Here is a 72,089-nt window from a genome sequence, read left to right on the forward strand (position 1 = left end):
TATAGGTTACACCTTCAGTAGTAGTTCATCCTCAAAGGTAGGTTCATATATATATCGAGGAAGTGCTTTCTTCCAAAGGAAGCTGCTTCAGAGACAGAGGGAGTCACTGAGAAGTAACAAAACCATTCCTTGCTTCCCTGTTTTTACCTGTCATATGAGATTTCATCCCGTTCATGCTCATCAAAGTATCTATGTGCCCAACATCCAAGTCACTAACACATGAGCTCTAACACATCAGCAGCTGACTTTGTCCCAGCCCATCATAATGGCTGCACAATTCTTCATACATGGGTAAAAAGGGTTCTTGGCTACCAGTTGTCTGCTCATCCTTGGGATAGGACTGGAGATTCATTTCAGGCATTGTCTTTTGAAACCTCTTGCAATGCCCAGGTTAGGAAACTTTTCATTATTAATTTAGATAAAAAGCAATTGTAGTGAATAAACCATAAAAGGCTCTAATTTGCTCCTGTTTCTTTAACTGTGGGTAAATATCACCAATGGTCCTTTGAAGTGGTAGCTGATCTGGAAGCCTGCTATGGAAATTCAAGATTTTCAATTTTTTAGGGTCCCTAATGGCATTAATCAAGGCAGCACAACTTACTAAGAAAGAACAGATGATTAATCTTGACAATAGTAATGTACACATAACTCCCTATACTTGGGGTGCACATAACAGTATATCAAAAAGTATTTCTGGACTTTTGCTACTAATGACTGCAATGTGGGTTACCCAACTCAAGAAGGTGAATTTAATGAAGCAAAATCAGTACTACTTAGGGTCAATTTTGTGTGCAATGGTTTGGGAGAGAAAAAGACAGTAGAGATATAGGCTGTATCTTTAAGGTTTACACTTAAACCAAGACTTAAAGTTAATCAAAAATTTAAAACTCTCCAGACTATGCATGAGACTACATTCCTTTACTTAGTTGCTTACTTTTCAAACATTTCTTAACAATTTCTAAGCATCCAGGAATTTCCCAGGAACTAGAGATTATCCTTAAAGAGAATTGAGACAGCATAGAGACAATTCATCAAATAGTGAAACTCATAACAATAAAAATTGTACATTGTGATTAGTGCCATGAAAGTAATCAAACAACAGAAAATAATAAAAAAAAGTAGAGTTGCTGGCTTGGGTAGGGTCAGAAGGGAAGTCCTGCCTGTAGAGGTAACATTTGAAATGAAAATGAGAATGAGTGCCACAACACCCACGAGGGAGAGTGAATTTCCCATTCATGTATTCTAGGGGGAAAAAATGTGCAAATATGGCTTGAATTAGGTGAGAGGGAAGACCGGAGAAGGTCCCGGACTGCAGGGATTTTTGCCTCGTTCACAGCTGTATCCTCTGTGCCTAAAAAAGTGTATGGCACCTAGGATATCCTCCATGAAGATTTATTACCTATATAATGAATGGAGACCAGAGTGGTGCAGGATGGAGCTTGGGAGGTAAATAGGAGCCAGATCAAATAGGGCACTGTGAGTAGGAAGAGTTGTAAGGAGCTTCTCTTTTGTTCTAAATAGAAAAGGCTTAAACAGAGGAGTGACAGGATTCAATTTATATTTTTAAAAGCCAACTGACTCACAGAATGGACCTTGTTAGGGTGCCCTGCCATCCACTGTGAGTGTTGACTGTCAGGGGCTCCTAGTGCCCTGCTCCACAGAATTTCCCTCAGTGGCTGGAGGGAAGTTTTGCAGCCCTTCCTGGAGTACTCCATAGACAATGATAGAGTAATAACAGCACAAAATCCTGCCTCTTTCCCTTAAGGGGTGCAAATCTGCAGTGGAATTTGTGCTTCTGAGATCCCAGAGGATTAGAGCAAGGCAAGACTTTACCTGAGACTACATTCTCATTGTTTTGTTTTGTTTTTGCTTTCTTCATCCTGCTTCACTCCTTGCAGTTTTTATTTTCTTACAAACCTTGTAGTTTTTGTTTGTTTGTCTAAAAAGCACTCCCTCCATCAGCCACATGTGTCCAAATCCCTTCCTCAGGCTCTGCATCCAAGGAGCCTAACCTAAGATGGCTCATATAGGGAAAACAAAGCACAGGGGAAAGAACGATCCCAGGGCCATCCTCTCTGCAGATTCTATTTAGAGCCAGGTAAGAATTCAAGAAGGTGCTAACGGACTTCAGGATAAAGAAACTGTCAGCACAGGGTAGACTTAATAAGGGGTGAGTTTTATGACTAGAAATAAAACAGAAAAAATTTTGACTGACAACAAACAACATGCAACTGGAATTTAAAAATATATATATTTGGTCATTCTTTCACCTGAAGTAACCATTTTGGAAAGAGGAGGAGCAAGGGAGAGGGAAAGGGCAAAAGAGAAGAGGGTGGTAAAGGTGTGTATGTGTCTATGTCTGGAGGGTAGAAGCTATTAGCAAATAATATGGCACTTATTGGGTCATGGTTACAGGAAAATCCTCTTCAAAAATGGGTTTCCCAAGCATACAATGGGAAACAATTCTTTTTTTTTTTTTTTTTTTGAGACGGAGTCTTGCTCTGTCACCCAGGCTGGAGTGCAGTGGCATGATCTCGGCTCACTGCAACCTCCACCTCCCGGGTTCAAGCGATTCTCCTGCCTCAGCCTCCTGAGTAGCAGGGATTACAGGTGCATGCCACCATGCCAGGCTAATTTTTGTATTTTTAGTAGAGGCAAGGTTTCACCCTGATGGTCAGGATAGTCTCGAACTCCTAACCTCGTGATCCACCTACCTCAGCCTCCCAAAGTGCTAGGATTACAGGCGTGAACCACTGTGCCCTGCTGGAAACAATTCTTATGAATATTTGCTTTGGCTCTGAATACAGAAGGAAATAAATTCTAACCAAATAACTAGGAATATGGCCCTTAAGTCAATGTTACTGTGAGAACAAATGGCAAGACTGAGTAGGATACCAGCGACATGAACATGTCATCTTGTTATCAGTGTAATTGAAGTCATTCTGTCATGAATGATAGTTCATCAGATATTCTGCCAGTGTGTCACAGCATTATATGTAATGAGAGGCCTCCTAAAACCCAAAGGGAAATGCATTCATTTTTTATGACTTTACTTTTTGTTTCTTGAATTCTCTTGGTACTAGTGTAAAATGTGTGCAATTTTATTAAATATATAAGAAACCAGTAAACTTAGAACTTAAAATACCAATATGTATTTGCTCAAGACATTTTTATGTGCAAAATTTGATTCATATTATTGCCCTTTTTATCCTCGCTGATACGTTATCCTATGTCCTATCAAATGTTTGTTCCTTGAGTAATCTAAAAAACAAAAATTTCATGGTACGTAAATTTTATTGGTGGGGATGAAGCTGGTAAAAAAGTGAAGATGAAGTATTCCTTAATTTAAATGTGAAAGCTTTGCTATTTTCTGCTTCCAGCTATGATGGTGTGGCTTGAGGCAGACCATCACCCCCATTAAGAACAACTAGTACAACTATATGAAATTCCAAAAATATTCTGTTTGAAGGAATCAGAGTACTTCCAGGAAAGCTAGTACTTGATGGGCCAACATTTTGGAGAAATGCAAAACTTACTATCATGAGGGCAATGTTACTGTACATTTCAATTTTTCTTCAAGAAATTTGTTGGCTTGTAAACTGCCAAGAGAAGATGCTAAGAAACCAGGGAGCTGGCCACTGCCAAAAGGCAAACAGCAGAGCTTGCAACACCCTAATGAAGCTGAAGACAAAAAGTAAAGTTTAGTCTTGCCAGGGCAGCCGAGACTTAAAAGTCTATGATCCCAAAAGAAAGGAAGTTATAGGTAAGTGAATTTAATATTCCGTGTCAGTTTTCTTCATGAAGAATTTGCTGATTCTAAAGATACACAAGCCAAGATGCCAAAAAGCGAGAGAAAAAGTGGATGAAAAGCTCAGCAGAAGTTTCTCAATAATGGGAGGACAAATATTGACATCTAGGACCCACCAAGAAAAAAGAAGCCCTAAATGATAACCTCAGGCTCTCAATCAGAACATCTCAGAGCTATGCCCAAGAATTAGAGGTGAACCAGAGGTAGACTAAGTCTTCAAAAGTCTTAAATGCTCACTCAAAACTGCTCAATTTCTTATTGGAATAAGAAGGTGTGCTCTTCTAGTAGCTGCCTACCAGAAAATAAGATGGATTCTTACTAGAAAAAGACAATAGCATCCACAGTTTCTATAATTTTTGTGTACACAAGCCTGAAATTCAATAAATATTTTCCAGATATACCAAGAAATAGGACCAAGAATAAACACTGATGATAGAGGCATAGGTGATCTCAATATTGGATTTATCAACTATAACTCCATAATAATAAAGTCTATCAACTGTAGACTTTAACTAAAACTAATATGCTTAATAAGATAGATAATGAATTGGATACATATTGTAAAGAATTAGAATCTATTTAAAAAATGAATGAAAATTCTGGACCTGAAAAAATAGACTTTTTTTGAACTTAAGAACTAAATAGATGGGTTTAACAGCAAATTGAACACAATTGGAGAAAGAATCAGTCATTACATTAGTAGAACATATTCACACAGAGGCATGAAGCATAAATGGAATGGAAAATGAAGGGGAGGAGGGAGAAATATAAAAACATACTAGACTTAGTAAAAAGGTATAACCTACTTGTCATTTAAGTTTCAAAAAAAGAAGAGAAAGCAAATGGGGAAGAAGCCATATCTGATCAAATCATTGCCAAGAATTTTCCCAAAGTGGGGTAAGACATTAAGCCACAAATCTAAGAAGGGCAGAGATTTCAAGGCTTTGGAGAATCATGCCCCGGGAGCAGAAATGCCAAGAGCAGACAAAGTCTTAACAAAATTCCAATCCATTCTCAACCCAACTTAGAGTCTGATTCAATTAAGAGAATTAAACCTTCACCGTCTCTGACTAGAAGAGAAAAATAGTAAGCTTTCTGTAATGAGGATGTGTGTATTTTCCAGAAAAGAGCTAAGGCTAAAAAATTAATGATCTAAGTATCCACCTAAAAAATTACAAATTCAAAAGTAAATTGTACCAAAATAAGTAAAAAGTAAAAAAATAAATAAATAAAAAGATAAAAAGTGAAATTTATAAGTGAGAACAATATCACAATGTCAAATGTTAGTTATTTGAGAAGATTAATATAATGAACTATTGGAAAGACTAAGAACAAAAAAGAGAATGTACAATTTATTAATATCAGAAAAGAAAAGCTAGAAAACACTACAGATCCTACAGACATAATCAAGATAAGAAAAGGATATTATATCCAACTTTATGCCAATTAAGAATTTAGATAAAATATAAAAATTAATAGTCAAACACAACCTCAAACTAACAAAGATGAAGAAAATAACTGAATAATTCTATATATATATATAATCTATTTTAAAATTATAATTTAAAAACTTCTCCCGCAGAATTCCAGGCTCAGATGGTTTCCCTAGTGAATTCTTTTAAAGCCCTGAGTTATAAATAACATCAATCTTACATAAATTCTTAAGAGAAAAGGGAGCATTTATCAATTTGTTTTATTAGGCCACAATAATTTTGATACCAAAACATGATAAGCATTGTAAGACAAAAATAATCATAGGTGTATCCCTCTAAACACAGACACAAAATTCTAAATGAAATATTATCAAATTGAATCCATCCATATTTTAGAAAAAGATGATCACAGCATGTTGACTTTTTTCCAGAATGCAGGATTATTTTAAGGACTCAATCAATGATCAATGTAACTCTCCAAATTAACGTAAGAGGAAAATATAAGCATCTCAAATTTGATAAAATTCAATTCCCTTTCATGATTAAAGCTTCCAATTAGGCATAAGAATTTGGATTAGAAGAGAGCTTGGTAAATCTAAAAAAGAGTATCCATAGAGTCTATAGCAAATTTCAAATTTAACAGTGAAATATTGAAAGCTATATACCTCTTAAACTCTGAGATTACAACAAGGTTCCCTGCTATAAATATTTCTATTCAACATTATTCTGGAGATACTAGACAGTGCAATAAGGCAAGAATAAAAGAGATAAAGATCTATAATATAAAAAATAAAGCTGTCATTATGTACATAGATAATAGATTATATGTACATAGAAAATTCACAGTATCTACAAAAAATAAAACTATTAAGTCAATTTAGCAATGCTCTAGACACATGGCCAATATGCAAAGATCATTTGTATTCCCATACATTAGGAAAATAATTTGAAAATTAAATTAAAGAACTAATATTATTTATAACAATAGCAACAAAATACAAAACACTCAGAAATAAATGTAACAAAAGATGTGTGAGACTTCTAAAAACTATAAAAAAATTGAGAGAAATGTAAATGTTCTAAAAATGATACAGTAATATACCAAGCTAACAGATGGAAGCTTCTATACTATAAAGCAGTTAATTCTTCTCAAATTGATTTATAGATTCAATTTCATCCCAACTAAAACCATAAAAGGTTCTTTATAGAAACTAACAAGCTTTCTTTCACAAATGTATATGCTATTTCAAAATACTGAGAATTTTACTAACAATAAAGTTGGAGGATTTAAACTATTACATATCATGATATTATACATTTTTGGTAATTAAGAAAATATTACATTTTTGCACACATGAATGAATAGACTAATGGAACAAAACAAAGAGACCAGAAGCAGACAAATGCATACATGGTGACTTGATTTATGATGAAGATGACACTTCAGCATGGTGGGAAGAAAGATGCTTTTTTTTTTCATCAAATGATTTGGGATTGAATAGATATTCTTACAGAAAAATGAACTTAATCTCTGTCTCACACCAAATATAAATAAATTGAAGATTAAAAAGTGAGCAGTAAAATAATAAAGCTTCTAGAAGATAATATGGTAGAATTTTATCACAGATTTTGAGAAGGCAAAGGTTTATTAAACAGAACACAAAAAGTACTAAATATAAAGAACACAATTGAAAACTGGATGGCAGCAATCAAATCAAAAAATGCAAAAGAAATCCAAGTGGCAGATAAATATAAAAGAGGATGCACAGCTCATTAGTCACATAAGTTTATTAAAACCACATTGAGATACCACTGTGCCTTCATCAAGATGGCTAGATTAAAAAAATTAAACATACCAAATGCTGGCAAGGATGCAGAATTAGAACTCTTATGCACTGAGAGGGGGAATTTGTGGAACTATCTTGGCAAACTGTTAAACACGACTAAAGCTGAATATATTCGTGCCCTGTGCCTCATTATTCCACTGAAAGCATATTTCCAACAGGTGTGTACTAATGTGTACTAAGAAACCTGTACAAGAAGGATAATAACAACACTATTTGCGGTTGAAATGAGACAAACCAACCCAAGAACCCATCAACTGGAGATCATATAAATAAATTGTGGCCTAACTAATCCATGGAATACTATACAGCGGTGAGAATGAACCACCACCAAACATAACATCATGGGTACATTTCACAAACATAATGTTGAGTGAAAGAAATCAGACACAGAGGACAAACAGTAGTATTCCACATACACAAAGTTCAAAGCAGACAAAACGAACTGATAACCACAGAAGTGAGGCTGTGACTGGAGGTAGGCATGAGAGGGACTCTGCTGTTTTTTAATTGGTGTGGTAGTTACCAAAGTGTGTTAACTCTGAAAATTATCCAACTTTAGTGATCTGTCCACTTTGCTGTCTATATTTTTATAATTCATTAAAGAGTTACTTTAAAAATTGAGGGCTTTTAAAAATGGAAACAAGTTTTAGACTTACATCAGTGTTTTTGGAGCAATTTCTCACAGATGGGGAAACTGTCATGTTCTAGCTATCCAGGATTTTTTCTTTCCCTGTGAAATGTGAAAATTTTAAACAAGAACAAAAAAATTCAGTTTTGCCTAAGGCAAATAAATGAAAATCCTTGGGGTAGAGTTGCTGAAAGTAAAGTGTATATTTTCTCCATGTGAATCACAATGAAAAGACAGAATGTATATCTTCTTAAAATTGGCTAAAATTCTAATTTCACTAACTTTATGACGTGACAATGCCGTGACATCACTACTTATGCCAGTGCAATATCAGACAGGTTTAGAGAAAAAAAAAAAAAGACTAGTCTTTTTTAACTTATTTATTCCATCCCATTCCTAAATAAACACATACACACACACACATCTTACATATAGCCTGTTTTCCTTACCTATAAGATACAAATTCTTAATTATTTACATTTTTACGTTTTTTAAATGGACATGCATGTATATTTGGAGCTGTAAAGTTTTTGTAAGTTATATAACCCCAACTCAGCAAATATTGATCAGCCTCTTTAAAAGATATAGCATTATTGAATTCTAATAAACTGACAATAAGCTAATTTAATGCCTCCATCTCAGTCCACATATGTATAGATAGAAGCAAACATATGCATATTACAGACATGCTTCAGTAAAACTGGGCAGTTTATCTTGAATAATTCATTGTTTGTGGAACTGGTAATTGGAATTAAATTTAAGCTCCATCTTTGCAGCACTGAACAGTATTTGAAAATAGAAAACTGAACACATCAATCTGTTGTTTCCTCTCCAGGATGTCATCAGGCATATCCACTGGCAAGCTGCATAAGCAATAGTGTCACAGCATAGGACAACCGAAACACTGACAGGTACTTCCAGGCACAGCACTGATGAGGTCAAATACCCCTAAACCTGCCTTGTTTGCTGATCTTTTAATCGGATTCAACTTGACTGTGGCCATAGCACAAGGCTTTCTGACAGTATGTGACAGCATATGACAGCAAAATATTTTGATTTTTCACCATTTGATGATATTTCAGATCTCTTGCAGCCCTTTGTAAACTAGCACAGTGTTTTATGGAAAATGGTACAGGCAGTTAATTGCCTTGGATGCTTGCATGGTCTCTTTTGGATTTCAACTGAATCCTAAATTAGTGACTGCATCCTACATTTCAAGAGTAATAGGCCTTGTAGACCATCAGTGACCCTTAGTACCTTGCTTAAGAATAGAGGGAAAAAACAACACAACAACAACCGTGAACTCACAAGCCTAGCACCTGAAGTTGACTGAGGCTCCGGGGAAATGTGAATGTCTTTTCACCTTTTAAGCTTCTTCCCAACAATTGCAAAAGGGACTTCTTGGATACAAAGAAAAACAAAAACAAACAAACAAAAAAACAACAAAAAAATCCTATGATCAAACATATCAACCTTTTTTTTAGACTCTTTGTATAAATTCTTTTCTTTCTAACCTCTGCATCGATGCTTGGGGGAATTCAGCTAACAATGACTCAGGGAGAAAAAGACACAAAAAATCCACTGGAAAACTATTTTTAATAAGTTCATTATAAACCCTTAGGCATTTCAAGCCAGGCTTTTCCTATCAGATATTTACAAGATTTGAAACCTAAAAAAAACAAAATTAAAATTGCATTAAACTTTCATTATCATTGAAATTATTTTCTAATTTAAATTCATATCTTTTTGATGTTGATATTTTTAATTGTTCTAAAATAAACCAGATACACCTCTGTGGCTTCCCATTGAGCTTGAAATAATGTCCAAAAGTCCACCTTCAATGTCCTATTGTTCTTCTCTTCCTGCTCACTCTGGTCAAGCTACACTGGCTTCTTTTGCCTTGAGCACACCAAGCTCTTTACTGCTGAAGGACTCTGCACTTGTCCTTCCCTCTATCTTGAAAGCCTACTCCTAGCCCTTATCTGGGCAGAACTTGCCTCTCTGCATGCACTCTGCCCTTCCTAACCACCCTGATTGATGTTCCTCAACCCCATCCCAACCCCTGTCAGGCACTCTCACAATGCCATTTCATTTTCTAATGCGATTCTTCCTTATATATACCTGCTTTTCCTAGTAGGATATCATAAACACCTTGGCACTGAGGACCTTTCTGCCTTCTTTACCTCATATCCCTGGCACCTAGAACACTGTATAGGCATAGTCAATATTCACCAAATAAAGACCCAAGAATTTATTTAATAATATTTTAAGACAAAATGGAGTAAATGCAATCTGTATTGATCCAGACTAAAATGATCATCAGCTATAGTTGCAATTTTGAGGTAAACAGCTTTAGTGGTGGTTTTAGGTGTCCATAACCATGCAGATTGTGGCTGAATTCATAGTGCTTTTTTTTTCCAGTTAGATGTCTGATGCATCAGAAGACAGTTATAAGATCTCACTTCATTCAGATACCAATATAAGGCCACTTTCAAGTGTAGAATAGACAATAGTGATAACTTAGGACTTTGGGCAATAAACTTACCTCACTAAGAATTCAGGAGGATTGGAAGAAGGCAGAATATAATTTTCCAGTACAGAAATGGACTACTTAAGTTGATCACCATGACTCCTGTGAAGAGACTTGAATGGACCTGGGTGTCATGGCCTCCGTTGTGTTTTTCACATTTCGTGTGGTCTCCTAATTAGCCTCTGTCCTGCCTCCCTGGATGCAAGAAGCTTTTTCAAAAGTACTTTCTCTAAAGCTCCACACAAAATAGAATTACTGAAATAGAAGCAGTAGAATGGAAAATGGCCTCTCTGACCTGATATTTGGAATGCTCAGGACACCAGGCTGAAGAAGATGACAATGGTAAATAAGTGCAAATCACAAAGAGTAGGGGTGTGATAGGTGAGGACTGATTCAAGAGCTACTGTTTCAGAGACAGAAAATTTCCCTCCCTTCCTCTTTCTTCCTTCCCTCCCTCCTTTCTTTTCCTTTCCCTTTCCTTCCTTTCTTCCTGCCTTCCTGCCTTCCTGCCTTTCTGCCTTCCTGCCTTTCTACCTTCCTTCTCCTTTGCCTTCTTCCTCTTCTTCCTTTCTTAAATGCTGACTTGCTGGGGAACTATACATAAATAATTTGCATCTCACCCTGCTTGCTCTCCTCTGTACTATGACAAGAGTAGTGCTAGTCAGATAAACAAAAACAAAACAGAGAAACCAAAATACACACACACACATACACACACACACACACAGACACACATGAGATAACTTAGGGTTAATTTAGCATGAAATGCTTCTTACCATGTGTTAGTCCAATCAGACTTTGCTATCCCGAAATACCTGAGACTGGGTAATTTATAAAGAAAAGAGGTTTAATTGGCTCTTGGTCCTGCGGGCTGTACGGGAAGCATAGTGGCTTCTGCTTTGAGGGAGGCCTCAAGAAGCTTCTAATCACGGCTAGAAGCAAAGGGGAAGTGAGGTGTTTCACATGGTGGGAACAGGAGCCAGAGAGAGGAGGCGGGAGGTGCTGCACACTTTTAAACAACCAGATCTCGTGAGAACTCACTCAATATCACAAGAATAGCACCAAGTGAAGGGTGCTAAGCACTCATGAGAAATCCACCTGCCATGATCCAATCACCTCCTGTTAGGCCCCACCTCCAACATTGGGAACTACAATTCAACATGAGATTCAGGCGGGGACACATATCCAAACTGTATCACACCACTCAAGTGTCATGAGTTATGAACATTAAAAAAATTGTACAAAACAGTTAAGTTGTTTCCTAAAGCCTCACCTATAGAAGGTTTAAAGGTCTTTTTTCTTTCTATCAATGGTGAAATACATTTCTGGAACTGGCGCCATTGTTGAGAAGCCATGGAGCCATCTTGCATAAATCAGATCATGGTTCTGCTAATTCTTGGTTGTATGACCTTGGCTAGTAACCAAAACTCTCAGTGCTTTGATTTCTTATTTCGTGAAGTGGGAATCATAGCATTCAACTAATGTAGTGGATGTGATTGAAGCATTTAATGCAACCATAAGTAAAGCTCTTAGAACAGAGCTGGCATGTCGGAAATTCTCAATAAATATTACCCATTGTTATTCTTCTTCAGATAAGTCAAAATCATAAGCGGTGCTTGATCTCATTCTCAATCCGCACCATCATGGGTAATTACAAGGTTAACATGATTGGTGTAGATTTACAACATAATTAATTGACCACAATGTAGTAGAAAGGGCATCATTTTACAGTCAGACTGATGCAATTCAAATCTCTGCTTAAGTATTTAATATTTAATGTAGTTTTATGAACTTGTGAAAGTTGTTTTTTCACATTTCAATTTTATCTATAAAGCAGAGATACAGTTGTTTACTTTGTGCTGTGCACATTTGAAATAATGTGTGTACAGTACCCAGCCCAGTTTCTGGCATCTAGGAAAACACAATATTGAAGTTAGTTATTATTCTCTAGATGGCAATTATCTGAACAGAATTGTACTTCCTCTTTAAGTGTCTACTTAAGCAAAATGAGGTAAATAATTTACACTTTAGAAAGATAGTGCCCTGGTAGTTCTATAAATGATTCTTCATGACAATGTAAATCTTATCATAATCTATTGATTGTGTAAATTTTTCTGAAGGCATTAATTCTTACATATCATGTATTTCCTGAGCACCAGTGTGTGCTGGTACTCCAGTTAATTTGTATTGGCATAGATAAGCATAATATCTCATTCTGCCCTTCGTCAGTATTTAATGAGCATCATGTATGTGTATGTGCGTTGCAGACAATAAATATATAGAAACATGAGAGCTTACAATCTTTTTGTAGAAATAAGGCATAAGCAGCTAACAAGTTAAATAAAAACTGTTGTGAACTATATTAGTTCAAAATAACAGCAAAGGAGCAACCCCAAGTTCAGGGCAGGAGAAGTAAAGAGCAGAGATGGGAAGGAATGAGAATTCAAACGGAGGGCATCCTCTGAGTGAGCTGGAGAGAACTTAGTTGGAGGACAGTGAGCTGAGCTCTAGGCACAGGCCCTGGTTGGGGGACGATTGTGTAGGGAAAACACAGTAGATGGAGGAAATGGTGTCAACCAAGGCAAGAGCTGAGTAAACCCTAAGTGTGGTCCCAGAGCAATAGATATCCTGAGTTAGTGGATGACCAGGAAGGTAAATGGAACGTGGAGCCATTTGGGAAAAGGCTGTGAATCTTGGATTAAGAAGTTTGACTTTCTGCTCAACAGGCAGTAAAGTCACTCAAAATTTTGGACGGAGAGTGAAATGGATTAAATAGGGCATGGATTAGATAAGTCTGGCTTCAGCAAAAAGATTAGACTTGAAGCAGGAGCAGTTAGAATTCAGAAGGCATTTAAGATGTCATTTTAGTAGTCTAGAGATATCATTAGACAAGGAAAGTTGAAAAAAAAAGTCAAGGTTAAAACCATCTTAGAGAACAGTAACCAATAGCCAGTAATTAGGAATTTATTAGATAATAGAGGACTTGGAGGAAAAAAAATGCAAGGAATAAACAGGACTAGTGACAGGGAAACATGGAGAAAAACACTAACCTTACCATGGGAACAGGACCGTGGAAATGCTGGCTGTCTTTGAAGGGAAGACCATCGTTTACTGGAGCACTCGCTTCTTTCTCCACATGTCGTGTTTGCACATCCAGTCATTCCAGCTCTTAAAGAAGTAGAATTTTACCTTCCTTATGATAAACCCTCAACAATTGTTACTTGTACAGTGTAGGCTGTTAATTTTTTTATTTTTGATGGATTGGAAGAAGGAAGAAAGAGGAGAGGAAAAAGTTGTGTCAAGAAAGATGGGCTGATTTAACGTGAAAGTCACAAAAAGCAGGCTTAAGAATTGAGATTTCAGATGTTAATTAGAAGGGAAGTGGTGATGTTAAGGAATCTTACATCAATGGTAGAGGTATGAGTGAGTCTGTAAGGTAATCAGAGAAAAGAACAAGCTACGGCAGATATTGATGAGTCATTCTGGTAGTGAAAACAATAGAAAAATAGACTAGCAATTAGAAAAGCTCATAGACGAACATTGCAGTTTTCTTTTTATTTCTAGTAAAAAGGAAATATGGATGTAATTAATAGCAGAAATCTGGAGAGAGGAGGATACTTAAGAAAGTATAAAGGGACAATTTCATACCACAGATCGTTTTAGAAAAGAAGAGAACCACCAATTTCTCTAAGACAGAAAATAATTCAAAGATGTTTCTCTCTGATAGATTCAGAAAGAAAGAGAGCTGTTTGGTGGTTAAAAAAAGAAGAGATGTATTCATATAAAGTCTAATACATTCAGTAAAGAATTATGTGGTGATTGTGGTTCATAGGTACTTATTAAAGTGTTATGGATTAACATAAGTAGAAGTTATCAATTGATTGAGGTACATTACTTGGAAACAGTGCCAACTCATGTCTTTGAAGCTCAGGCTGAAACACGCAGCCCGGGTTCTGAAGAGCTGTCTCGTGCATTTACCAGTTGGCTATTGCCCAATAAAACATTGTAAAACCAATAGCTGTCATAACCCTCCATCATAATTTCAATCAAAAATCATGGTAGCTTTTGGGAGTGAAAACAATGTAAGCTGGATTAGTAGTAGTAGTGATCAGTCAGACACATTTAACATGGTTTTGGTTAACTGGTAGTGTTAATAAACAAGTCTGTAGTCCTTAGTCACTTGGCAAAATACAGTTTGACAAAGATCATTCATCTTCTATTGATTCTGAATATAAGTTTTATGCAAATATAGTGACCTGGGTAGTAAGAAGTCATCATATGCGGGGAAGCTGGGCAGAGAGGGAAGTCGGTTGTTTCTCTATGACCAAGCACAAGGAGGTGGCTATGGAAGTGATGATCGGGAAGGTACAATAAGGCCAGAGTTAAACTTCAACTCAATCAAGACAAAGAACAGTGGGAAGGTGCCATTTGTCCACATGGGCAAAAAGACCATTATCTTGGAATCAGGATCTCAGATGGGAAGCTGACATAAAGCTTAGGGCTCTATGCAAAAAGCTTGTGGGCTAGAAATCAGACTCCTAAAGCACTGACTCATAATTGCAGGCAGCAAGAGCCCTGCAAGGCACCTCTATAGCAGACCTAAGACTTGAGCAACGATAATGCCAACAAAAATAGTACCTTAGATGAGCACAGTGCTTCATGCTTATAAACGCCTGTCATATACACTATATCATTCCATACTTTTATAGCAAAGCCAGAGGGTTAGATGACTCATATCCACAAAGTGAATTTGGCAGATAAAATCAGGACCTGGGGCTTCCATTTTATTCATTCATTAATCCACTTATTCAATCAATTTAATTTTGCTCAACCTTATACCTAAGGGCTTGGTAAGCCTGGGGCACCTGTATCTGAGTGCTGGCTGAGTTCCCAGGTAAGAAGCAAATAGGTACACTTGGGAAGTGGGAGCAGGGGACATTAGGTGTCAAGGACTAAGGCAATTCCTGGTATGCTTGTGTTTCCACCTCATTTATGTAGGCTTATATCTTTTTAAACTTATGAGCAGTTTTTAAGATTTGGTAAATCCTACAGCTGGATAGTAAACTCGAGTATATAAATTTATGATTTGGATACTTTTAGCTTTATGAATGTATTAGTGTAGGTTAGAAATTCAGGGGGAAAAAAAAACTACCAGATGAATTCTCCTCTACCCCTTTCTATAAAACCATGTAAAATGGAAAGAACTGTCCACTAATTTCCTGTAAGTTACATAAAATTGTCTGTTGTTGTTATAATTCTGTAGGCATCACACTCCCCTAGTAAAATGATGTATGGAGCAATCGTCTGGTAGGGGCTGATGGGATGTAAATGAAACTAATTAAGGAAATGTCAAACATAATTAATAAAACAGGTTTAAGTTGCAAAAGCCCTGTCAGTGGAACGAATGGGGAAGAGCACCGCTTGCCCATTGTTGGGTGCACTCTCTCCCCTCTTCCCTCTGCTCTCCAGGCTTTATTTAGCACTGTTCAATTAGATCCTGGAAAGCTACTTGAAGCTCACTTTTCTACCTCACCTTCTCTTAGCTTGATCCCACAGAGAGGGAGGAATATAAATTTGCCTGTCGGCTTGCAGCTTGGAAAAAATTAATTGCCAACTCCTCATCTTTTCCAAGTACTACAGGACATTAACATAACCAATTTGCTTGAACTCCTCACTGGCTGCCTAATAGAGCATCTGACCAGCCACTAAAACCAGGGTGTTGCTGATGCTACCTTGTTATTATTAGCATTTGCATAATATCCAAATATTACAGTGGCATGATCCAAGGGCTCCATTTATTATTGATAAGAACAAAAAAGCCGGGGGGGGGGGGGTGGGAGTCATTGAAAATAACAAAGCGGGTGAGTGACCTATAATTGTGGCAAGCAAATTAAGGTATGCGGTAGAGTCAGTTACATTTGCCTAGGAGTAATGATGCCCGAGACCTTTTTCTTCCCCGGGGACTGGAAAAATAATGGATTCCCTTGCAGCTGCAGATGGGGTAGGAGAATGCTGTCATCAGGACATGTTTACATAAGTTAGGCCGAGCGTGTGGCTGTGAGCCCTGCCTGTAGTGTTTGAGTCAGCTCCAATCATTTCAGCCACTGAAGCATGAGTCACTCAGAAACCCACTGGTTTCCGGGAGGGGTGGGTCACAGGAGCAGGAGCCAGGGAGAAGATCCTTGTTTGAAAGTCAACAGCTGCATTTGCAAGGAGCGTTTCAAGTCCCTTCAGTTCTCAGACAAGGGTGATAACCTTGAAAATCAGAGGCCAATCAGCTTTTAAGTGAAAAGATAAAGATGAAATGTGGTTTCTGTTAACTTACAGACCTCCTGGCATCCTCACTCTGGGGTATTTCAATTCAGTTCACGTATGCACGCACACACACAGGCACACACACGGACAGAGCTGTGCAGGTATTTAATGTCGTTTAACAAATGTTAATTGAGCATCTACACTTACCGGACCTAGTACCAGGACAAAGAAGAATAAGATGTAGTTCACATTCTCAAGAATCTTAAAAAGTCAATTTTGAATTCAAATGAATTAAAACAAACACGTAGAGATTTTATTGGTAAGCAAATTTCTCTCCACAAAAGCCATTTATGACAGACACATTGAGGCTTGATAGATATTCGCTAAATCAGAAGACAATTTCAAAAAATAACATTAATTAAGCAAACACTGGTAATAGCACGAAAGGTATGTGTTTGCTTTCAGTGAAATGTTAATAGTCATTATTTGTTCTACTTGGTAAAGAAATCACAGGAGCCTATCATGTTATGCCAGAGAAGCAAACAGGTGCTCGAATGCTAAGTGGGTCAGGCCAAGTGGACACAGACTCAGCTTGCAGAGGAGGCCATTGGCCACATTTAAGATGGTAATGGATCATAACATGATGAATTTCAAAAATCTGTGGTGATTTGGAGGAGGAGAAGAATATCAACAAGTGTTTTTATGTGGCACATAAACAGATAAACATGTTGATTATATTGTTCCTTCAACACATTTATGTTTAAAATTTTCTAATATTAAAAGTCTGGGGAGAGAACTATTCTGATCTATGTAAGGTAATTAATTATGTAATTTGGCAATAATCACGTCACAGACTAGTTAGGTAAGGTCCATTTTTATTTCATCTGATGAATCTGAAAGACCTAGATTTCGGGGCTAAGAATTAGGACAAGTGTCATTCCCCAAATTTTTCTCTCTCTTTCTAAAAGATTATCTTCATTAAACATTGAAAAGATTTTTAAAATGGTACACAACATAAGGAATAATTATATGCCCAACTCAGTGCAGGAAATAGAAAACTAGGAAATTGCCATTACCTTGGAGTCCCTTATGTGTCTTTAGTCAATTGCACCCATTCGCAGGCCTTTCAGGGGTAATCACAATTCTGAATTCTGAACTTTGTCTTTCCCCTGCCGTTTAATTTTCACATATATGTTTGTGACCTCGACAATGTAGTGTTTGCTTCAGGTATTTTGAACTTGGTATTAATGAGAATCATACATGCAATTTGTTGTTGTTGAGTTTTTTTTTTTTTGCTTAAAATTATAATCTTAGACTATTCCATATTGTTCCACATATAGAATATACATGTAACTCGTTTATTATAAGTGTTATAATATTCCATTGTATGATATAATATTCCATTGTATGACTGTAACACATATTTATCCACTCCTTTTTTGATATACATTGGTGTTATTTTCAACTTATATATACATTTTTTTCAGCATATGTGTGTGTGTGTGTGTGTGTATGTATGTATATATATATATATATATATACATATATATATATATATATATGCCTTTGGTATATGTACCTGAAAAAGGAATAAAAGAACCATGTGTATGCAAGTGTGACTTTATTTTATAATACCAAATTATTTTCCAAATGTTGTGTATCAGTGTACAAGCTCAAAGTTTTTATTTGGTCCTACTAATGTACATTCTAGCTAACATTTGCTCTTATCAGACATTTAAATTATTGCTAATCTAATCTTAAAATGATCTCCTTATGATTCTAATTTGCATTGCCTCATTTACCCATGAAGTTGGACACTGTTTCATGGGTGTATTGACCATTCAAACATTACCTGTTTTGTGAAATGGCATTCATCTACTAGGCTGTGATTTACTTGTTAATTTCAAGGAATTAAATGTGTGTGTGTGTAAGTTCTGGCTTGTGTTTTCACTCTTTTTTATATTTTTTGATGAATCTGTTTTTAATTTTAATCATATCAAATTGATAATCTCTCATTTTACAGTTTGCATTTTCAGGGTAATGTTTAAGAAACCTTAATTTACTTGGAAACATAAAAATTTGCCATTTTTAATCAGGCACAATGGCTCATGCCTGTAATATCAGCACTTTGGGAGGATGAGGCAGGTGGATCACTTGCATGTGTTCGGGAGTTTGAGACCAGCCTGGGAAACATGGCAAAACCCCATCTCTACAAAAAATAAAAAAAAATCCTTTTATTTTTCTTTTAAAATTTATATCGCTTTGCTCTTTACTTATGGAAAATACAGAATTAATTTTTTCTAATATGTTTTATTTTATTTGTATAATCAACTTTTCTTTGAGAATTTACTGAAAAGTCCATCTTTACCTGACTAATTTGCCATGACATTTCTGTTACCCATTTTACATATATATCTATATCCATATGCAATAGAATGAATTTTGGCCTCTGTCTTACACCATGAACAAAAATTAACTCAAAATGAATTAAAGACCATTAAATGTAAAACTCTTAGAAAAACACAGGTATAAATTTTCTTGACTTTGAATTAGTAAAAAATTTATTAGATGTAGCTAAAATACAAGCAGAGAAAAAATAGATATATTGGGCTTCAAAAAATTTTTGTGTTAAAAGACACTATTTAAAAAGTGAAAAGACAACTCACAGAATGAGAGAAAATATTTCCAAATAATATATCTGATAAAGGACTTGTTTTCAGAATATTTTAAAAACTGTTACAATTCACAATAAAAAGACAATCCAGACAATCCAAATAAAAAATGAGCAAAGGATCTAAATACACATTACTCCAAAGATGTACAAATAGTCAATAAGTGCATGAAAATATGTTCAACATCATGAGTCATTAGACAAATGCAAATCTAAACCACAATAAGATACTACTTTGCACCTATTAAAATGGCTGTAACCAAAAAACGGATCATAGCAAGTGTTTGTAAGAATGTGGAGAAACTGGAAAGCGTGTATATTGCTTGTGCGAATGTAAAATGGCCCAGCCATTGCAGAAAGCAATTTGGTGGTTGCTCAAGAAGTTAAACATAGAGCTACCATGTGATCCATTAATTCCATTGCTAGATGTATACCCAAGATAATTTAAAAAATAACCATACACATGAATGTGAATAGTAGCATTTATTCATAATAGCCACATAGTAGAAACAACCCAAGTGTCAGTCCACTAATTAAAGGATTAACAAAATATGATATACTCTTACAATAAAATATTATTCAGCCATAAAAAAGAATGAAATACTAATATACTCTACAATGTGGAGAACCTTGAAAACACATAATAAGAGAAAGAAGTCAGAGAAAAAAGACCACATATTGTATGTGTCCATTTAATTTAAAATGTCAAGAATAGGCAAATCCATAAACACAGAAAGCAGATGAGAGTTTACAAGAACTGGACAAAGGAGAAATGGATAGCAACTGCTAATTAATGAGAGATCCTGTGTGATGGCTTGAAATCATTCTGGAGTTAGTGGTGATGATTGCATAAATTTGTGAATAAACTAAAAGCCACTAAATTGTACACTTTACAAAACGGTGAATTGTATGGTATGTGAATCATATTTTGATTTTTTAAAAAGAGAAGAAAATAATTTTTGATTACTGGTACAGTAGTTCCCCTCTCCTTGCTGTTATTTCCGAGGATTTCTGGGCTGTTGGTGGACTTCTGATCTTCTGTTTAATATTCAGTTTGTTTTATATTCAGTTTGTTATTAAATATTCAGTTTCTTTTGTATTCAGTTTGTTAAGTTTCAAGTAAAATATTATTGAGCCTTTAAGTAGAATTCCTTTGAGTCTATTGATCAGTGTGAATGGAATAGGTATCCCCATGATAATAATTTCTCTAGCCCATTAACATATATCACTTGATTTATTTACAGCATCTTTAATGCCTGTCAATAAAATGTTTTAACTTTATCAATAAAGATCTCACAAATATGTATTAGATATTTCCTTAGTACTGTGTATTTCTCAGGTTAATGTAGATCAAATCTTTTACACCTGTGTGCTGCCAGAATATAAAAATGCAATTGAGTTTTGTGTGCTGATTTAGTAGGCAAGCTTGTTAAAAATAGTTTTTGATTCTGAAAAATTATCTGCAGGTTATGAATAATTACAAGTTTTTGATGGTAAATAATGAAAACTTTTGGCTGAATTATTCGTGCTTTTAATTTCATTTTTCTTGCCTTATTACACAAGCTAGGAATTCTAGAACAATGGTGATTATAAGCAGTAATCAACTAAGCAGACATCACTGAATTGTATTTTTTATAGGAAATAATTTAAATATTTCACCAATTATTATAATATTTGTTATAGGTTTTACAACATACATTAGTAACTCCTAAATTTATAGTTCTAATTTGTAGTCCTAATTTGTAGTTCACTAAAAGCTTTTTTTTTTAAAAAAAGGTGTTAAATTGTATAAAATGATTTTCTTCTATCTATTAACATAGTTACTTTTTTTCCTTCTCTAATCTCTAAATGCATTAACATGTATACTTTGATTTCCTACACTAAATTCAACTTGGTCATAATAATGATAGTATGTTTGGTGGTTAGAGATGATCTTTAGCTTGATTTGAATTTGAGCTGTAGCCCTCTCTATTATATTTAGCAAGTTATTTATATTTTTAGGTTTCAGATTTTTTATCTTTGAAAATGGAGATAACAGTATCTACCTTATAGGTTTGTTGGGAGGAATACATAATTAATATATTTAAGGCACTTTCAGCAATGCCTAACACATAGGAAGCACTACAGAAGTGTTATCTGCTACTACTATTATTATTATTTTGAGACAGAAAATAATAACACGTAACAAATGCATGAATGTAACAAACTGCATTCATTTAAAGGTGAGTTTTAGGCCGGGCGTGGTGGCTCACACTTGTAATCCCAGCACTTTGGGAGGCCGAGGTGGGTGGATCACTTGAGGTCAGGAGTTCAAGACCAGCCTGGCCAACATGGTGAAATCCCAACTCTACTAAAAATACAAAAATTAGCTGGGTGTGGTGGTGCACACCTGTGATCCCAGCTACTCGGGAGGCTGATGCAGGATAATCCCTTGAACCCGTGATGTGGAAGTTGCAGTGAGCCAAGATCGCACCATGGCACTCCAGCCTTGTTGACAGAGTGAGACTCTGTCTCACAAAAAAAAAAAAAAAAAAAAAAAAAAGACTTTTGTTACATACACTGACATCATCTCCAAAAGATTTCTTCTGATTTTTAAATTGTTAGAATAGTTTCCTTAGAGATCATTTAGGTTTTATGTTTCTCTTAGGGTGATGTTATATTTTTCTAGGAATATTTACGTTGCATCTATGCTCTCCAATTTATCCATATAAACTTGTTCATAATAACTTCTTATATTTAAATGTCTGCAACAAAGAGATGTGATTTTTCTGATAGCAGTCCTTTGCAACTCATTAAGACTTGTTTTACAGTCTAATATGTATTTAATTTCCACAGGTGTTCAGTATTTCCATGAGAGGACAGCATATTCTACAGTCATTGGGTATAGTATTTTCATATATGCCCGTTGGATGAAGTTTTTTTATTTGTGCTGTTTAAATTGTTTTTATACATAGCAGTTTTTTAAACATCAAATCTCCCAATAAAAAGATGAATGAGTTTATTATTTCCTATGGTACATGGAACATATGTTATAGAATCATTTCTTTGGAGCAATGTCAATATTTGTCAATATCTGAATACTCTGATTTTAATAAAGTTTTTAACCTGATATTTTGTTTGGTTTTTCTCTGATACTAATATAGCTATGCAAACTATTTTTTTTTCTTTTTTCGAGTCAGAGTCTTGCTCTGTCACCCAGGCTGGAGTGCAGTGGTGTGATCTCGCCTCACTGTAACCTCCACCTCCTGGGTTCAAGTGATTCTCCTGCCTCAGCCTCCCGAGTAGCTGGGATTACAGGTGCCCACCACCATACCCAGCTAATTTTTGTATTTTTAGTAGAGACGGGGTTTCGCCATGTTGGCAAGGATGGTTTCGAACTCCTGACCTCAGGTTGGCCTCCCAAAGTGCTGGGATTACAAGCATAAGCTGGGATGCCTGGCCTAGCTATACAAAGTTTATTTTCATTATTTTACTTCTATCCTTCTGGATTCTGATATTTAAATGTTTCTCATATTAATGGCATAAAGTTTGGATTTTTAATAAGTCTGACAGTCTTTATATTTTAACTGAAGCACAATCCATTTGCAATTATTTTGATTGTTGCTGTATTTAGATTTATTTCTACTTTTTAATTTGGAACCCTATCCTTATCCTTCCCTTGCTTTGTATCTTTTCTTTCATTTCTTGTCTTCTTTTACATTGATTTAATATTTTTTTTTCATTTTCTCTATCAGATAAAAAGTTATACACAAAATGTCAATTCATTATTGGTTATCTTAGAAGTTTTATCATACATACTTAACCTACCAAGGTGTAAATTCATCAGTATATGTATTCAAACACCTTAAAACACTTTCCCTTAGATCACTTTCCTCTTAATTTTTATATTGTCCTTTAATATATTTTAATCTTGTCTTTCAACTCCACAAATGATATATCAATATATTTATTTTATACACCTAACATTTATTTAAACTATAATATGTGTATTATAGGCATTTTCTATGCTCATCATTTGTTTTACATTTCACAATTTCCATCTGACTTTTTTATCTGAAGAAATTCATTTTTTAGCATATTCTCTTGGATTTCTGCCTTTCATTTGGGCTGTTACGAAGTTAGTTGCCAGCTTTATCATTGCTCTTTTGAAAGTAATCTCTCTTTTCTTTGTGAATGCATTTAAGATTTTTATTTTATCTTTTATATTCAGCAGTTTCACTATGATGTGTCCAACTTGCCTTTTATTTTTCAACTATCTTACTTTGACTTCCTGAATCTGTGAATTGGTATCTTTTAGCAGTTCTAGAAAATTAACATCTTTTTCTTCAGATATTGCCCCTCTCATTGATTCTCTCTTTTTCTTACTGCATTCAACTTATATCAGTTAGATCCTTTTAACTTTTCCTCTGTTTTTAAATGTCTTTCTCATATCTCCCCTTCTCTATTTCTCTGGACTGTATTCTGGGTGCTTTCTTCAGCTTTTTCTTCTTTTTAATAATTCTCTCTTTATCTGTGTCTTATTTGGTATTAAACTGTCCTGTCCAATATTAAGAGTAAATTCTCCCTTTAGCTTTGTCTTATCTAATATTTAATGGATATTCAACCCATTCAATTTTAATTTCACTTTCTATATTTTTCACTTGATAAATAATATTTGGTTTGTTTTCAGATATTCTTATTTATCTTATCATATAACCCCCTTTTTTATATTTTTAACCTTTTATTTCTTTAAACATATTATGCATATTTATTTTATAGTTTGTGGTTAACACTTCCAAGAAATAAATACTTTTGAAGTCTAATTCTACTCTTTAGCTCATGGTGCCAATGTTTTCTTGTGTTGTATGTGTATGCATGTGTATGTGTGTGTGTTTTTTACTGCAAACTCATATTTTTTGAAACTTTATCAGTAGAAATTTTTTGAAGCCTGGTTTGACAGTGAAGCCTTCTAGAGAGAGGTTTTATTGGTTTTGCTTTATTTTGTTTTGTTTTGGTTTGATTTGGTTTGGCTTTGTTTCTGCAAGTTGCCTAAGGAAACCACACAGTCAGAAACAACATTAAAATAAATTATCAGCTTGAGATTATTTTTAGATATTTGGATATCACAAATTCATGCTTTAAGTCCACAGGAGGATCAGCTTATAAGTACAAATTCTGTGGTGGAATATTTTTTCTGCTTCAGTGCTAAGATTTGAAAAGTAATTTTCCTTACTAACTACTAAGTGAGGAATATTTATATAAAATAATATTTCTTATTTATCTTAACAGTGAAGTGTAGGCCCACGGAGTCCTAGCTAGTATGTGAGTGTCTTATTAGACTCTCCCTCCTTGGTTGGACTCTAAGATTTGACTCTTGATTGCCAGACCCAATGAGTCCCTACAGTTTCAAATTCAAATTTGCCTTGTTTTGCACAAGCTTTCAAAGCTGAAGGCCAGAATAGTACTTTACTGTTTTCAACTTCAGTGAGATTGTGGCTTCTGAATATCCCTTATTTTCTTTTCAGTTTATAAAATTATGTTGCTGAAACACCAGGGGTTTGGTCTAGATCCTAAAGCTCACTGCACAGAAAGCCAATCACTGAGGCAGCAAGTATTGCCAAGGAAGAAGGCTTTAATCAGGTGCTGCAACCTAGGAATTGGGAGCTCAGTCTCAAATACATCTCCTTGACTGACTAAAATGAGGGGTTTATATAGCAGGGAAGAAATATGACAATGTGTAAGAAAACAAGAACTAGGAAGGGGCAAGGAGGCATCTAGTGTGTGATCTGGTGAGCTTCAATTGTTTGATACTTTTTTTGAAAGGCTTAAAGGTCTTTTCTTGAGGAAGGAACTCACATAAAACAAATACAAATTTCAAGCTTTAACAGCAGAATCTTTTCTATGTTTATCCAAAAGAACAGTCTATGGGAGTATTGGGCCAGTTTCAATTATTTAAGAAGACTTAATAAACGTGGGTTTCTGTATAATATTTTATATATATTTAACATGTAAAATATAACAAAGCAGTGTCTTTTATGTATTAATATTACATAACAAAACAACACAGATGATGTTATAATTTAAAAATCCAGTAACTGTCTGCAATATTATAAGAAGTCTCTTTCAAATGTTTTTATTTCAATCCTCCATGAAATTTTTTTTCTTTTCTTTTCTTTTTTTTGAGACAGAGTCTCACTCTGTAGCCTGGGCTAGAGTGCACTGGTGTGATCTCAGCTTACTACAACCTCTGCCTCCCAGGTTCAAGTGATTCTCTTGTCTCAGCCTCCTGAGTAGCTGGGATCACAGGCACCCGCCACTACACCCAGCTAATTTTTTGTATTTTTAGTAGAGACAGGGTTTCACCATATTGGCCAGGCTGATCTCAAACTCCTGACCTCATGATTCACCCGCCTTGACCTCCCAAAGTGCTGGGATTACAGGCATGAGCCACTATACCCAGCCTCCTCCATGAATTTCTAACATTGAAGAAGAGAAGCTTCAATAACTACTTTAAGTAGCTCTTCTTAATGCCAGGTAATTCTAAAACTAGTCCAATATTTTTATAAAGTAGAATACATAAATAAGGTAATATTTGTAATGGTCTAGCACAGCACCTGACAAAACACGAACTGATAGCTATCATCATCATCATTGTCATCTACACTTCAGTGCCTTCTCTCCTGACGTCTCAGCTTATTTTGTAAGTTCAAAAAATATTCTGCATGTTATGTTTTCAATATCCAACATTCATCTGAGAAGCACTTAGAGAGATGTATTTTATACTTTTCTGTTAAACGAGAGGGTGCATAATACTTGTGGTAACTCTGTTGAGGAAAACCATGTCTCTAATGGGGATTGAGGGACTTTGGGTTAATGCTAACTATGTTCTATGTTTTGCTGTCAACATGTACTATTCTCCAGCGGAGTTGTATGGAGCAGAATTGCAGTTTAATAAGAGGCTCATTTGCAGTTGCACATCCCACCTATTGAATAGCAGCTTTAGTTTTATAATAGTCTGATTGGAGTCCTGTGGAGGTCTAGTCTTCTGTTAGCAGCTCTCTTTAATGGAAATGAATTGCATCCATTGTGACCCTCTTACTACGCATTACCATGTTAATATAAGCCTGATAAGAGACTTAACTTCATCACTTGCAGAAGCTTGTTTAGTTTCTTGAGCCAATGTATAGATTGCATCATTCGAGAGCTTACTTCATTTTCTAGTGTATACATATAGAGGTGGTGCCAAAAGGAATCTTCAAGTTAACTTTTTATCTCGTGTTTGACCTGAAAGAAGCCATGAAAAAATTTTAACGTGTAACTCATCCCTTTTTGTTTTTCCCCCTCTGCCTCTTCTCACATGTATTACAAAATGTGAAATATTTGTACAAGGAGAAATTCGTTTCCACTAAATATTTACTTTGGCTATAATCGAAATTGCTTAAACAAAGGCAGTCATGCATATTGGGGGATCATTTAGCGAATTAAAAGGATTTTTAACTCTTAGGTAATATCTCAACTTATGAAATTATATCAATTATTGAATAGTTGATATTAAGCCTTGTCAATTTATGACCATATAAATGTTTATTATTTGCTTAAAATTAAGCAGTATAGACACTGTTGACTATTATATGGAGAAACTCCGTTTTTTCTTACTTTCTCTTAAATGAAAGATTCTTTCAATATACCTACTGTATTAGTCCTTCTAAGTTTCTGTAAAAAAAATACCTGAAGCTGGGTAATTCACTAAGAAAAGAGGTTTATTTTGGCTTATGGTTCAACAGACTTCTTCTAACTTCTGCTTCTGGTGAGTCCTCTGGAACCTTATGATCACGGCAGAAGGCCAAGGGGGAGACAGGAGTAGCACATGATGAGAGAGGGAGCAAGAGAGAGAGAAAGAAGTGCCACATTCTTTTAAACAACAAGATCTCACGTGAACTCAGACCAAGAACTCATTTGTTACTGCAAGGACACCAAGCCATTCATGAGGGATCTCTGTCTATGACCCAACGCTTCCTACCAGGCCCCACCTCCAACATTGGGGATTACATTTCAACATGAGATTTGGAGGGGACAAACATCCAAACTATATCAACTATACAAAGTGTTCTCCTTTCAGAAAAAAAAATGGTCCTTAAAAAAACTGAGGCTTTTCTAATAATGATGTTCTGACCTTATCCTATATTTCTAATCATTTATTATTCATTTCTAGCATCAAGATGTCATGGCCAATTAGAGAGCTGAATTAGAAACACACCTGTTTTAAATAAGTGGTAAATACCAGTCAACTAATATAAGAATTGATGCTAAGGAGGATGTCCATTAAAAATGGTGAATTTGGGGGCGTTTCAAGTGCTGTTCAGTTTTATGAATATCCATCTCTAATCCTTTGTAATCTTTATGGGGCAAACTATCAAAAGAATTATATGAAAATTCAAGGGCTTTGACTATGACTGACTATTTCAAAGATCTTATCTACTTTCAGCATAATTTACATACACACATAATACTTTAATGTTGGGATCCCCCAAAACTGGTGAAGTAGATGCTTGAATAGACAGGTTGGTGTAGCAGGTAAGTACATTTGCAGAGGGAAGCTGACATTGACAGAATACCCACCCACTACGTTCTTGTCTTTCTATCAGATATTTGATATGTCTCATTATAAGATGTTCTCAGAAATCCTACTCTCTGCCTCTCTTCATTGGTCTATCTGTCTGACAATTTTTCTAACAGTCTGTTAATCTACCTGCATTTATGCCCATTTTGCGTGAGCTAAAGCTCAGAGAGGTTGAACCTTACTGTGAATCACCAGTGAGTAAAAGAACCAAAATTTAAAGGCTTTTTTTCATACTGTAAAGATAAGCTCTTTCTACCTGCAGCATATTGTCTCTTCCTCTTAGCTATAATATTATCTTTTTCTAAGGATAAAAAACTGTCATGTTTTAGGAATAAAAATGGAAAATCTCATTGGTAAATTATAGGGGAAAATTGAATTCAGAGCGATATGTGGGAATAGCCTTGAGCAAACCTAAAATGTAGTCCAAGCCTATCTCTTGTGCCTTCTGCCTTTTTCTCAGGCTCTTCTATGTCCTTCTCTGGTCTTCAATGTCTTTTTTATTCCTTCTCTTCTTATCTCCTATATCTCTTTCCTCTGAATTTAATCCAGTATTTATGTTACCCCTGTGTCAGTTTATGCTTTAGCTTCAATTGTGAAATAAAAAGTTGTTTCTGGGGCCAGGAACATCTGTAATGCCAAAAAGTAAGGAAGCACCTCCTCCCCAAAATTCCATAATGTTACGGGGAAATCAAAGGGACACAGAAGCCAACTGAAGGAGCCCCTAGTGATCAAAATGAGCAATTCTGATCCAGTGCAATGGCTCATGCCTGTAATCCCAGCACTTTGGGAGGCTGAAGCAGGTGGATCACCTGAGATCAGGAGTTTAAGGCCAGCCTGGCCAACATGGTGAAATCCCACCTCTACTAAAAATACAAAATTTTAGACGGGCATGGTGGCAGTTGCCTATAATCCCAGCTACTCTGGAGTCTGAGGCAGGAGAATCGCTTAAACCTGAGAAGCGAAGGTTGTGGTGAGCCAAGATCGCACCATTGCACTCCAGCCTGGGCAACAAGAGTGAAACGCTGTTTCAACGACAACAACAACCACCAAAAGAGCAATTTGAACACAATAAGCAAAGTACTACTGCATTCTAACCCAAAGTATAAAATAAATATCTGAGTCCATATCAATATAAGTAATTTAATAAAACAATAAATAGGGGCTGGGAAGAGAAAATTCACCCATAAAGAGGAATTCCAAATAATTTCTGTAGGAGCTCCATTCTCAAGAAAGTGGAGCATAATTCCCCATTTCTCAAATATAGGCTGTATATAGTACAGGCTTTCAAAGAGTACAATGCAAATATGTGGCAAGTGATAGAGAGTAAGTTTACAAAGGAAAAACTTCACAAACCTTACCTCAGTCCGGTGATTGAGGTCAACATCAGCAACAGTAAGTCACATTCGTAATATGTACCCTTAGGCTGAGTGCGGTGGCTCACGCCTGTAATCCCAGCACTTTGGGAGGCCAAGTGGCCTGGATCACCTGAGGTCAGGAGTTCAAGATCAGCCTGGCCAAGATGGTGAAACCCCATCTCTACCAAAAATACAAAAAAGAATTAGCCGACTGTGGTGGCAGGTGACTAATCCCAGCTACTCGGGAGGCTGAGGCAGGAGAATCACTTGAACCCAAGAGGCAGAGGTTGTAGTGATAGGAGATCATGCCACTGCACTCTAGACTGGGTGACAGAGTGACCCAGTATATTATAATAAATAATAATAATAATATGTACCCTTGATATAATGTGATGAAGATGACTTTTACCTTTGTGGTCTTCCTCCCGAAAATGCATGGCTCCTGTTTAATCATTTCTGTTTTGTTTGTTTGTTTGTTTTTTTAACTTTTATGTTAAGTTCAGGGATACATGTGCAGGTTTGTTATATAGGTACACTTGTGTTATGGGAGTTTGTTGTACAGATTATTTTGTCACCCAGATATTAAGCCTAGTACCCATTAGTTGTTCTTCCTCTTTCTCTTCCTGCTCCTACTCTCCAGCTTCTGATATGCCCCAGTGTGTGTTGTTCCCCCATGATGTGTCCATGTTTTCTCATCATTTAGCTCCCACTTATAAGTTAGAACATGCAGTATTTGGTTTTCTGTTTCTGCATTAGTTTGCTAAGGATAATGGCCCCCAGCTCTACCCATGTTCCTGCAAATGGCATGATCTTATTCTTTTTTATGGCTGCATAGTATTTCATGGTATATAGGTACCACATTCTCTTTATCCAATCTACTATTGGTGAGCATTTAGGTTAATTCCATGTGTTTGCTATTGTGAATAGTGCTGCAATGAACATACATGTACATGTGTCTTTATAATAGAATAATTTATATTCTTTTGGTTATCAGTAATGACATTGCTGGGTCGAATGTTATTTCCATTTCTAGGTCTTTGAGGGATCCCCACAGTGTTTTCCACAATGGTGGAACTAATTTACACTCCCACTAGCAGTGTTTAAGCATTCCTTTTTCTCTGCAACCTCGCCAGCATCTATTATTTTTTGACTTTTTATTAATAGCCATTCTGATTGGTGTGAGCTGGTATCTCATTGTTGTTTTCATTTGCATTTCTCTAATGATCAGTGATACTGAGCTTTTTTTCATGTGATTTTTGGCCACATGTATGTCTTCTTTTGAAAAGTGTCTGTTCGTGTCCTTTGCCCATGGGGTTGCTTTGTTCTTGTAAATTTGTTTAAGTTCCTTCTAGATACTGGATATTAGACCTTTGTCAGATGCACAGTTTGCAAACTTTCATCATTTTTTTTTAAATCAGAACAATTTCACTTAAGGGGCATCCTACAAAATATCTGTCCAGTAATTCTCAAATTGTCAAACTCATCAAAAACAAGGAAAGTCTCACAAATTGTCATAACAAAAAGGACCCCACAGGAGACATGACAACTAAATGTAACTTGGCATGCTGGATGGGATCCTGGGACAGAAGAAGGATATTAGGTAAAACTAAGAAAATAATAATAATGTGTCAGTCTTGGTTCATTGATTGTTACATAAAATGTTAATGATAGAGAAAACTAGGTACAAGTGTGTGAGAACTCTATGTACTATCTTCAAAGTTTGTTTCTGTTATTGTTCTAAAAATAAAGTTTAATATGTTTTAAAAAGAAAAGTAACAAAGAAAAACAAAGTAGCTCCTGGGTAAAGGAATTATTTAGGGCACTGTGAGAGTGAGAGTAGAAGTATTTTGGAAGGAGTTTGTGGAGACAGAGAGAGTGGCATGGTAGGGAGTTGTACTACTGCCTGCTGGATTTGACAAGTCACTCTGTAATTTAAATGAGGGGCTACCCAACCTAAGATTAGCCTGGGTTTTATATACACTTTATTTCTCTAAAAGAAGATTTCAGTGATTTTGCAGGAAGGAAAAATAGATAGCTATAGTCCTTTTGACTATATTTGACACAGAACCAAAACCTGGGAGGCGAAGGTTGCGGTGAGAGAGTGTTTTAAAGAAAAGGACAAATGTCTCCACATTTAAAATGATGGAGCCAAAGTATTGATGAGCTGATCATTTGGTATCTATTTATGGTGAGCCTGGCTTTCCTCAGAGCTAACTTCTCCACCTTAGATAGCCTCCTAGGATTGGCTAGACCCCACAAAGCTGAAGACCTTTGGTGGATTTATATTCTAAGATCTCTAGTAACAGACGAGGATTGTAGAAGGAGTCCCCCTAAAGATTGCTAGTGGTTTACATTGATTTCCCTGAAGAAAAAGAGGGAGGAGGAATGGAAATGAGGAGGAAAAGAGGAGAGGAGGAGAGGAAAGGAAGGAAGAGGGAGAAGAAGGGGGTGAAGGAGAAGGAAGGGAAGGAGGAGAGAGGAGAGAAGAGAAAGAGAAATCACAGAACCAAAACCATTTTTATGAAACTCACATGAAAGCTGCATTTTGCACATCTTAATATTTTAGTCCCAGTAGTCATTTTTAAGGCCACTCTCTGGTGCTGTTGTCAGGCATAGAAATGACCAGAGGACCATGATAAAAGAGGAGCGTAGAAAAAAAGAAACAAAAGGCAGACTTGACTTGCTTTAGGAGTTTTTTGTACATTTCCTCGGCAGTAGTATGCTGTGAAGAGCCAGGCAGAGGGGCTGCAGCTCACTGGTAGAAAGCAACATGTCACAGAAAATCAAGCACAGAGCAGCCCAGGCCCATGACTCCCACCATGCTTGGAAACAGAAGAACATCCTCTGTTTGCTACCTGCCTATGTACATAAAGAAAAGAGAGCAGGGTGACAAGATCATGGCAAATCTTTCTATCTCTCTCCCTCTCTTCCTCTCTCTCTCTCCCCCCACCCTCTCTCATCAGCCTTCATTCTCATTAACCTCCTCCCCTCTCATTTCCCTCCCGTTCATTTCTGTCATCTCCATTTCACAGTATCACTTGCCCAGTGAAAAGAGGCTCGACACATTCTATTTAGAAAGTGAGTGTCTCACTAGGGGTGACAAGTCTTTTTTGAGGTCATTTATCTAATTGCTCTTTGCAGAGAAGAATTAATTAGCCCGATTATTTTTCTTAGTTTTTGGATGGGTTCCCCAACTGAAGAGAAGAAATTCCTTGGTGTCAGTGATTAATTGTTCAGCCAGAAGCTTACTGCCTCGCATTTATAATAAATGCCGACTAGCTCTTCAGGTCACATTAAGAGCCAGGCAGGTTGTGGTATAATGTACAGGATAATAAAGCACTTGTATAAATAGGGGCAGCAGCATTTGATGTTGATTAAATATTTTAATACATCAAATGGTGAAGGAGTTTCGAGATGCTGAAGGTAAAGAGTCCCCATTTGGGGCAACTTTTCTTTCTCCTTCATGAGGGACAGAACATCTCCAGGATCCAAGACAGCAGGTGGCATTTCAGTTTAGGGTTTGTCTAAAATGACCTCAATGATCTATGGGGTTGTTATTATTGTTGTTCTTTGTTTTTGGCTATCTCTTTATTTTTCTGTCACAGAACACCTAAAATTACAAGCACATTCAGATTCTAAATCACTTTTATTTCCAGAAGAGAAAGAAGTGAACTTCTTCTTAGTTGACTTTCAAATTAGATTTTTAAAAATATTGTTGTTGTGATGGTAGTGTCTATGTGAAGTCCCCAGACCTCAAAATAAACCCATTTAATTCAAAGGTGAGCAAACCAAGATGTGATAAAAACCTGAAAATGTGGTGGCGGGCACCTGTAGTCCCAGCTACTCCAGAGGCTGAGGCAGGAGAATGGCGTGAACCTGGGAGGCGGAGCTTGCAGTGAGCCGAGATAGCGCCACTGCACTCCAGCCTGGGTGACAGAGCAAGACTCCGCTCCAGAAAAAATAAAAATAAAAACCTGAAAATGTGAAATAAACCTGTAAAGAAGAAACTCAAACACATTAGTGAATTTAGAGAGCAAGTCTTATATTCTGTGGAGAGTTCAGTTGAAGAGTCAGGGTTTAAAAATAATCTGGCTAAGAGGACTGCTTCATTTTCCATGTTTCTAGTAGAATTCTACAGATACAGATATTGTGATTATCTTAATGATAAAGAATAAAGGAAAACAAGCCCCAAAGTAATTAAGGGCTTTATCAAAGGAGAGATTCTGTGAGCAAGTTGGGCAGAGCCTGATCTCAGACTGGGCACGGTAGCTCATACTTGTCATCTCAACAATTTGGGAGCCCAAGGCAGGAGGATTGCTTGAGCCCAAGAGTTGGAGACCAGTCTGAGCAACATAGTGAGACCCTTTCTCTACAAAAAAAAATAATGATAAATTAGCCAGGCATGGGGGCACAAGCCTGTAGTTCCGGCTACTTAGGAGGCTGAAGGTTGAGGCTGCAACAAGGCATAATTGTGCTACTGCACTCCAATCTGGGTGACAGAGTGACACCCCGTCTCAAAATAAATAAATAGAGACGTGTGCTTCTGATTTCCAGGACAATTTGCTATGTTTTTGTTAACAACACATATATATATAACTAAATGAAAAACTCATAAAGAAATTGGACAGAATTTGGCTAGGCTGGGTGGTTCACACCTGTAATCCCAGCACTTTGGGAGGCCAAGGCAGGCAGATCACCTGAGCCTGGCCAACATGGCAAAACCTGTCTCTACTAAAAATACACAAATTATCTGGGTGTGGTGGCGGGTGGCTGTAATCCCAGCTACTCGGGAGGCTGAGGCAGGAGAATCGCTTCAACCCAGGAGGTGTAGGTTGCAGTGAGCCAAGATTGCACCACTGCACTCCAGCCTGGATGACAGAGTGAGACTCTGTCTAAAAAAAAAAAAACAGAATTTAATTTTGATTTGGTGATGAACAAGACATTATCAATCTGACAGTGCCCTGTAGTGTTCATTAAGATAGAAATCTTGAATAAAAACAATTTTTGAATAAAAAGATTGTCCAAGTAAAGAAATACTTTCTCTAAAAGGAAGATCTCTATATACTGGATGATTTGATTCGTAAAAGAAGTGTTTTTTTCTGAAGATGATAAATAACATATTATATCATTTTCTCTTGCTAAGTGATATTATTGAAAAGAATCAAATCTAACAAGTTTTCTTCCCCTTTAGGGAGACTGAACAATGTAATTAAGAAGGTTGTATGATTACCTATCGAATAATTTTTGTATTCTGTATTCTATCTCTCTCAGTTTGAAATTCACTAAAAGACAAGGACTTGTACATAGTGGATCCTTAATAAGTATCTTATTTGTAAGTAAACGAATTATTGAATAGTTAAAGCTATTAAAAGTGACTGATTGGACAATGGCAGCTTCCTTAGTATTTTAACTTCTTTTACCCAACTCCTATCTCTAGGTCCTCTTCTCCTAAATTACATAGAAAAGAAACTCTTGTTTCAGAAGGCCTCCAGTTTACCAATTTGTTTGAACATTTTATTGGGTGCAATAATATTTCTACTTGATGTCTGTCCTGTATGATTCAGATAACACAATAAGAAGATTCCTTCTGTGTCAAATGAGGATGTTCTATGAATCCTTTAATATGCTGAGGTCACTCACCTACCAATTTTAGATTATTTAGATCCATTTAGGGATATTTTCAATGCCATTTATTAGATTTGCTTATCTTCAAGTGCCCATTTTTATGCTGCTTTGTAAATCTCCCCATAATCTCTGAGCTCCTGAATAATTGTAAATAAGTAAGTTTTCTTCTTCAGCCACCTGTCAAGATTAGTTGGGCTCTTCCACAGAGTGAATGTTCATGTTTTCTTTCACTCTGCTTTTACAAAAATGATGAAATTAGCTAGCAAGCTGTTGAGCATAGATATTTCCTGCTGTATTCTCTTCCTCTTGGGTTGTTGTAAGGGAATTGTGGGCAAAGGTGACGTCGTTTACAGTTCACATCAACATGTTTCAATTTGCCTTATCCTTTGGGAGAACTAACTGTTCTGCGGCAATTCAAACTGGACATTTGTTCCATCTTTTTTTTCCTTTTTGGTTTAAATTGATAATTTATTCACAAGGCAGTATTCATAATTCCTGAATTCAAAATACAGGCAAATCTGTTATGGGTCTATAAAAACCAAAAGAATATGATTCAAAGAAATTTAGTGGTCAAAACTATGGAGCAGCTAATTTATTAAGCTAAAATTTTATGCAGAGTTTGAAGAAAAGCCATATTAGCAAAGGGCTATGTTTCTTTCTCTTGTGACTCTCTTCCCAATTCATTGCCTTTCCCCATTAAATTTCAAATAAGTTCTTAGGGAGGAAAAAAAAAAGAAAATCAGATTGAGCCAACCAGTGTGAAGCTTCAAATAGAGATAATAATAGTGCCTACTTCAAAGGATTGGGATGACGATTAAATAAATTGTCCTAATAAAGTCCTTAGAAAAGGGTCTCATAGGCCAGGTGTGTTGGCACACACCTGTAATCCCAGCACTTTGGAAGGCCAAGGAAGGAGGATTACTTGCGCCCAGGAGTCTGAGACCAGCCTGGGTAATATGGAGAAAGCTCAGTTCTAAAAGAAATACAAAAACTAGCCAGGTGTGGTGGGTGTGCCTGTAGTCCCAGCAATTTAGAAGGCTGAGAGGTGGGAGGTTTGCTTGAGCCCAGGAGGTTGAGGTTGCAGTGATCTAGGATGACACTGCTGCACTCCAGCCTGGGGGACAGAGCCACATCAAAAAAGAAAAAGAAGGAAGAAAAAGAAGAAAGAAGAAAGAAAAAGAAAAAGAAAGAAGGAAGGAAGGAAGGAAGGAAGGAGGGAGGGAGGGAGGCAGGGAGGGAGGGAGGGAAGGAAGGAAGGAAGGAAAAAGGGAAGGAAGGAAAGGAAGGAAGAAAGGAAGGAAAGGAAGGAAGAAAGAAAGGAAAGGAAGAAAGAAAGGAAGGAAACAGAAAGAAGAGAGAAAGAGAAAGAAAGAGAGAGAAAAGAAAGAGAAAGAGAGAGAGAAAGGAAGGAAGGAAGGAGGAAAGAGTCTGGCTTTCATAACCACTATTTAGGCCTGTGTTAGAGAAAAGTCAAGGAATCCTACAAACCACTCCTGCATTCACTCGCTGAAACTACATGTCATACATGGAAACTAGATTTAATCTGTAAAGTAGATCATTTTGAACTTATATTTTACAATGGAAATGAATTATGCGCACTGTAACCAACTATCATATTTACATGGCTTATCAAGAAGTATAAGCCATATAAAAAGGGGTTTTATTATCCCATCAAAAACATTGTCAGACATCAACTATGTCCCGAAGATGCAATAATACATTCTGGGGAGTCATAGTTTTGGTAACTAGAAGCTTCATCCAGAAATATGGCAAAACACAATCTATGCCCTACTCCGTGCTGTGGTCTGAACATTTGCTACCTTCCCCGACCCCAATTCATATGATGAAACTTAATCCTCAATGTGATCCCATTGAGAGGTGAAGCATTAATGAGGTGATTAGATCTTGAAGTTTCCACTCTCATGAGTGAGCTTAGTGCACTTATAAAAGAGGTTGAAGGCAGTTGCCTTGCCCTTCATCCATGTGAGGACCTGCAAGCAGCACACTCCATGAGGAACGGAGACCTTACCAGAAACTGACTTTGATGGTGTCTCCATCTTGGACTTCCCAGCCTGCAGAACTCTCAGCAATAAATTTCTATTGTTTATAAATTACCCAGCCTAATTTATATGTTGTTATCGTAGCCTGAAAGGACTAAAACACTTTCCTTTCACAGGAATATAAGTCCTAAAAGTTCCAATGAACAGAAAATTTGTGAATACTTTTTCCTGATATTATGTGTTTTTTAAAATCCAACTTAGAGGCCAGGTGTGGTGGCTCACACCTGTAATACAGCATTTTGGGAGGCTGAGGCGGGTGGATCACCTGAGGTCAGGAGTTCAAGACCAGACTGGCCAACATGGTGAAACCCCGTCTCTACAAAAATACAAAAACTAGCCAGGCATGATGGTGGGTGCCTGTATTCCCAGCTACTCAGGAGGCTTAGGCAGGAGAATCGCTTGAACCTGTGAGACAGAGGTTGCAGTGAGCTGAGATTGTGCCATTGCATTCCAGCCTGGGCCACAGAGCAAGACTCCACCTCAAAAATAAATAAATAAATAAATAAATAAATAAATAAATAAAATCCAACTCAGAAAAAACACTAGTTCATTAGAACTAACCTGTGTTCTGACCTCTGCTGAGTGTTGCAAGTGGGCCTGTATTCTGGCCAGGGATCTTTCTCCTTCGTTGGAAGTGAGTGGCCCAGAGATAAGGTTTCTTCAGGAGGCTGAGAGTTACATTTCTCACCCTGAAATCTAACCCAGCAGAATGTGCAGGCAGAGCCCAGAGCCTGCCCAGAGAAGAAAGTTCCTGGGCTTATATAACACAGAGATCACTTACCTTTAGAGTTGAGCAACGCCTGGACAGGGAAAATTCTTGAATGTTTTCAAAAGACCTGTCCAAGGAACATAACCTAGTAGCAAACCCTGAGTAAGAGAGAGAAATATCTTCAAAGATTTTCAACCCTTCTCATAGAAATGAGCTTTCTGAAGCTTTCCTTAGCTCTCTGACTGCCGTAGTCATTTTTGCCTTGCCTGCTTTGAAGCATCCTGATCCAGGGTTATTGAACCTTTTCTCCTGTTGTGAAATTGCTTCCTGGAGTCTACCTGACATATCCTCTCTATCCCTACTCTGCAACCCTGTTGATACAAAGTAGACCCCTTTGGTACAGAGCAAGAAGAAATAGTACTAGAAGCCAGCAAGAGCATTTAGGAGGAGTAAATGGACACCAAACAAAAGATGTTGAACACAGCAAATGTTTAAAACCAAGAATCTTGAATCTGTGATTGCAGAGGGTGCCCTGTCATCCCGCCTCTCACAGCGTGTGAGTGAATGCGTTCTGTCACCCAGGATCATGCTGCGGCTCTCTCACTAGTAGCAGTCTCATTTTAATAAACTCCTGCCCAGTGACCTGTGGCCAGCTAAGTGTTGTCACTGTCTCCTGCTCTTCATATTCCTGCCTCAGTGCTGTCTCTAGACCCTGTTCTCTAGTCCCAAGTCTTTCCAACGATGCTTCTTGGTAAACTTCCCTACCTTTTCTACCACAAATGTCCTAACCTGATGAAGCCTCCAAGCGAGGTGAATGTGAGCATTCAAATTTCTCCAGAATCCCTGATGTGCTGGGAGCGTGGGCTCAACCATCCAGTCAGTGAGAATCTCTTCCAGCTAAGCAAATATTTCAGCATCATTATTTTCCAGATAGAAAAAAATTCAGCTGGGCAGCACAGTGTTACTAGTAACACATTCTTTTAGTGGACAGAACTAGGAAATATTATACATATAATATATATTTGTACATATAATATACAACATAAAATAATATATAAATATATATAACATATAATATGTAAATATATAATGTATAATACATATTTACAACGCACATATAATAAAACATATGCATAGGCTGGGCATAGTGTCTCACACCTGTAATTCCAATACTTTGAGAGCCTAAGGCAGGAGGATTGCTTGAGGCCAAGAGTTTGAAACCAGGCTGGGCAACATGGCAAGATCTTGCCTCTACAAAAGTAAAAAAAAATTATCTGGGCATGGTGGTGCATGCCTGTGATCCCAGTTACTAGGGAGGCTGAGGCAGGAGGATTGTTTGAGCCTAGGAGGTCAAGGTTACAGTGAGCCATGATCATGCCATTGCACTCCAGCCTAAGTGACAATGAGACCCTGTCTCAAAAAAAAGTATATAATTACATAAAATACTTATACATTTAATTACATGCAATACATATACATATATACACACAATTGTATAATTTGTATATTATATATAATAATGTATTTTGTGAAATACATATGCATTATATGTTATATATAATACATATGCATAATATACACATATAATCATATGCACATATATGTACAATGTCTATTTATATATCACTATTTCTTCATCTGTGTATACATTTATTAGAAAAATATTAGTTCATACTGACATTCCCAATTTCAATTCAATGGAACAGAGTTCTTTCTGCTTTTCTTTCTCTTTTCCATGATTGGAAATAATCTCTCTTGACAATAAGAGGCTTGCCTTCCTTATTTTTTGATACAGTTCCTGTTTTTGCTTAATCATTACGCTTTCTTGTTTAATGTAACCAGACTCAACTCTGCTCGTGTTCTCCTCCCCCAGCCAGCATGGCCGCCTACCCTGCCTTTCCTGGCCTTGGCGAGGCTGTGTTCCTCTTCAGCATTCATGTCTCCCGTCTACTATGCTGGTTCCTATGTTCAGGGGAAGGGAGGGAAGGGGAGGAGAAACTAATGGTCAGGGAATAGAAAATGTGAAGGGAAGATGTGAAGGAAAAGAAAGTTGCAGTGAGAAAAAGAGAAAGGAAAGTGATACTTCTTTTGTAAAACACAAAAATGGGCTAGGTGCGGTGGCTCACACCTGTAATCCCAGCACTTTGGGGGGCCGAGGCGGGTGGATCACGAGGTCAGGAGATCGAGACCATGCTGGCTAACACGGTGAAACCCTGTCTCCACTAAAAATACAAAAAATTAGCTGGGCTTGGTGGCAGACACCCGTAGTCCCAGCTACTCAGGAGGCTGAGGCAGGAGAATGGTGTGAACCCAGGAGGCGGAGCTTGTAGTGAGCTGAGATTGTGCCACTGCACTCCAGCCTGGGCAACAGAGCAAGACTCCGTCTCAAAAAAAAAAAAAAAAAAAAAAGAATTATTAAAAAGAAATGGAATTTTAAAATCTAAGCTGCAATCATTGATTATTAGATTCAATAGGCATCAAATTACTCTCTCAAATTCCTGTGAGGGTTTACAAATGTTTTCTCTACTTTTCAGTATTTATCCCACTGCAGAAGCATAACCCAAACAGTTCAGGGACTAGCTCAGCAAAAGCTAGAAACTTCAGAATGATTTGTATATTTTGAATTCCAAAGGAAATTTTTATCTTGGTTACATTAGTTTCTGCAGGTAGGTACATTAAATTAACTCCGTTTTTGAGTGGGTGGGTTTATAAAAGCAAACCGCTCTTAAGTAACTATCGCAAAGAAAGGCTGGAAAATATTAGTTATACAGTTCAAATGATGAATCTGATTATTTTATTTTTTACAGACTTGTCAACTAAATCTTTAAAAAGTTGTTTGCAAATCTGATAGAAAATCTAATGTCTTCAAAAATTTGCATTCTTCTGCTAACAAGAGGATAATTTATTTTAGTAGTTGACTTCAAACTTCTTACTTTTGTGTTCTTTCCAAGCTTGCTCAGCTTCTTTGACACTTTTTAAAAAAATAGAAATATTTAAAATTGATTTGTAGGAATTTTTTCTGTAGCGTGCACATGAACTCTGTGTCTGAAGTATACTTTGCAAATATTTTCCTAGTTTACGGCTTGTCTTAAAATAGAAGTTAAACATTTTTATTTAGCTGAATCTCTCAGTTTTCCCTTTCTTTATTTCTGACCTTCCTATCATGCTTTAACAAGTCGTGCCTACATCTACGTTATAAAAATATTCTCCAAGGCTTTTGTCAGTATCTCCCCACCCCATTTAAACATCTTATCTACTAGGTGTATTTTTGTGTCTGATGTTCCTTCAGAGGTTGTGGGTGATTCTTAATTTGATTTCCAAATGCCAAATCAATTATTGAATAATCCATCTTTCCTTCTCTACTTAAAAATGTAATCTTTATGAAATACACAGTCCTACTAACATGGATGGATCTCTGAAGTTTCTATCATTTTCTAATGATTGATATGTTTATCTTCATATCTATAACATGCTGTTTTAATTACTATAACTATACGTTAAATTTTGATATTTGGAAGAGCAAGTCCTTTCTCATTATTTTTATTCACAATTTTCTTTCCTATCTTCACGCATTTATTCTTCCAGTTACAAGTTATTATAAAATTGTCAAGTTTTTTTAAATGTACATTAGGTTTTTGATCTGAGTGGCACCATGGTTATGAGAGGGTTTGTGGGGAGACTGACACCTTTACAATTTTTAGTTATCCTATCAAGGAAGGCAGTATTTTTTCAGTGATTTGGGTCATATTTTATGCCCTTCAGGAAAACTTTATTTTTTATGAGACTTACAATATATGCCCAACTTAGTTTGCTTCAAGGTATTTCATAGCTTTGGTTGCTATTTTGCATGTTCTAAATATTACATTTTATAACTTGTCATTAATTTTAATAATGAAATCTAATTTTTATTATATTTGGCTACCTTACTGTCCATTTTTATTAGTAATATGTTTTCAATTAATCTTGGAGATTTTGTCTGAGAATATAATATCTTTAAATATTAATCACTTTATCTTAACCTCTCCAACATTTACTTCTTTTTTTCTCAACTTATTGCATTGTTCAAAAACTTGAAAATAATATTGAATGGTAAAAAAAAGAAAGCTTAAATAAAAATTAAGTCTCGTAAATATGTATGATGCTCCACCAATGCTTTGTAATAATAAGTATTTTATAGCATAATTAGACAAATAAATGTTGGCCTAGTTAATCCAACTGTATTTAGTTAGCTGTGCTGAGTGGGGATGTCTTCCCTGCACTGAGACTGGAAGTCTTCAGGTTAACGTGTCCAAGGATTGATGAGGAAATAAAGATGATAAGTATACTTTCCCCCATAGGCTGAAGGTTGGAATAGTTGGAGAGTGATGTGGTTGTTAAATGAACCCAGGCCCTTGTGTCCTTGTGTGACAAACTACTTCACACAAACCATTTTTATGTCCCTTTCATATTAATTTTCCTATTACAAAATTCTTACTTTCAGTCTGCACCCTTGCTCTTACAACCTAATTTTGGCCCAGCTTCTCAGAGTTAAATCTACTAATTTCTTGCAACAGCAAACTCACTCCTGCCCAACCCCTACCAGTTCTGTGCCCAAAATTCTAAACCAGAAATCATATAGGAAACATTGCAACTGCACTCGCTGGTTTGAGAGCGGTGGCCTCACTCTTGTATTTCTCCATGTCTCCCTCACCAAGGGCCAGATCCAGGACCTGACTCACAGGGCATAAAGGCCCTAAGTGCTCAGGTAGCCCAAGATACCATATTCCCCACAATACCCCTTTAGCATTGTTCCCTTCTGCAGATGCTATGTTTATAGGAATAATTCTGCTGAGATTCACTCCTGCCTTTGTGGCAGCATTACACATTCTTTGGATATTATACATTGTTGACTTGGCTTCTCCCATAAATCAACTCCTTTAGATATTACTTCTCTGTCTCCCTTTAATGGTTTTGTTGTTGGTGGTTTTTTTTTTTTTTTTTTAGATGGAGTCTTGCTCTGTCACCCAGGCTGGAGTGCAGTGGTGTGATCTCAGCTCACTGCAATCTCCGCCTCCTGGGTTCAAGCGATTCTTCTGCCTCAGCCTCCCAAGAAGCTGGGACTACAGGCGCGTGCCACCATGCCTGGCTAATTTTTTGTATTTTTAGTAGAGAGGGGGTTTCACTGTGTTAGCCAGGATGGTCTCGATCTCCTGACCTCATGATCCGCCCGCCTTGGCCTCCCAAAGTGCTGGGATTACAGGCGTGAGTCACGGAGCCTGGCCGGTATTTCTTTTTATACCACCAGCCATTGAACCCTTCCCATTGGCCTTAAGATACTGAGGATAGACCATGCCTGTGCCTTTATTAGAGCTAAAAGGACCACCTTAATTCTGTTCCTTCCATATTTACACCATTAGTAAGAAAAAGAAAAAGGAGAAGGAGAAAGAGAAGGAGGGAGAGGAGGAGGGGAAACGTGACATGCGTTATTGGAAAACCATTGTTGCCATGTCAGAATTCTTACTATAACAAACTTCATTTGTACATCAATTAGCTTTTGCTATGTTCACAACATTTTGAGGCTAAAACAACACTCATTCACTTTAATTCATAATTCTCTGAGTCAGTTGTGTGATTCTTCTAGCCTGAGTCGGTGCTGTGCTGCTTATGCTACTAGCTGACCATGAATTGCTGAGTTGGCTGGAGGATGGAGTGGCTGAGTTCTCTTATACATGGCTTCTCATCCTCCAACAGCTTAACTCTGACTCATTCACATAGTGGCATGGTGGTCTCACAATTCCAAGTACAGCAAGAGAGGATGCTTTTTTTTTTTTTTTTTTTTTGAGACGGAGTCTCGCTCTGTCGCCAGGCTGGAGTGCAGTGGCGCAATCTCAGCTCACTGCAACCTCCAAGAGGATGCTTTTCAAATTTGCATCTTATGTGCTGACATTCAATTAGCCGAAGTCATATGGCCAACCCAAAATCGAAGGGTGAGATAACATATTCCACCTTGTGACAAGAGGATCTGCAGCATCACAGTACAATAGTATGGATGATAAGAGAGAGAACAAGCATTTTGGTCATGTTTGACTGCAATGAGCAAGTGACGTTATTTTTTTTTTTTCTGAAGATAGACCAAACACAAGAAAAGATGAGATCTCACAATTTGTAAGCACCTACAATGTGATAGAGTCTTTGTTAAGCAGTAAATTAAATATTCTTATGTTGTTCTCACAAAGTTGACATTATTAATGCTACAAACGAGGAATCTGAAGCCAGCCTATATCTTGCCGTTAATGATGTAATAAGTCCTTAACTGCGCAAGGGTTTACACCTAGCTCTCCCTGACTTCAAATTCCAGACCTTAATGAATACAATGCTTCATGACAATGCATTAAGGCAAAGATCATCTTTTTTGAGTATGTCCTAAAGGGTCCCAGCTCCTGGTTCTATCAGCATTATCCAAAACCCTAAGCTACTCTCCAGTTATTTTCTGTTTTCGAAATTCTAGAGATAAGCAATGAAGATGAAAATGCAGAAATTTCCAATGTGACTGGAACTACATTAAGAGTTTATTGTAAACTAGAGTGAGAAGACATATTTTGACCCAAATTATAGATATGTGTTCCCAGGACCACGAATTACAGGCAATTTGCTCACATTATAGTAATAAAGCTATATGGTTGGTGAGCACACAAATCACTAATAGTGCTGTGCAAAGCATGCTGTTTACAAACAAAAAGGTGTTCTTAGATGACAGATTTTGCTCTTGATACCCTTCCTTTGTTCGTTAATTTGACCATTAAGTTCTGGCAGAAATTGAGTAGGGAAAAAAAAAAGAATATCACATGCAAACATGATCTCATAAATAGGAGACACCGAAGCATGCTTATAAAAAGCATTATGCCAATATTGCGGAATATGGTCACAGGAACAGGCCTTATGTCAACTTCACTGGGCTTTTAGTGCCCCTTAATCCTACAAACTATCTATGCTGAGGTGATTTTTCAAAACTGATATGGCAGAAAATATTTATTTGGCACTTCCTATGTGCTTATACATGCTGATCTAAGGTGTGGTGGCATTTTCACTTTGAATCAGAGCACATATTTCTTATGATTATGATTTTAGCAAAGTTGAAAATAGCCTGTCTTGTCAATTATGTAAGTAAAAAAAAATGGATAAATATCAGACAATGTAGTACAGGATGATATATTGAGAAAAAAAAGAGGCCGGGCGCAGTGGCTCATGCCTGTAATCCCAGCCCTTCAGGAGGCCAAAGTGTGCTTGAGCTCAGGATTTTGAGACCAGCCTGGGCAATATGGCAAAACTCCATCTCTACAGAAAATACAAAAATTAGCCGGGCATGGTGGCACATGCTTGTAGTCCCATCTGCTCTGGAGGCTGAGGCGAGGGAGGATCACTTGAGCCTGGGAGGCAAAGGTTGTGGGAACCATGATCGTGTGCTCCAGCCTGGGCAGCAGAGCAAGACTGTCTCCAAAAACAAAACAAAACAAGAGACATGAAATGTGTGTTGAACTCCTAAAATAGAATATGTATTATCCTATAGAGGACTTTTTAAAAGATACCCCCAACCTTGGCTCTGTAACGCACACACCTGAAGATTCTGTCATTCACCATTCATTAGTGGAATTAGTGGATATAAGTCCCTGTTTTTCTGATTAATGTGCATGATCAGACAAGAAAATTATATATAGGAATCTTAAACTAATCATTGCTATAGAAAAGAATGGGAAGAAACCTTTAACAACTTCTGGAAATAATACATCTTCTGATAAACTAGCCATTACTAAGTAATTAGTCTCCAAAAAGATACATGAGCACCATAGATTAAAGAGCCCCTTCACAAAGAGAGAAACGGGCTACAGCTATTTTCTGGGATTATATTCTTAAGGGATTAAACACCGAAAGCAAATGATGTCCAGTGAAAGAGATACATCGAGTACTAAGAATTTTATAGCTATAAGGATTAATATTTCTCCCTTTTAGGGACACCATTTTGATACTTGGGCAGCCAGGAAGACTTTGACATTTTGACAGGACGGAGAAAATCATTTTCACTATGATTTGGCCCTGAGTGAATGAAAGCAGAGGCTCAACCTAAATGAGAAAGAGCAAGCTGATCTTCAATCAGGGGCGTAGCATTTAAACAAGATGACCCTTATTAACTAAAGTAAAATGGGGTTGAATGGTACTGATATGGGCCGTTGAATGAAAGTTTCGTCTCAACAAGGTAGTCTAGGTGCGCAAGAAAAAAACAAAAGCATTGCTGTGACTAAAACTATCTGAACTTTTAAAAATTGGGCTGTCATTTACATAAGCAATTTCACTGAAATACATAAACAAGAAATCCTCTAATGTTCTCAGAGATGGTCTCTCATGCCCTCTGGGACCTCCTTGGTTACAGGTAACCACTATGGGTCAATGGACCAGTAGGAGACTGGTACACTGTCTTTCTGATCACAGACTCAGAAAGAATGATTACTAAAAGTTGGATGATTTATAAACTGAGACTATTTAAAAAGGAATAAGTAGGATTTGAAGAACCGACAAAGTATAATGAATTATTTTAGAGTTAGTAACATTTAGCCATTGCCACTCCTGCATCTAAAGGGCAAGAGGAGGAAACAGTTAACTGAATAGAGAAAGGGTCAGCTGTGTGGAGAGGGCTTTCTGTGGGGAAGCAATAGCGGCTCGGAGATGGAAACATAAATACTCCCATCTCTCATATTCTTCCTTCCCTCTAATCCTTAGCCATTGCGTCCTCTTGGCTGAACCCAGTTGGCAGCCAGAAGGCCAGGAGCCTATTGGTGCATTCCATAGGAGTCGGTCTTTCAATCCAAAGAGGTCTGCGAGGGGCAGAAAGTGGGTCTGGAGTGACAAGTGGAAAGTATCTAGCACTTGGATTTAATTCCACCATGACAGTGACTTCCCAGAGCACAGTACTCTGACTTTTCCTGGCCTTCATGCATTTCTCAGCTACTGATAGAAAAATTGAATTAAAAGGATACTTTCCCTTTGCTTTCCTCAGCTCTCTCATGACTGCATTCTAAAACACAGTCAATCTTTCATCTTCTTGACTCCTAATTCCAGGAAAACTTTTACTCCAAGACTTTGACTTTGCTCTGTCGCCCAGGCTTGAGTGCAATGGCGCGATGTCTGCTCACCGCAACCTTCGCCTCCCAGGTTCAAGTGATTCTCCTGCCTCAGACTCCAGAGCAGCTGGGATTACAGGTGCCCACCACCACACTCGGGTAATTCTTCGTATTTTTAGTAGAGACGGGTTTTCACCATGTTGGCCAGGCTGGTCTCGAACTCCTGGCCTCAAGTAATCCACCCGCCTCGGCCTCCCAAAGAGCTGGGATTACGGGCATGAGCCACCGCGCCTGGCCGACTTTTATATTTTTAAAGATGGTGTTTGCCATTCTCTGTTTTCAGGATCCCTTGGCCTCTTGCTCTGGGGGTCTATTTCATCATAGTATTGTCTGTCAATGGCAATACTCTGTTTTGGATATACTTACCTGTTCCCTACTCATTTAGGATGAAGAGCCAAAACACTCAGAGCCAAGCAGACTGTGGCAGGAGACCCACCTTCTAGACTGGTAGGTTTATCATTAATCGCCTTTCGATGGTTGACAATTTATTTCAACTCTGTGAGACTTGTTTTGTTTTTGTTTTTATTTTTAATTTTCAGAATAGGCATAATAATTCCTACCTTATTTTCTTTGCATGGAAGAAATAAAATACTCTGTGCAAAAGTCCTTTCTAAACCGTAATCATAAAACATAATTTTAAAACACAAGTTGGCATCTTCGATTATTTTCAGTTTTAAAGCAACCAGAAATAGTCATAGCAAACCAGTTAACCATGGCTAATTTTTAAGGGAATAAAAATCATAAATGTTGCCGTCTAGTAGGGTAAAAACATTACTGAAATTCTCAATAAATGGTTCCATCTGTTTGCTTTCTGAATTCTTTTGGCCAGACTGTTTGAGTTTTTCTCCCCAATCATTCAACAGTTGCTACTTAATTTAGACATTTTTAAATGTCTCAACAGTCCAACCAAGTGTAAAGAAATAGCTGCTTCTTTTGCCTTTATTTCCTGTCAATCACTCAAAACTCAGTGAAATGCATGGAGAGGATGAGTTAAGATCGTATCAAAGTGCCCAGAAGACTGAGAGCTTTGAAATTTAACATATTTCTAAATACGTCTGTTATATTTATGACCTTAGCCCCTTCCCTAACAGCTGGGAGCCCCTTGCAAGGGAGACCTTAGCAATGAGAAAGAATGAATATATCTTAAAATATATTGAATAAATAAAATATAAAATAAAATGAATATATCTTAAAAATGGGTGTTTTATGCTTACCTAAGAATTATACACACTCTGACATCTGTTCTTTTGCTGTCTTTCTAGTTTCATCTTTACTCAACCCCCAGCCCTGAGTGGAGCATGCTTCAGTTGAGACATCTTTACCCCATAAGTCAACTGGAGGATACTCCACTCACGATGCTTCAGCCTCCGCTACACCCCCGCTCTCTTTTCTTTTCCCTGAATGTGCCTTAATATGTCATGCCTCGGCAAGCGCAGTGGCTCATGCCTATAATCCCAGAACTTTGAGAGACCGAGGTGAGGGGGTGGCTGAAGTGCAGGAGTTCAAGGTCAGTCTGAGCAACATAGTGAGACCTCATCTTTATTAACATTCAAAACATTAGCTGGGCGTGGTGGCATATGCCTGTAATCCCAGCTACTTGGAGGGGCTGAGGCAGGAGGATCTCTTGAGCCTGGGAAGTCAAAGCTGCAGTGAGTCCTGACTTGCCACTGCACTCCAGCCTGGGCAACAGAGCGAGATCTTGTCAGAAAACAAAATAAAACAAAACAAAACAAAAAAAAACCAGTCAGGCCTCATGGCTTTGCTCAGCCTGTTCCTGCTGTCTAAAATTCCACCACCATCCCTATGCCCCTGGAAAAATGCCTGTTCATCTTTCAGCTATACTTTATCCCTGAAGCCTTATCTCATCCCTATCAAAAAGTGACGACTCCCTTTTATGTGCCCTCCACATCACTTTGCATGTTCACCATGCTTGAAACCTTGACTTACATTTCTGTATTTGTGTGTCTTTCTTCTCAATCAAAACACAAGCTCCTTAAGGACAACATTTATGTCTTATTTATCTTTTGTCACCAATTGCATAAGCTCAATTTCTCTCTGGCTTGCTGAGTGAAGCAAAGTAAGAATGATTGAAATAGCCTCAAAAAGAAAATGCACAAGAAGAATCAACTTTAACTCTGTCCTTTGTCAGAATAACTATTTCTCCACATGTAAAATAGTGAAAGGACCTGACTTCATAGGTTTATTATTTATTTGTTTGGAAAACAATTATTAAGTACCCAATTAGTAAGAAATGGAGGTTCTGGAGTCAAAAGGAACATTCTACTCATATTTCACTCCTGCTTTGCTGACGACTTTTCAAACTTTGAACTTCTCAAGAACCTCTTGGTGAGGTTCACATCCTTCATGGCAAATTTCAATATCATTGATATGCCTGAGACTCCCACATTTATCTCTTTCTCAGATTTTGAACAATGGTCAGGTGTATTCAACAGCCTACTCAATATATCTATTTGAATATCCTGGTACCTGAAACTTGCCAAGTCCAAAACTGCTCTCATCCTCTTGCTCCTACCCTTAAACCTGCTTCTTCTCCTATATTCCCATTGTAGTGGCAAATCAATGTTACAGTGATGACATTAGTCACCCAAGACTCCATCGCCCTCTCCCTCCACATCCAATCACTCACTAAACTTTACTTTTATTTATTTATTTTTGCTTTTTTTTTTTTTGTTTTTGAGATGGAGTCTGTTGCCCAGGCTGGAGTGCAGTGGCTCAATCTCAGCTCACTGCAACATCTGCCTCACAGGTTCAAGGGATTCTCCTGCCTCAGCCTCATGAGTAGGTGGGATTACAGGCGCCCACCACCACGCCCAACTAATTTTTGTATTTTTAGTAGAGACAGGGTTTCACCATGTTGGCCAGGCTGATCTCAGACTCCTGACCTCAGGTGATCTGTGTACCTTGGCCTCCCAAAATGCTGGGATTACAGGCATAAGCCATCGTACCTGGCCTGAAAGTCAGACATTTTTAAAATATACTTTACGTACAATAAAGTGCCCCCAGACAAACACTGATCTTTCTATCACTATTGATTATCTTTTACTATTTTATATATTATGTAAATAAAGTCACACACTATGTGGTCTTTCTTATGTGACGTCTTTAACTCTCTCTCTATATATATTTTGAGACAGTGTCTTTGTCACTCAGGCTAGAGTGCAGTGGCACAATAATAGCTCACTGCAGCCTCGAACCCCTGGGCCCACATGATGCGCCCATCTCAGCCTCCCAAGTATCTGGTACTATAGGTGTGTAAAATTTTTAAATGTTACTAATTTAAAAATTAGCCACCATGCATGGCTAATTTTTAATTTTTTTGTAGAAAAGGGGTTTTAGCTATGTTGCCCAGGCTGGAGAAGGATATTTCTGAGATTCTTTCATGTTGTTGTGTATATTAGCAGTTTCTTCATTGTAGGTGCAGAGTAGCATTTCTTTGGATGAATATATCACAAGTATTTATACATTCTAGTGTCATTTCCAGCATGAACACTATAAATAAAACTGTTACAAACATTTGCATTCAGATTCTTTTTGTAGATCTATATTTTTATTTTGGGGGGGTTAATATCTGGAAGTGGAATTTTTGGGCCATATGTAAAGCATGTATTTACCTTTGTAGAAAACTGCCAAAATGTTTTTCAAAATAGATGTGCCATTTCACTTCTGTCAGTAAATAAGAGTTCCAGAAGTTCCACATTCTCAACACTTGGTGTTGTCAATCTTTTTAATTTTAGCTATTCTATTGAGTGTGGAATTGTTCCTCACTGTGGTTTCCAATTTGTTTCCCTGGGGACTAGTGATGTTGAGCATTTTTCATGTTCTTGTTGGCTATTTCTATTTTTTTCCTGAACTTTTTGCCCCACATTGCATTGGGTAGTTTGTCTTATTAAGCCTCAAGAGTTATTTAAGTATTCTGGATACAAACTGTAAATATTTTCTCTAAGTCAGTGGCTTGACTTTACATTTTCTTAATGTTGTCTTTTGAAGAGCAGAAGTTTTCTTTCTTCCCTTTCTCATTCTCTCCCTTCCTTCCTTTATTCCATTCTTCCTTCCTGCCTTGCTTCCTTTCTTTCTTCTTTTTAATTACTTGGGATTTAGAAGATCTTATTACCTTTTAAAAATAGAGATGGTTTGATTTCAGTACATATGACTTTTATTTCTTCAATTAACTTATTGCATTGACAAGACCTCCAATACAATGTTGAATGTGAAAGGTGAGAAGTGTTATCTTTGCTTTCTTCCCAACTTAAGGAGAAACTGCTGTATCTTTGAAAGTAAAGTAGGATAGTAACTATAGGTTTATTATACATGTTCTTTATTAGGTTGAGGGAGTTTCCTCCTATCTCTAGTGTGTGGAGATTCCTTATCATAAATGAACATTGAATTTTGCTTTTTCTACATCTATTGAGATAATCCTTATTTTTAATTTCTTTATTCTGTTAATAGGGAGAATTACACTGATTTATTCCTGAATGCCAAACTAAGCTTGTGGCCATGGAACAAATTTCATTTAGTACTGATAGAAGTTTTTATATATCGCTGGATTTGATTTGCAAATATTTTGTTAAAGGTTTAAAATTCTGTATTGATTAGGGATATTGATCTCTAATTGTCTTGTCTGGCAATGTCTGTCTGGTTTTATAATCAAGATAGTGCTGGCTTCATAAAAGGAGTTAGTCATTTTTTATTTACTTTTTCCTTGTAGAAGTGGGAATTAATGAGTCAATATATGAATATTTTTAAGGCTTTTGATACATATTACCTAATTGCTCTCCAAAAAACCATACCAATTACCTTCCCAGAGTAATATGTATTAATATTTCCCCTATATCTTCTATAACACCAGGAAATAGCATTAAATATTTTAAAATGAAAAATAAAAATTCTTTTATTAATTTGAATCTCTTTGATCACTAGTGAAGGCAAATATTATTTTATATACTTATTGTAGTCATTTGCATTCTTTTGAGAATTGATATTCACATTCTTTATACATTTTTCTCATGAGTATTTCTTCTTTAATTTTTGATTTAAAAGAGCTCTATACACTAAGCATACTAATCTTACGTACCAAATAGTTTTCCATTGGGTGGTTTGTCTTATTCAGCTTGTTATTTTCCAACTTGTTATTTTCCAGCTTGTTATTTTCTTAACTAAAACTTCTAAGAACACAGAGAGAAGTAATATAAAAACTATATAATAAAGTGAAAAGTGGTTTCCACATGTAAGAATCCTTTAAAATAGTTCCAGGAATTCTAACTTAAACATTTGTATTCCTGAATGCAGTGGTGCATTTTTTTCCTTGTGAAAATGTTAGTGAAAGGAGGCAAACAAATTCCTAGGCCGACAGGGACGGTTCCTCAGTGAAACCCGACCTTCAAGCCAAAGACAGCCTCAAGCCTGAAAACTGAGCTTCCAGTTCCGGGTAGAGTCCATGACTGGAGTGAAAACTTTTTCCTCGATGCCTTTTAACCCATCAAAAGGTGATTTTTGCAGGCCCATCTATGGGCCAATCAGCATACACTCCCCCATTCTGAGCCCATGAAAACCCTGGACTCGGTCAAACACGAGGCTACCCAATTTCAGGCCCCCTCTCACACAGAGGGCTACCCACTCTTGGGTCCCCTCTTTGCTGAGAGCTTTCCTTCTGCCACTCAATAAAATTCTTCTCTGCCACACTCACTCTCTTGTGTCTCTGTACCTTATTCCTCTTAGTCATAGGACAAGAACCCAGAACCTGGCGAGCTGTGAGCAGCGGGAATGAGCTGTAACAAGACCCTATTTACTGAGCTGTTGGCGGCGGGAATGAACAAGAGCTGTTAACATTTCCTTGGGGCTCAGACCTCGGGACTCTCCAAGCAAAAGCTGTAATACCCCTAAGGGGCTCCACGGTTGCTGGCATCTCCAAGTTTTTGGGTACTGCCAAATCCCCCTCACCTGGACATCAGCACCCAGCACAGAAGCCACTTGCGGCATGCCTGGACCAGCTGCAGGCTGAGTGCAGAGGCACAGCAGGTGAAGGATCTGGGCCGGTAGAGCTAGCTGAGCGCAGCCTGCTGGGCTGAGCAGGCGAAGCGAATCCAGCGTGCAAAGCCAGTGAAGCCCTGACAAAGGCACCACCAACCATGAAGATTTCCAGCCGGTGAAGTGGCACCAAAAGAAATCTGTGTCAAAAATAGCAATGAGTAAACTTTGAGAAAGGTGAAATTAAGACTCTTTCCTTATAGGCCCTGGCCACGGATAATTTGTTAAGGAGACAAGGTTTATCTTTGGCAGCCTCACTCCTGGTTCACCCTTTATCTTCCCAGTCTTTTTATATGTCTCTTATTTCAGGAAGTATCATGGTTCACCCGCAGCTCACTACCTTCTACTCTTCATGTAGCAGCTACGTACACTGGCCTAGCATGTACAGTCATTGCCTTCTTCACTCTTGTTACTCCCATGGCTGCTCATATTCAAATGTATTGGTCTTCCATCACACTGTTTTATGTTCCAGGGTTCATGTACAATAAATGACTCCAGGTGAACATGTTGAATGGAAATTTTCATGCAAGTATCATTTATTTTTCCCAGTTACCCTGTCATATGGTTTGGATCTATGTTTTCATTCAAATCTCTTTGAAATATAATCCCCAATGTTAAAGGTGGGGCAGGAACCAAGCAGATATTGACATCATGTTTCCTGTACAGCCTGCAGAACTGTGAGCCAATTAAACCTCTTTTCTTTATAAATCACCCAGCCTTAGAGACTTCTGTATAGCAGTGCAAGAATGGGCTAACACACCATGGCAAGATGCCCCAGAAGTAGAATGGTATTGATACAGGAGTGCTGGGAAGGGGACGGTGTGGTCCCTTTAAATGATGCAGAAGTGGGGAAGGGAAGTGCTAGGTAGAGAAGGGCGTGGTCCCTGGCTAGGGCTCTACCCCCATGGACCTTGAGGAGAGGACAGGCACTTTTGCCTTCCTGCCCCAATGTCGCATTTTCCAAGACCACCCTAGCCTGCCACACCCCCATCCTGGACCTATAAAAACCTGAGACCCTAGCAAGGCAGAGACAGAAGCTACTGGATGGCAAGAGGAACACATCGACAGAAGACACAAACGGCTGATCGTCAAGAGCACGCCGGTGCAAGAGCATGCCAACAAGCACCAGCAGGCCAGCAGGCCACTGACTGATGGAATGACCGCAGTTTGGCCGGAGCAACTGGAGAAGAGTCGGGCCACCAAGTGGCCCAACTCCAAGGGAAAACCATCTCCCTTTTGGCTCTCCCATCAGCTGAGAGCTACTTCTACTCAATAAAACCTTGCACTCATTCTGCAAGCCTAAATGTAATCTGATTCTTCAGGTACACCAAGGCAAGAAATGCTGGGATACAGAAAGCCCTCTGTTCTTGTGACAAAGTAGAGGGGCTAACTGAGCTGGTTAACACAAGCCACCTATAGATGGCAAACTAAAAGAGCACCCTGTAACACACGCCCACTGGGGCTTGAGGAGCAGTAAATATTCACCCCAGACACTGCCGTGGGGTCAGAACCCCACTGCCTGCCCATCTGTATGCTCCCCTAGAGGTTTGAGCAGTGGAGCACTGAAGAAGCGAGTCACACCCCCATCGCACGCCCTGCGAGGAGGACAAGGGAACCTTTCCCATTTCAGTATCCTTGACAGCGTATTGGACTTAGCATCAGAAAGTCCGAGTTTCAGTATTAGGGCTCCTAACATATCCTTGTGATTTTGGATAAGTCGTTTAGACTCTCTGGGTAGCAGTTTTTGTTTCATAAAGCAGGAAACATACTATCTGTCTTGCCTGCTTCATAGGTTTGTTGGAAACATAAGATAATGTGAACAAAATTTGTTATCAAAAAAATTGGGATGGAATTATTACCTCATGAAGGCTGATGGAGCTGTCTTCCCTGTCTTTCAGTATCCTTCCTTAATATTCTAAGAGTTTGAAAATACACCAGGGCCAAGACCAAGCAAAAGTATTTAGAATCACTCAGAGGTTTACACTACTGACTTTTGATAACCTTAAAATCTGGGTTGAATACGTCGGTGATTACCAACTTTCTAAGAGATATTTTTTCACAATAGCTAGTACTAATTTCTTGCTGACAGAGCATATCCACAGAATCCACCTGCACATTTACAAGAGATTTTCCTCTCCAGATCAGGCTTCTGGCAAAGTGGGAAAGTATCCTGTTATAAAACTTCTTTTGCTTCTCTTAGATAATGACTGTGAACAAAAGTCAAGAGAAAGAATCTCCAACGTGGAATTTTAGAGTACTGTAAATCAGATGGACTTACCTATGGACAAATGTCCACAGAGGTTAGTTAGAGCTCTCTGGTTATTTGAAAGAAGTTATCTGATCACTCTCTGGTTATTTGAAGGAAGCCATTGGTCTATAAGCAGAACTCAAATCTTTACATGTTACTTACACTGATATTTGAATTCTGCTCTGACCTGCTCTACCTGGCCAACTATATGAGAGGTGGAGCATCATACTAGCTGCTTTGCAATATAATCTCACCATTCCGGGATTAGTCCAGAGCTGCCCAACCCAAATCACTTTGGGAGCTACATTCTAAATTTCTTCTGACATGAATACTTATTGCCTCATTTATGGTGTGAGCTTAGCTTTCATCTTTGATGAAGTACTTTTTCTTTTGTTCCCTCCCTATGATAAAATCCTTACTTCTGGCTACGCTGTTTCAGGTAGCCTGGAGTAAATATTTACTCCTATGTCCTGGGCCCCAGTACCACCCACTTTGGTATAAGTCCTTGTGATCACTACTCCCATTGAATTCACATAGCCTTGTGATAGAGATCTGGGTACAAGCCTATGTGTAAAGGGTGTATTTTTTCCCTAAACGTTAGGTATACCATACAAATAGAATACACATGAAATGTGTAACTTAAATGTACAGGCGCAGATATACGTGCGAAAAATACTATTAAAAAATCACCCAAGTAACTATTATCTGGCTAAAGAAATAAGACATTGCTAATGTCCCAGAAGCCTTCCCCAACACAGTCCCATTCCTCCCCAAGACATACCAATCCCTTGCCTAGTGTGACAGCTTCCTTCCTTTTCTTTACAGTTCAGGTCAGCAGTCAGTAAACCTTTTCTGAAAAGGACCAGATAGTAAATATTTTAGACTTTAAGGACTGCATATGGTTTCTGTCTCATTTTCTTTGTGTGTCTTTTTTTTCTCATTTTTTGAAAACAACTCTGTAGACCGTAGTTTGCTAATCTCTTGCTGAGACCCTCAAACAATAGTGGTTTTGTTTTCCTGCTTCTTTTATTTGAAATTTATGTAAATGGAATGAGAACTGGATTTTTTTCAACAGTCGTCTGTATCTGCACTCATTTATTTTCATTGCCGTATAGCATTCTATTGACGGAATTGACCAATAGTTCTCCATCTATTCTATATTGTGGTTTTGGGTTGTTTAAAAGATTTTGCTTTTACAAAAATGTTACTAGGAACATTTTTACATGTACCCTGGGGCTCATGTGCAAATGTATCTACTTTGGAGTAGAATTGCTGAGTCAACTGTTCGCTTTACCAAACACTATTTTCTGACAAAGTAGTAAAGTTTCTGCTCTCAGTATTGGAGTTCCCAATGTCCCACATTCTCAGCAGCATTTGGGATTGACAACAAATGGTTTTAATCTTTGTCAGTGTTTCTAATTTGCATTTTTCTAATTTTTAGTTGTGATTTTTATTTTTATTTTTCTGAATGCTAGTGATATCAAGCACAGTTTGGTCATTTGGATTTTCTGTTTTAGGATGTGGCTATTCGAAATCTTTTGTCAAATTTTTCTTGGGCAGTGACAGGGCTCAGAACACACTATCCCAAAATATGGCACCTTGGCATACGGAATGTTTTAAGTTTAAGGAAACTGAGAAAACCCACAGAATCAGGAAGGTCTCTCTGACCTTCTCTCATCTTTTCTCCTGAAACAGGCCATAAAACCTTGCTGACCTTCCCCTGAAGTATGTCATAAAACTCATTCCAGAGGGTTTCTCTCTGTGCCCCAAGGAAAGGAACGTCCTTATCTCAGAAGACACAGAGACCCAGAGAAGAATCTGAACAAACAAGCCTTGCTAAATTCCCCCAGTTTATTACCATTAGCTCATAGCCCCTTTGTCAAATCATATTTCTCCACAACTATCCACTTCTTCATCAAATACACAGATCTCTCTGCTTCTTTGGGTCTTCCTTTTCTTATGAAGTTTCTCATATCAGGTACACTTATTAAATAAATTTATATGCATTTTTTTCTTGTTCTCTGTTGGTTTTATTTTCAGATCCAGCCAGGGACCCTAAGCAGGTTGACAGGTTGAGGAAGACCTTCCTTCTCTATATCAGTCTGTTGATATTCCTTTGCAGAATTTTTAAATATATTCCAGTTAACAGACTTTCTGGATTTGTGTATTCAGGATAACTCCCACCTGTTTGTGGCTTGTCTCCTCATTCTTCATGTTATCTTTGAGTAGATGTTATCAATTGTAATTGGGTGGAATTTATTAAAACTTCCCTATATGATTACTTTTCTCTGATTCTTATTTTAAAATTGAGGACGGATGAGTTTTGAAAGCAGCTATAGCCAAAAAGTTTGGTTAGAAGGCCCATGGAAAAGGGGCAGGGAAACCACCTTCTCTGTGTTTTGATCCCGTGTCGTTGTGGCCACAGGCTCACCTCTGGCTCACCATCTCAACAGGCATGCCACCCAAGGCTTGATGATACAAGACAGCAGCATCATCACGCTCTTCAGCTAATGCCACCCTGAGTGTGTTGTACTTCCCGTCCATCCCTCCTTCTTAAAGCTCTCTCGTAGTGGTCTGCTAGTCCTTCACCAACCTTCACATCATGCGTCAAAGATCTCCATTGGGAGTCTTAGGACTGTCTGACAGTTTTCATCTTCTTTTTCCTTAGTTTCTCAATCCAATGAACCGGTTTACTCTCTCTCAAGTTAACATTGTTGATCAATGCAGCTCTCCTCTTTCTTGGCTTCTAGTATGCCTGATTTTTCTATGTTCCTTTTTTAAAAATATTTATTTATTTATTTATTTTGAGATGGAGTCTCACCCTGTCACCCAGGCTGGAGTGCAGTGGCACCATCTCGGCTCACTGCAACTTCCGCTTCTGGGTTCAAGCCATTCTCCTGCCTCAGCCTCCCTAGTAGCTGGGACTACAGTCACCTGCCACCACACCCAGATAATTTATTTTTAGTAGAGACAGGGTTTCACCATATTGGTCAGGCTGGTCTCGAATTCCTGACTGCGTGTTCTGCCTGCCTCAGCCTCCCAAAGTGCTAGGATTACAGGTGTGAGCCACCACGCCCAGCCTTTCCTATGTTCTTCTTAGTGTTTCCTCCCCTCCTTATTTGCCAATCTTAAAATCAGTAGTTCTTTACCTTTTAGGGGTTCCCGAACTTCTTTAAAAATCTTTTCTTTTCCCCAGAAAAATTGATATATGTAAATAAATACTATTTTCCATAACATTTCAGAGGGTACGCTTCCTTGACTTCATTTGATCCTCACAACTGTCTTGTGAGAAAAATAGACAAGGTTAATCTTTGATATTATACCCATTTCATAAGTGGAATCAAGGTACAGGGAGTTTAAATGATACAATGACAAAGATGAGACGGCAAACAGTATGGAATGAGGTAGACCAAGCTCAGTCAATAATCGAATATTGTGATTGTGACTAATTACGAAAGTGTGCATCAAATTAGTTGATAAAGTCTTTGCAGTGATGGTGGCAATTAAAATAATTTTAGGCCAAGTGTGGTGGCTCATGCCTGTAATCCCAGCACTTTGGGAGGCTGAGGCAGGCGGGTCACCTGAGGTCAGGAGTTTTGAGACCAGCCTGGCCAACATGGTGAAAACCCATCTCTACTAAAAATACAAAAATTTACTGGGCGTGGTGGCGGCCGCCTGTAATCCCAGCTACTCGAGAGTCTGAGGCAGGAGCATCGCTTCAATCTGGGAGGCAAATGTTAAAGTGAGCCGAGATAACACCACTGCACGCCAGTCTGGGTGACAGAGCAAGACTCCTTCTCAAAAAATAATAATAACTTTAATTTTAATTGCCCTCAAGACAAATGAATGTGATTCCTGGGGCAAAAGATCAACCTTCACACCATATTGGTCTTTTCATCACATTACGTTTGGTCATTTTGAATTTTTTTCTGAAAATTTTTGCATATTATCTTAAGATTCCTTTACTTATAGAACCAACCTATCTCATGCCTGTTCAAATATTGTATTTCTTAGGTTAATCAAAATAGCATATTTTAGGGGAAAACATGTTAGTCAGACGCAGAAAGATTCAGATAGTCTTTCACTCAGTCACTCATTCCCTCATTCATCTACTGTTATAGCAATTTGTTTACTTGAATTATTTTTATATGTGATATTCTTATTAACTAGCATTAGAAGACTGTAGGCTGGGCACAGTGACTCACGCCCATAATCCCAGTGTGTCCAGAGTTTGTTCCTTCTGGTGGGTTCGTGGTCTCACTGACTTCAGGAATGAAGCCGCAGACCTACATGGTGAGTATTACAGCTCTTAAAGGTGGTGCGGACCCAAAGGTGAACAGCAGCAGGATTTATCATGAAGAGCAAAAGAACAAAGCTTCCACAGCTTAGAAGCAGACCTGAGCCGGTTGCTGCTGCTGGCTGAGGTGGCCAGCTTTTATTCTCTTATTTGTCCCAGCCCATGGCCTGCTAATTGGTCCGTTTTACAGAGTGCTGATTGGCACATTTTACGGAGCACTGATTGGTCCATTTTACAGGGTGCTGATTGGTCCATTTTACAAACCTCTAGCTAGTCACAGAGCGCTGATTGGTGTGTTTTTACAGAGTGCTGATTGGCACACTTTACAAACCTCTAGCTAGCCACAGAGCATTGATTGGTGCGTTTTACAATCCTAGCTACAGAGTGCCGATTGGTGCATTTTCTGATCCTCTTGTAAGACAGAAAAGTTCTCCAACTCCCCACCTGACCCAGAAGTCCAGCTGGCTTCACCTCTCACCAGCACTTTGAAAGGCCAAGAAGAAAGGATTGCTTGAGGCCAGGATTTTGAGACCAACCTGGGCAACATAGCTAGACCCCCGGCTTTACAAAAAATTAAAAAATAAAAGTAAGCCAGATGTGGTGGCTTGCACTTGTAGTCCCAGCTACTCAGGAGGCTGCTGCAGGAGGATTGCTTAAGCCTGGGAAGTTGAGAATGCAGGAGCCATGATCACACTACTGCACTCCAGCCTGGGCAACAGAGTGAAACCCTGTCTCTAAGAAAATAAAATCAAAGCTGTGGGAAAAAAAAAAAAAAGAAAGAAAACTTCTCAAGGTTAAATGTATATAGACAAAGTGAAAGAACATTTAAACAAGGACCTTAATATAATAAATTTCACTGGGATCATAAAATCTTGAGAACCAGTAAATGAAATTCCCCCAGGAAATCTGTGTTATGGTTTACAAATTACTTTCTAATCTATTTACTTTTACTTTTATTTGAGATTTTAAATTTTGGTACAGAGATGTTTCTCTTTGAGGATTGTGATAAAGCAATCAGAGGAGAACTGGGAAGTTTCTGGCAGTGGGACAGGGTTTAGATTATAAAAGTGAAGAAGGCTGGATGCTTTCTGTTGAAATAGACTGTTAAGAACTTTGTCAAAGAATGAACCCTTACTGTAACCCACACCTCATTTGTCACCCTGATGGGCTGAGGAAAAGTGACATTTACAAACTGAGAATGAAAGCACATCCATTTCACCAGTCTGACACCCTGATATAATAACTATTTACCTTGAGAAAGAGGCACTGAGATTTCCGATTCTTGTGAATCTTCTCACTTTGGCACTTATTTTCTCACTCTGTCAAACAGCCCCAGATTAATGGAACAATTTGTTCAACAAATCATATTAGTAGAATGTGCACAGGGTAGAGAGAGAGAGGTGGGGGAGCAGAAGATTTTTACTCATTCATAGCAGTGGTATCTCTGCAAATAAAAATGTAGTTATGCCTGACATTTACAGAGGGACAATGTGAAAGGGAAAGGGTGTAATGACTTCGGGCAGTGGAGAGATCACTTTGTAAGAACAGTAGTGCTCAAAGGGGAATAAGATAAAGTTACACATAACATCTAGATTGAGCTTCTTTCTAGAGCATATTTGTCAAATACAGCAAGATCTGCCTTTGTAAAAAAAAAAAAAAAGTTTTCCATTAAAATTAAGCATCTTGTTTTCTGTGGTATACAGACATGTTCCTTTTAAGCCCACACCTGGGGAACCTCAAAGAATTCCAAGAACATCTTACTACAAAAGGGACAATTCAGGTCCTCAGAACAGATCACAGGTATGGGACGTGTGATAACTATGTGATTAGGATTGAGATTGTTAATTCTGCTAGGTATTCAATTCACATTACACAGTCAAATAAAATAAAGTAATCGGCACAGCCTCAACATTTTGTTTGTTTCATGTCTTTGTGCCAGAAGTTTGAACGAATATTTAGAATATAGAGAGCTAATAAATATCATCTACAACAAATCATGTTTATTTAACTATGCTTCTAACCTATTCTCTTCACACATGCAAAAAAATACAACATAATACCACATTTTTCACTAACTTTTGAAGGACACTCAAAGTTGACTGTGAGGTTCATCTTTTTGTGTTAGGGTTGTCACACTGCTATTATACCTTACATCCACAACAGAAATTGACATTCACTTGTCCCCTATTTCTGTATCCTGTGGCCTTGGGTGTCAAGGGAAAATATTGCTTTGCACTGTAGTACTGCTTTGATTTCTCTTTCCTTTCTCATTTTCTTTTTCTTTAAGATTTTTACATATTTTTGAGACACAGGAGAGAACCCAAACACCTCTCGACACAAAATTAGTTCCTGGAAATTCCTAATTAACATGGAGAGAATATTTTCTCTTTACTGGACTGGAACTTTCTACGGGCAAATGCTTTTTTATCCCAAGTTTATTCTAGAAATATTTTAGTGTAAAAGTGACCTGTTTGAATCATTAAGGAGTAATGACAGCTCAATAAAAGATTCATTTCCAGTCCTGCTTCAATGGTAAAAAACAACAGGAAGCCTCCTTCCATATTGCTGATATGACTGCCTCCAAAAACATTAAAAGGCATCTATACTCTTAGGTATTTATTCTATAGAAAAACATTCTGTTTCAGAGAGTTTAGGCCATTCTGACTGCTTTTTTTTTTTTTTTTTTGCCCCACTTTTCACGTAGAAAATATTTTGCCAAGATATTGCATGTACTTTTTGGAAATTTGGGGACCTACTGTTCCAAAAAAAATATGTTCATGTTAGAACATTTTAAATTTATATAGAAGATAGAAAAATCTCTCTTCTAAGTGCATAAGTGTGTATATATAGTGTGTGTCATTTATATATATACTACATACATACATATATACATCTGTGCATATGGATATATCTATATATCTCTCCATCTCTCTAGGATATAAGGTCAGAGATGACTGTCCCATGTCACCTCAAATAAGTGCTGATGGCCAGGTGCAGTGGCTCATGCCTGTAATCCCAGCACTTTGGGAGCCTGAGGCAGTTGATCACTTGAGGCCAAGAGTTCGAGATCAGCCTGGCCAACACAGCAAAACCCTGTTTATTCTAAAAACACACACAAAAATAGCCAGGCCTGGTGGCTCATGCCTGTAATCCCAGCTACTTGGGAGGCTGAGGCAGGAGAATCACTTGAACCCAGGAGGTGGAGGCTGCAATGAACTGAGATCATCCGCCTACACTCCAGCCTGGGCAACAGAGCCAGACTGTCTCAAAAATAAATAAATAAATAATAAATAAATAAGTGCAGATGTATTTTAGGGATACATGTGAACTAGAATTTGTAGTAGAAAGCCCTCAGGAGCATAGAAAACTCTATATTTTTATCATGGTTATAGTCATGTGGTTTGTCTATTCTGACAGACTATTCCTAATCCTTGTAGAAATTAGGGTAACTTAACACAATGGAAGTTCCACTCATGAATCAATGCAGATATCTGAGAGTGGCAGGAGGCAGACAAATGCCCCTGCAGATAGAGGTGGGTCTCCGGTGACACCTCACCTCCAAGCCAAAGACAGTTTAAAGCCAGAAAGCCAAGCTATAAGTCAAATCCACAGACCAGATTGAGAACCTGTCTTCCCATTTGGCGTGCTTTTCTCTGATTGAAGCCCCACACTTCACCTATTTTACATATACCTACCCTTTCCTAATTGGTTTTCCACACACTCCCAGGCACACCTTTGAGTGGTGCTTCTGCTTTAGCCTTTTTTGAATACTCACAAACTAATCAGCAGACACTCCCTTAGTCTGAGCCCATAAAAGCCACTTTATGAGCCCATAAAGCTCACACTGAGTGAGCCCATTCAGCCACACTGGGAGAGAAACCACTCGACTACCAGGGGTGGGAGACCACCCTCATGTCCACTCTCTGCTGAGAGCTGTTCCGTCACTCGATAAAATTATTCTCTGCCCTTCTCACCCTTCAATTGACAGCATATCCTCATTCTTCTTGGATGTGGGACAAGAGCTTGAGAACTGCGAAACACAGGTACAAGATATAACACAGGCAAGCTGGGGCTCAGCAGCAGTCTGAGCTGCTGTGCCAGCCAGACTTGGCCCAGGCGAGCTGAATAGATGGGGTGCTCCCTGCTGCAAGCCTGGCAAAGGAGCCAAGAAAAATCCTGCATCATAGCCACATTGCCAAGAAACATTCCTCCCATGGTGACTCAGGAAACCAGGCTCCTTCCTTCTTGGTACTTTTTGGTCTCTTAGGGCTTGAGGTCTTTGGTGTCTAGCCTGTGTGAAAGGATAAAGAAAGAGGAGTCACTCCCACACCCTAAAGATTCCAGCCCAGGGGTAACACACACTATTTCTGTGGATGCAAAGAAGACTGGAAAATATTGACCCAGTCTGGGCAGCTGCCTTCCAAGGATGATAACTCATTGTGGAAAAGGAGCCACAAAGCCAGCAGTCTCTGTCACTTAGCACTGTGGCCCATTGGTTTCCTTGACGCTGTTTCACTTTTTTCTATTCCCCCTTCCACTTGCTCATTGCTCACACTCCTTCATGACTTGGGTTTCTCCTGATTCTTCAGGTGCCTAACTCTGCCTCTCAGTGCCCTCTAAATTTTTTGAGTGTCTACTCTCAATTCTTTGACTCTTCTCTATTTTCCAATTTGAACTTCAGAAGGAGAATCCGATTGTTCTATTTGTCATCTTTTTATCCATGACAGGCTACTCTTTGGAATTGTTGTCTAAATGTCTGGTGTCCACCTTTAGTCTAATCAGCTGTGCTTTTATTCATGGAGAGGTGGGGGGTGGTACTTGAAGTTTTTCTTAGAAAGAACTGTGGCCATCAAGGTTTTACTTGTCTATTATGTTTTTTTTTTTTATAGTTCTCCTCCCCCGACACACACTTATCACACATCAGATGCAGTGTAATAGAATACTAAATCCTTGCCGTAGACTAAAAAGAGACAACATTCCAAGAAATGTTAAGGAAGCACTTAACCATGTGGATTTCTTTACTGGATTCCTGAAGCTTCTAATTCCTTAAGCTCCACCAATGATTTCACTTACAGATGACAATTAACATTCTTTTCTCCATGTACAGACTTAGCATTTTAGTTTGGGGAATATGATTCCTTTCTTTAGTCTTTAGCCACTTCAGGAAGAATATATCCAAGTTGGAAGAAGAAATTCTGATTTATTGTGGTTTCTTTAAAAAGAAGGAATCATGGCCAGACGCGGTGGCTCACGCCTGTAATCCCAGCACTCTGGGAGACCAGGGTGGGTGAATCGCCTGAGGTCAGGAGTTCCAAACCAGCCTGGCCAACATGGCAAAACTCTGTCTCTACTAAAAATACAAAAATTAGCTAGGCGTGGTGGCAAGCGCATGTAATCCCAGCGACTCAGAAGTCTGAGGCAGGAGAATCACTTGAACCCAGGAGGCGGAGGTTGCAGTGATCTGAGATCGTGTCACTGCACTCCAGCCTCGGCAACAGAGTGAGACTCCTTCCCCACCCAAAAAAAAAAAGAAGGAATCATAGCATCATAGCATTCAACTTGTCTGTGAAATACATTACTGCACATTATGGTTATAATTAGAAGCTTAGTTATTTTGAAATGTCTTATTGATAGGTACCATTGATTGAATGTGTTCTTTCTGTTGGGCAGTGCTTATTGTTTTCAGTCGTCACAATTTTCCCAGATAAATGTTTTAATCTCTTTGTTCAAATGAAGAGGTAGTAGTGGTTCAAAGGGATGATTTTACTTGGTCTAAGATTTTACTAGGGTCTTGAGCTAAATACAGACCCTAAAAGTTAAATTTATGTCTACCTCAAACTCCTGTTTCTACTATATATTCGTCGCCTCTCAGTTTGGATATCTTACACTATCTTGCTATTTCCCAAGTATTTACTCCAAATAAAGAACAGAATACAATATAAAGTCAACCAATATTCCCTAAGCAAGAGATGCAGTAGCAGCAGTTTCACAAAGACTATCTCATTTATTCCTTTAATAATCCTGGGCAGGAAATTATTAGCAGTCCCATTTTATAGCTAAGAAAACTGAGGCTCTGAGGATTAAGTAACTTGCTTGGGCCACAATCTGTAAGTGGCACTATCAGGACTTGAATAGTGATCTGGCACTAATTCTGGAGCTCTTCCTACCTCCAAATTTTTATTAGTTAATAAAAATAATTCAGAGAGACAATAAGTGCCTTGCATTAGCGTCCCACAGTCATAACCCCTCAGGTAGTGCTCCATATATGTAATGAACAAATTAATGGATTTACCTCCTACATCTGATGGTGAACTAAAATTGTCACTAATTTTTTTTTCCTGCCTTTCCTTCCTGTTTTCCCTTTGATTTGTGATACACATAACTGGAAAGCCTGTTAAAAGATGATTTTCAAAAAACGGTAAAATCATGACTCTCACACAGATACAAATATGAAGACATATTAAAGAATGTCTGTTACTGCTATAATACGAAGGAAAGAGGCAGATATCATAATCAGTTCAAAGGAAAAGTCAAAAGAATCTAAATGTATATGGAATATACATAAATGTATAAAAGAATGTTGAGATGAATTGTAAATGGAGACGAAACTTTTCCACCACGGAGGTGGTGGTGTTCAGTTAACTATATCCTAGAAAGGACACTGCTATCAGTTACCTATAATTTACAGAGTTACCAAATAGCTCAAAGACGGTGAACAAACAGGGCTAGAACTGGGCAGCCAGACAGGTGTGCTATAGATGATGAATATTTTTCCATTGAGACATTTGTATTTTAACAGGCCCTTAATGTAGTAGAGAAGCTCATTTAGAGTATTACATGCAGTAGATGATAGACAGGTTGTTTGAAATAAACATAATAGGACTAGTCCAATATATAATAGATGTATGAATGAATGGGATGTTCTTTTCTATGCTATTTCCGTATTCTGTGTAAATGATCAGTAACGAACATCCTTGTAGAGCTGGCAACCCAAACACACAGAAGCAGCCAACATAGAGAGAATGGGCTTGAAATGCTGCTACCCTGAAGAAAAAAAAATACATATATATCAGCTCATCCTGGTTCCGGCCTGGGGCATAGTAGGGGGGTAAAGGATTAGAGTCCCTTGGTCCTGGTCTGCCATACATAAAGGGTCTCAAATTTACAGTTAAAACGTCAGTGACCTCCAAATGAGGTTACACGGTCTCAGCTATACACTCAACGGAATGAAGAAAGAAAAAACACATCACGCAACTTTCAACATGTGTCTCATTTCCAACCACAATTGCTTGGAATTTAAAGCTGGCATTTTTAAAAATCCTGCAAGTAAATAGCAAAATTATATTTATGTGTGTCCCTCGCGTGTGTATATATATTAAACACATTAATTTGTACAACATAACACTTCTTGCTTCCACATTTCATTTTTCTTTTTTGTAACTTATTAACCAGGAGGCTCATAAACGCAAGTGGCCTTGACTCTCCCAGAACTGAGAGGACCTGCCCTGGCCCGAAGCCAAAGGCATTTTCCCCAGCAAATAGCTGGACGTAGGATCTGTTTAACAAATCTCCTTTAAAAGTCCTTTGGAGTGCGCCGGCCGGTGACACCCAAGAGGCGACCCCTCCGCCCTTCCGCTTTTGGAGGGTGGGCGGCCGGGGGTGGGGGTCACAATGGCCAGCGTCCCCGGAGGGCGCGGGCTTCCAGGTGCGGGTGGGGCTGCGCGCCCCGCCGGGCCGGGAGAACTTTCACTGGGCGTCCGCAGCGCGCAGACAATGGGCCGGGGAAGCGCCTTATCGCGGCGCGCAGGCCTTCCCCGAGCGCGGCGGGAGGCGGCGGCGCTTCCGCGGGCCCAGGGCCGCCAGTCCCCCGTCCCCCGGTCGCCCGCCGCCCCCTGGCCAGGCCCCGCCGCCGCCGCCGCCCGCTGCTTCCTCCCGCTCTTCCTCCCTGCGACCTCGCGGCCTCCTGGCGAGGCGCGGCCGGCGGAAAAGCTTGGTGGGGTGGCCGCGGCAGCGACACGCGCGGCCGGCCCCGGGAAAACAAAGGGGGGATGTGTGTGGCCAAGAGTCCGGAAATGGGGCGCCGGTGGGGGCCGGGGCGGCGCAGCTCTGCCTCCTGGAGCCTATTGTTTGCCGGGTGCACATGCACACGCGCTTAACAAGAAATTAACACATCCTGCCGCCGCTTATCTATCCATCGATGGCCAAACAGACGGCGCAGTCACTTTGCACGGAGAGGGCTTTTAATGTAATGACCAGGCCGGAGAAGAATATCTCAAGCCCTTCGTAGAAGTTCCTCTTTGTTTCCATACGGCCCTTGATACCATTTGTGATTCTCTCACGCTACTATGACAGCTTTTTTAAAAATGTATTACTTTTTTTGGTAGGGGGCGTCTTTGAATTTCTTAAAAGGGGGCATTCTGAAGATCCCTTGCCTAACACATTTTTTTTTCGTCTTTTTGGTACTAATTCTAAAATGATGTAGTTTGATAGTGTGCCAGGCACTATTCTAAGAGCTTCAACTGTATGAACTCTTTACGCTCCTTAACAACCCTGTGAGTTCCGTGGTATTTTTATCTTCATTTTCTAGATGAGGAAAGGAAGACATAAAAGAAACCACGCTGGTAGAGAGGTAGTAAATGAGGCAGCCCGGATCAGAATCCTGGCTTGCCAGCTTGAGTCCATACTCTGAAATGAAGCCTTCCAACTTATTTTTTCACCTCTGGGTTGCCATGATTTGGGTTTTAATTTAATTTTTTTTTTTTTGATCACTGAAGTGCAGGACGTTTGTCTAGCCCTTGCTGTTCCTGAACGGGTTATCTAGGGAAGCTTGTAACCGAGCCGAATTTCATAGATCAGAGGAGCAAATGACTTCATTACGCATATGCTTTGCTGTATTAATGACTGTCTGCACGATTTAGGATTTAGGCTGTCTCTGGGTTTTTGATGAAGGGCTGTGGAATTGAAGTGGAATTTGTCGTTTCTATGAAAGGGACATGTTGTCACGTCTATGGCAAGTATTCAAGCAAAATGAGCACCAATAAATTTGAAACCGATTAATCAACCTGGACAATAAGCCAGAATTTCCATTTTCTGGAAATTTTCATCCAAGTTGGGTGAATGTGGCCTAAATTACCCTTTAATGAATGATTGGGTCTCTTTTGTGTAAAGCTGGGCCCTGTGTGCTGTTCTAGAGAAATGCCAACCCAATCTCCTACATTATTCAAACCCCCCGCCCCCCAACCCCAGCAGGTGAGGTCACCCCAGTTAACTCATGCTGAATTCTCAGTAAGGTCCAAATACTCTTTGGGGACAGAGGATGCACAGATGAATAAGACACTCTTCGTACCTAAAGCAGTAACTCACTGAAATACAATGACCAATAACCAAAATTCGATTTGATAAGTGCTATATAATATGGGGGAAGAATACACATGAGAAATCTCATATGTGTACTTTCACCTTGGGGTCAGATTACTACACAGAGGTTCAAATGTTGGCTGGGCGTGGTGGCTCATGCCTGTAATACCAGCACTTTGGGAGGCCGAGGTGGGTGGATCATTTGAAGTCAGGAGTTCCACACCAGCCTGGCCAACATGGTGAAACCACATTTCTACAAAACATACAAAAATTAGCCAGGTTGTGGTGGCGTGTGCCTGTGAGCCTAGCATCCGGTGGAGGCTGAGGCATGAGAATCACTTGAACCCGGGAGGTGGAGGTTTCAGTGAGCCGAGATCCCACCACTGCACTCCAGCCTGGGCAACAGAGTGAGACTCTGTCTCAAAAAGAAAAAAAAAAAGGAGAGGTTTAAATGCTTCGAAACACTCTTGTCTTTTACAAAGGAGCTAAGAAATCATTTGTTTAACAAATGTTTATTGAACCCCATTTTTGTGGCAGGTACTGTTGTATTTTCTTTTCTCCCCCAAGACGGAGTCTTGTTCTGTTGCCCAGGCTGGAGTGCAGTGGCATGATCTCAGCTCACTCTGTCTCCCGGGTTCAAGTGATTCTCCTGCCTCAGCCTCCTAAGTAGCTGGGATTACAGGCGCCCACCACCACACCAGTGTACTACCCAGTGTACTCTTCTACTCTTGCTTACAGTAGAGGAGACATCTGTCTTGCATGTAGGATAATTCCATCCCTTCCCACCACCCACCCCAAAGATCCACTTGATGACATCTCGGACACTCAAAGCCATCTTAAATTCTACATGCCTAAAATGTACTTCGTAACTATCCCTCCTACATCTGATTATCCTGCATTTTTCCCACTCTCAGGAATGACCTTGCCTTTCATCTGGATGTACTCACAAGCATGGTGGAAGGCAAGGAGGAGCAAGTCACACCTTACATAGACGGCAGCAGACAAAGAGAGAACTTGTGTAGGGAAACTCCCATTTTTAAAACCACCAGATCTCATGAGACTTATTCACCAACATGAGAACAGCATGGGAAAGACCTGCCCCCATGATTCAATTACCTTGCACTGGGTCTTTCCCACAACACATAGGAATTGAAGATGAGATTTAGGTGGGGAAATAGTCAAATCGTATCACCCATGTTTCAGGGAAGTAATAAAAGGAAAGAGATGTTGTAAAAGTATAAGGAATGGAGTCCAAGGAAGTAAGAAACAGTCAAAGTCAAAGTGGTTACACTTGAAATGGAGAAAGATCATGTGTAATGGTTAGAGAGAACATGGCTAAATTAGTAAGCCAGTGATGGCTTGGGCCAGGGATGGTCAATGATGGGAGTGAATGAAGTAAAGTAGAAAGGAGGTCATTGGAGATGAACAGCTTACGATGTTGAGTGCTCAGACTCTTGGATAGTCTTCCACACACAGACTGGATTAACTCAAGATGACAGCAGGACTGGCAATGAAAAGGAAGACTGCCAGTCATGTGCTGTTATTTTTGAAGACAGGGAGTGGCGAACAGGTCTCTCAGTGGCAGCAGCAAATAGGGAGGAATGCGGCATAAGGAAAAGGCAGGATATTCAAGAAAGGGGGGCGTAAAGCAGATGAATGATAAGTTGAAAACATTTTATCTCTTCTGCTGCCCTCTTCCTGCCTCCACCAGATTCTGTCCCTGAGAAAATCAATAACATATGTAAATATTTGCGTCTTTGAAGTATTTCAGGAAAAATTTTTCGTCATCATTTTTTGACTTTCAAGTTTTATTTTAGATACAGGGAGGACATGTGAAGGTTTGTTACATGGGTATATCGCACCCAGGTAGTGAGCCTAGTACCCATTAGGTAGCTTTTCAACCCCCCTCCCACCTCTAGTATTCCATAGTGTCTATTTTTCCCATGTTTATGTCCATGTGTGCACAATGATTAGCTCTCACTTGTAAGTGAGAACGTTCAGTATTTGATTTTCTGTTCTTGCATTAATTCTCTTAGGAATATGGCCTCCAGCTCCATCCACGTTGCTGCAGAGGACATGAGTTCAGTTTTTTTTTTTTTTTTTTTTTTTTTTTGAGACGGAGTCTTGCTCTGTCACCTGGGCTGGAGTGCAGTGGTGCGATCTCGGCTCACTGCAAGCTCCACCTCCCAGGTTCACGCCATTCTCCTGCCTCAGCCTCCTGAGTAGCTGGGACTACAGGCACCCACCACCATGCCCAGCTAATTTTTTCTCCTTTTCATAGAGACAGGGTTTCACCATGTTAGCCAGGATAGTTTCGATCTCTTGACCTCGGGATCCACCCACCTTGGCCTCCCAAAAGTGCTGGGATTACAGGTGTGAGCCACCGCACCTGGCCGAGTTCATTCTTTTTTATGGCTGAGTAGTAATATATCACATCTTCTTTATCCAATCCACCATTTATAGGCACCTAGATTGATTCTATGTCTTTGCTATTGTGAAAAGCATGGTGATGAACGTATGAGTGCATGTGTCTTTTTGGTATAATGATCTATTTTCCTTTATGTGTACACCCAGTAATGGGATTGCTGTGTCTAATGGTGGCTCTGTTTTAATTTCCTTAAGAAATCTCCAAACTGCTTTTCACAATAGATAAACTAACTTACATTCCCACCAGCATTGCACAAGTGTTCCCTTTTTTCTGTAGCCTCATCAACTCTGTTGTATTTTGACTTTTTAATAATAGCCATTCTGACTGGTATGAGATGGTATCTCATTGTGGTTTTGATTTCCTTTTTTCTGATGAATTAGTGATGTTGAACATGTCTTTATATATTTGGTGGTCACTTGTATGTCTTCTTTTGAGATGTGTCTGTTCATATCTTTTGCACATTTTTAATGGGTTTATTTGTTTATTGCTTGTTTAAGTTTCGTATAGATTCTGGATATTAAATCTATACTAGATGGTTTGCAAATTTTTTCTCCCATTCTGTGGTTGTCTGTTTACCCTGTTAATAGTTTTTTTTTTTTTTTTTGCTCTGCAGAAGTTCTTTAATTGATTTAGATACCCCTTGTCAATTTTTATTTTTGTTGTAATTGCTTTGAGGGATGTAGCCATAAACTCTTTGCCAAGAAGTGTATTTCCCAGATTTTCTTCTAGGATTTTTTTAGATCAAGGTCTTTTGTTTAAATCTTCAATTCATCTTGAGTTAATTTTTGTATATGGTGAAAGGTAAGCATCCAGTTCATTCTTCTGCATATGGCTAACCAATTATCACAGCACCATTGAATAGTGTGTCCTCCCTGCATTGCTTATTGTGGTTGGTCTGTCAAGAAGTATATAGTTGTAGGTGTGTTGCTTTGTTTCTGAGTTTTAAATTTTGTTTCTTTCTTCTATATGTCTGTTTTTGTACCAGTACCATGCTGTTTAGATTACTGTAGCCTTATAGTATAGTTTGAAGTCAGGCAATGTG

Source organism: Gorilla gorilla, chromosome 16 (genome assembly GCF_029281585.2).
Source record: "Gorilla gorilla gorilla isolate KB3781 chromosome 16, NHGRI_mGorGor1-v2.1_pri, whole genome shotgun sequence".
Classification (NCBI taxonomy): domain Eukaryota; kingdom Metazoa; phylum Chordata; class Mammalia; order Primates; family Hominidae; genus Gorilla; species Gorilla gorilla.